Raw genomic sequence first — 72,089 nt, forward strand, 5'->3', positions numbered from 1 at the left:
CTCCATCCTCTCTGTCTCTTTCCTCAGTATTGTATTATTAAAGGTAGCAGCTCATGATCTGTGGGAGTGTGTGTCCTAGACTAAGGTGTAGGCCTATAAAGAGACTAATGTCTTTCTCATGCATTTTCCCATCATTACACCAGATTTGTAGGAAAGACCTGAAAGTATCAGGGTACACTAGTGACCTCTCATTTATCATGGAGCTGAGGCTTGGTCGTGCCAGCATTTAGCTTACTTCTAGTTCCACTCTTTTTTGCCTTTTCAAACATCTAGAGGGGAAACACAATAATTCGTAGTTTATAATGCTGCATTTCAGTTTATACCATAACATTAATATTATGTATAAGTCTTGAATACAGAAAGAATTGAGAGTTCTCCTCTCAATCATATTTTTGTCATGGTTATAACTGAGTCTGTCATATATCACCGTGTTACGGTGTTACGGAAGCCTAGTGGCAGGGCAGGTAAACTGTGAGAGGAGAGTATGTGTTTGTTGTTAGCCTATTGTTAGCAGTGCAAGGCAGACAGCTAGGCTTGCTCCTCGTGAATGGGACTGATAGATAGCCCCAGCCTCCAGCCCATTGATGATGAACCCAGCATGGTCAGCTTGGCCAGGGCCACTCTGGACTACACAGGAAGCTCTGTGGACAGGCCACGGAAGTCCACTTCCTGGTTGGACCTGCATCCCATTTGTGTTCCTTATTATTTTAAAGGATGTCAAGGAAGGAAGCGGGGCTCAGGCACAGATCGGCCTTATCTCCTCCATCGAATGTTCTCTGCTGGATTCAGAGCAAAGAAGCCAGGCGTTGTCAGAATGCGGCTGACTGTCTCTAGCTGGCTAACACTGTCTGGGAAACATTCTTGTAACAGTGGAGTTGTAGGGAAGGAGAGTTGCATAACAAACAAATGTTAGACCACTTCAGGGATCTTAAGGGCTATCCTTAATCATTATTCCCACCACACACACCTACCATTGATTTCTTAGGAATCCATATCACTTAGAGAGATCTGTTGGTCAGTCCTTGTAGTCAAGCAATATGTGTAAGCAACGTGTCTTATGTTATAAAGCAACCTCACAATGCTGAATACATGTACTTGTGTGATGTGGGCTGCTTCTGTGTGCTGACCTGATCTGTGCTGTGTGTTTGTTCTCTGCCAGGAGGAGGAGAGTGGCCGTCTGGTGCGGTGCTACCCCAAGGTGATGGAGGGCCAGGTGGATGCAGGAACACAGACAGACCCTGTGGTGGTACTGTCTCTAGCCCAGGCTGCTGTCCTGGGCCTCATCTCCCAGAATGAGATCTTTGGAGCCACCATCGCCCCCAACGGCTTCTACATGGGCGAGCCCAGGGAGTATGTCAGGACCCCTCCCCCTCCAGAGGGCATGGAGTATGAGTACGCTGACCAGCTGATTGGGGCCAACGGGGACTACCTGGCTGAGCCTGCAGGGGAGTCGGAGCCCCACAGCAATGAGAGGAGGCGCCCCGGGCCCAGAGGGAGGACAAGGAGGCCCAGGAATGAAGGAGGAGCACCAGGGGAGCCCCCTCACAAGGTCCTCAGCATACAGACTCGGGTCAAAGGGGAGCGGGGAGAGTCTGAAACCCCTCCGTCCTGCATCCACATGGTGAAAGACCCTAGCAGCCCAGGCAAGATGGAGGAGCCAGCCACTCACAGAGGGCCTCTGAAGGAGGAGCAGAGCTGTGGTAACTGTGCTGTGTGTGTGAGAGAGACGTCCAGTCAGACCAAGACAGACGCACGGCCAGAGCAGGGGCCAGAGGAGAGGAGGGGGAGAGGAGGAGAGCGGCAAGAAGAGGAGTTAGCTGAGGAGGACGGAGTATTGAACCTCAAGACTGGAGGAGACCGGGAAGACAGTCCCAATCCCATTAACCACTACTTTGAGTCCAGCGAGGTGGCCTATGAGTCTGCTGACGTGGCCGTGGGGGACTATGACGAGAGCAGCCAGGGCATGCTGTGGGCTGCAGACGCTGAGGGGATAGCCAGGCGCATGCAGATTGACCGGCTGGACATCAACGTCCAGATAGATGAGTCCTACTGCGTGGATGTGGGAGAGGGCCTGAAGAGATGGAAGTGCCGCATGTGTGAGAAGTCGTACACCTCCAAGTACAACCTGGTCACCCACATCCTGGGCCACAACGGCATCAAGCCCCATGAGTGCCTGCACTGCGGCAAGCTGTTCAAGCAGCCCAGCCACCTCCAGACCCACCTGCTCACCCACCAGGGCACCCGGCCACACAAGTGCACCGTGTGTAAGAAGGCCTTTACCCAGACCAGCCACCTGAAGAGGCACATGCTGCAGCACTCGGACATCAAGCCTTACAGCTGCCGCTTCTGTGGGCGAGGCTTCGCCTACCCAAGCGAGCTCCGGTCCCATGAGAACAAGCATGAGAACGGCCACTGCCACTTGTGTTCCCAGTGTGGTATGGAGTTCCCCACCCACGCCCATCTGAAGCGCCACCAGACCAGCCACCAGGGCCCCACCACTTACCAGTGCACCGAGTGCAACAAGTCCTTTGCCTACCGCAGCCAGCTGCAGAACCACCTCATGAAGCACCAGAACGTAAGGCCCTACGTCTGCCCAGAGTGTGGCATGGAGTTTGTCCAGATCCATCACCTCAAGCAGCATGCCCTCACTCATAAGGTACTAATACCGCAGGCCCTCACCGACCAGGTACTGAAACCCCACTGACTTGTGATGTTCCATATATTACGCTATGCTCTAACTCCCCCTGTTCTAACCCCAGCTCAGCGTTTCAGAATAGGCCAGGCTCTCACAGGGTCACATAGGGGTCACAGCAGCTCTAAAAGATAATCAAGAATTCTGCTTCTAATGAATCACAAACCCTTTGATTAATGTGATAAACACTAAGATAAGGGCCATAGCGTGTTGCTCAATATTCCCATAAATTTACAGACTTTAATTAAGAGGCAGAGACAGACAGGGTTAGGTGAACTCAGAGGTATATCAAAATATATAAAGGCTGTTATTCCTATTGCCCGAACCAGTTGCAGTGTAAACATAGCCTTCAAAGTGCTTGGTTCATTGTATTTGGCCTGACCTCTTCCTGTATGTGCTTTGTGCTGTGAGGTGTGTCATACCAACTCATACCTCCTTTTATGCCTGATCCTACAGTCCATGCTCTGATCTCTACCTATGATTCATCCTAGACCTAGAGCCTCGCTCTTAGTAATTATAGTGTCACATTAACAAAGTATTTACTCAAACACTGGCTTACAAATATTGTTATGAATAATTACATGTATTTTTAGTGTTCAAAATCTAGGTTTATCCAAACATTAATGTTAATATTTTAACATGCTTTTCAATACTAAACATGCACCTTTCCATATTGTGAGAGCATCACAGGCTCAGAGAGCCAACACTTGGTGGCGCTAATATGTATGCATCAAGTTGCGGCCATTACGCAAGGATTTCACGTCTACCGTACAGCAATTACACATCTTGCACTGACCTATGATTTCTTTGTGTTTGTGTGTGTATGCTTCTCTATAATAACAACCAATATTTATGTTAATTTCAATGTCTCTGTGAAACCATAGCTTGCTGTTTATCAACAAGAAAATTATCTAATTAACTAAATTGCCAACCCTCTATTTTCCCAGGGTATGAAAGAATTCAAATGTGAGGTGTGTGCCCGGGAGTTCACCCTCTCTGCTAACCTCAAGAGACACATGCTGATCCACGCCAGCATCAGGCCCTTCCAGTGTCACGTCTGCTTTAAGACCTTCATTCAGAAACAGACCCTCAAAACACACATGATCGTCCACCTGCCTGTCAAACCTTTCAAGTGCAAGGTAAGAGGAGTAGGTCTCAATAGACAGCATGGGTTGAGTTCCACAGTTCCTAGAGTGTTGAGAGTATTGTTCTTCTATTGTGTTGCAGGTGTGTGGCAAATCTTTCAACAGAATGTACAACCTCCTGGGCCACATGCATCTCCACGCTGGCAGCAAGCCCTTCAAGTGTCCTTACTGCTCCAGCAAGTTCAACCTGAAGGGCAATCTGAGCCGACACATGAAGGTCAAACACGGCATCCTAGACGCTTCACCAGACGGACAAGGTGACTAACATCAGTACCATACTACTATTGAGTCATACCATCCATCAGTTTGTACCTTATGTCAGTTACGCACCTGACGGCAGTTATGATTTGGTCATGAATTAAGTAATGCAATACCATGTAAAAAATATGTAAATACACTACCGTTCAAAAGTTTTAGAACACCTACTCATTCAAGGGTTTTTCTTTAGTTTTACTATTTTATACAGGTAGTCACCTGGAATGCATTTCAATTAACAGGTGTGCCTTCTTAAAAGTTAATTTGTGGAATTTATTTCCTTCTTAATGCGTTTGAGCCAATCAGTTGTGTTGTGACAAGGTAGGGGGGGTATACAGAAGATAACCCTATTTGGTAAAAGACCAAGTCCATATAAGGGCAAGAACAGCTCAAATAAGCAAAGAGAAACGACAGTCCATCATTACTTTAAGACATGAAGGTCAGTCTTTCAAGAACTTTGAACGTTTCTTCAAGTGCAGTCGCAAAACCGTCAAGCGCTATGATGAAACTGGCTCTCATGAGGACCGCCATAGGAATGGAAGACCCAGAGTTACCAGCTGCAGAGGATAAGTTCATTAGAGTTACCAGCCTCAGAAATTGCAGCCCAAATAAATGCTTCACAGAGTTCAAGTAACAGACACATCTCAACATCAACTGTTCAGAGGAGACTGTGTGAATCAGGCCTTCATAGTCGAATTGCTGCAAAGAAACCACTGCTAAAGGACACCAATAAGAAGAAGAGACTTGCTTGGGCCAAGAAACGCAAGCGATGGACATTAGCCCGGTGGAAATTTGTCCTTTGGTCTGGAGTCCAAATTTGAGATTTTTGGTTCCAACCGCTGTGTCTTTGTGAGACGCGGTGTGGGTGAAAGGATGACGCGGTGTGGGTGAAAGCATGTGTATTTCCCACCGTAAAGCATGGAGGAAGAGGTGTTATGGTGTGGGGGTGCTTTGCTGGTGACATTGTCTGTGATTTATTTAGAATTCAAGGCACACATAAACAGCATGGCTACCACAGCATTCTGCATCGATACGCCATCCCATCTGGTTTGGACTTAGTGGGACTATCATTTGTTTTTCAACAGGACAATGACCCAACACACCTCCAGGCTGTGTAAGGGCTATTTGACCAAGAAGGAGTGTGATGGAGTGCTGCATCAGATAACCTGGCCTCCACAATCCCCCGACCTCAACCAAATTGAGATGGTTTGGGATGAGTCAGACCGCAGAGTGAAGGAAAAGCACCCAACAAGTGCTCAGCATATGTGGGAACTCCTTCAAGACTGTTGGAAAAGCATTCCAGGTGAATCTGGTTGAGAGAATGCCAAGAGTGTGCAAAGCTGTCATCAAGGCAAAGGGTGGCTATTTGAAGAATCTCAAATATAAAATATATTTTGATTTAACACTTTTTTGGTTACTACATGATTCCATATGTGTTATTTCATAGTTTTGATGTCTTCACTATTATTCTACAATGTATAAAATAGTAAAAATTAAAGAAACACCCTTGAATGAGTAGGTGTTCTAGAACCTTTGACCGGTAGCGTTTATGTTTACATTATTTCTCAGATACACTTGAAATTTCAGTGGGCTTCATGTTGCGTTATTGTCATTCAGTCAGTCTGCCCTTAATGCACTTTGACTCAGCATGTACTGTAATCTACTGGCCAAGTGTTTTGGTGCTTCTCTGCCGCTCTTCTCCCTCTGTGTTTTGTAAATATAGAAGTGCTTGGATTAGACATTCCTGTCTCTATCGGTGGAGAGTGATAGGGAGGCAGGGGAAGGGGAGGACTGTGTTGTCCTCTGAGGCTGTGTGTGTGTGTGTGTGTGTGTGTGTGTGTGAGAGAGAGAGGACAGGATGGGCTCATGTGTGTGTCTTTACATTTCCTTCCTCAGAAGCCCCCCCTGACATAGAGAACCAGGAGGACTACGATGAAGAGAACTTTGAATTCAGCGAACGAGAGAACCTGGCCAGTAACAACACACCAGACATCACTAAACTGTCTGAATTGGAGTATTATAGCAGCTACGCCAAGGGTGCAGGGCGCTACAACACTGCATGAATCATAAAAAAATACCCCATACTGAGTAGAAGTGTAAACTAATAAAGGGAGTTAATGCCGCTAGCAGCTGAAGGCACTGCGATGAGCTTTTACTCTCTGTAGGGGCATGATTTAAAGTGGTGGAATCTGCCCATTCGTATGCACTGGAATCTCTGTTTGCTTGCTCTGACATTCATTGGGAGTGAGAGACAGGTCAGTTGGGATTGTACATTTCTCATCGGCACCTTCTGTTTTGTATTGAAGCGTGACTCACCTCTAGGTGCCACAACATTGTTATTGACAAATGTGTTCACGTGAAAAAGGTAATATGTGAAAATAAATCATCTAACCTCTGGGAGAGTCCTACTCAACATACAGTACCAGTCAAAAGTTTGGACACACCTACTCATTCAAGGGTTTTTCTTTATTTTAACTATTTTCTACATTAGAATAATAGTGAAGACATCAAAACTATGAAATAACACATATGGAATCATGTAGTAACCAGAAAAGTGTTAAACAAATCAAAATATATTTTATATTTGAGATTCTTCAAAGTAGCCACCCTTTCCCTTGATGACCACTTTGCACACTCTTGGCATTCCCTCAACCAGCTTCACCTGGAATGCCTTTCCAACAGTCTTGAGAAGGAGTTCCCACATATGCTGAGCACTTGTTGGATGCTTTTCCTTCACTCTGCGGTCTAACTCATCCCAAACAATCTCAATTGGGTTGAGGTCGGGGGATTGTGGAGGCCAGGTCATCTGATGCAGCACTCCATCACTCTCCTTCTTGGTCAAATAGCCCTTACACAGCCTGGAGGTGTATTGGGTCATTGTCCTGTTGAAAAACAAATGATTGTCCCACTAAGCCCAAACCAGATGGGATGACATATCGCTGTAGAATGCTGTGGTAGCCATGCTGGTTAAGTGTGCCTTGAATTCTAAATAAATTACTGTGTCACCAGCAAAGCACCATTTACATTTACATTTACATCATTTAGCAGCACCATAACACCTCCTCCTCCATGCTTCACGGTGGGAACTACACGAGGAGATCATCCGTTCACCCACACTGTGTCTCACAAAGACACAGCGGTTGGAACCAAAAATCTCCAATTTGGACTCCAGACCAAAGGACAAATTTCCACAGGTGTAATGTCCATTGCTCGTGTTTCTTGGCCCAAGCAGGTCTCTTCTTATTGGTGTCCTTTAGTAGTGGTTTCTTTGCAGCAATTCGACCATGAAGATCTGATTCACACAGTCCCCTCAGAACAGTTGATGTTGAGATGTGTCTGTGACTTGAGCATTTATTTGGCCTGCAATTTCTGAGGCTGGTAACTCTGGGTCTTCCATTCCTGTGGCGGTACTCATGAGAGCCAGTTTCGTCATAGAGCTTGATGGTTTTTGCGACTGCACTTGAAGAAACTTTCAAAGTTCTTGAAATGTTCCATATTGATTGACCTTCGTGTCTTAAAGTAATGATGGACTGTTGTTTCTCTTTGCTTATTTGAGCTGTTCTTGCCATAATATGGACTTGGTCTTTTACCAAATAGGGCTATCTTCTGTAAACCCCACCTACTTTGTCACAACACAACTGATTGTCTCAAATGCATGAAGGAAAGAAATTCCACAAATTAACTTTTAAGAAGGCACACCTGTTAATTGAAATGCATTCCAGGTGACTACCTCATGAAGCTGGTTGAGAGAATGCCAATAGTGTACAATTTTATTTATTTTTATTTAACCTTTATTTAACTAGTCAAGTCAGTTAAGAACAAATTCTTATTTACAATGACGACCTACCCCGGCCAAACCCGGACGACGCTGGGCCAATTGTGCGCCGCCCTATGGGACTCCCAATCACGGGCAGATTGTGATACAGCCTGGAATCGAACCAGGGTCTGTAGTGACGCCTCTAGCACAGGGATGCAGTGCCTTAGACCGCTGCGCCACTCGGGAGCAAAGCGTGGCTCCTTTGAAGAATCTCAAACATAAAATAATTTTTTGGGTTACTACATGATTCCGTATGTGTTATTTCATAGTTTGTCTTCACTATTATGCTACAATGTAAAAAATAAAAACCCTGGAATGAGTAGGTGTGTCCAAACTTTTGACTGGTACTGTACATCCCCAGGGGTGGCCTAACTCTGGAAACACATACATGATAGTGAACTGCACTTACTCAGACAATCCCCAGCAAGTCTGTGTGGATAAATCACAATATGGCTGAGTATTATTGCTTTTATTAACATGTATAGAAATGCATACAGGCCAGTCAAATAAATGTGTCCTCTGCTCATGTCACTTACCAAAGCTGATACCGTTCAAGCAGTTCTCATGTTTGGTGAACCAACCATTTATTTACTTCTCGGTTTAACATTTATACTGTGAGTAGTTTCAACTACAGTTCTAGGTTGCTAAACCTGTTTAGATTACATAGGATTGTTTCATATTCTGTCATATTTGCAATATGCAGAAATAAATCCCATTGTCAAAATATACTAATATTACACAATCACTTTATAGCCCCATGTGACCAGCTTGATTTTAAGTTTCGGTATTTGTCACTTGACCCCAGTCAAATAATTGTATTGACGCAGCCCACATCTTAGTTTATTTTGCTTTTGGCACTCCATTTTCGCCATTGCCCTTCAGATGTAGCCACCATTTACCAAAGAATATGACCAATTCTGGGCCATATTGCCAAACCCTGCAGCTGAAGGCAATAGCAGTCTAGTGGCACCCTTTCTCTGCTTTGTAGAGCTTGATTTCACATTGCCCAATAGCAGACTTCATGTAGTAAAATGTTGGGCTTTGTCCTCCACGCAGTTGATTTTTAGAAAAGATTACCACGGTGAAGACACTAGTGCAGTTTAATTTTCAGGACACTTCACAATTTATTCCCCATGCAAGCCTTTATGGGACATATTACGTTTCTCAACAGCAAATGCGGTTTTCATGGCAAGTCTCAACAGGAACTGTCCTAAAACTTGACAGAAATATTAAGTGCCCTTGTGGGTCTACAGGAGTGTGCTATCCATCATGCTGCACACTGGTCTAAAGTGATGAACGACAACCTCCCAACATGAGACAGGGCCACAGACCCAGCAGAAAATGTGGGAAATTCACTATAATCCGTTTCCCTGCTTAGCTTTACAGACATATCACCTGCAAACTAGGTATCCATACACAATGTTGATATATTGTATTTAATAAACAATGCACATTTATGGAGAAAAAAATCATCTGGCTTTAGTGATGAAACAAGGGGGGGGGGGGGGGGATCTGAAACTTGAATGGCTTTCTGTGTTACACGTTGTTGTGGAAATATCCTGTTGCTAGAACTGTAAAATGTGTACCAGACAACTGTAAAATAATAAATTTATTTACCTTTAAAATCAGTGTGCTCCTTTTATCATAATATTAAAATAAGGCAGAACACAAGTATAAGATCATACAAGGATAAGCAAATATTCTTGACACGGCCTTCACGTTTCTTCAAAGGCATAATACAGTATCGGAATACAGTACTTAATTACAAAAATAGAACCCTGGAAACATAGGCATAGGAGTGCTAGATGGAACAGATCTCACAACAGTAGAATCCCCTAATCTGACACACTACATTATGCTCTACATATTACTTCAGACAATATGCATGTGGTTATCTTGACCTAAGTTAAAAATGAGGTACAAAAACAGGACAATGTCACTTGCAGGCTAGCTGCACTCTTCAGTCCTTCACTTGCCCAGGGCTTTGTCCAGGTTGTTCTTGATGGTGTCCAGGAAGTCCTCAGTGTTGACGTAGTGCTCATTCAGCTTGCATCTGCAATGGAAGGACAGATCAGAACACAATTTACTCCGTCTTCAGTCAAGACCTTGTCCCTGAGACAGAGTCATGCACACTTCAATGACAGGGAAATCAAATGATTTTATTAGTACAAAAACGCACCAAAATATGACAATGATCCATGCATTAGTAAACATGTTAGCCAGATCAAGAATTTTGTCAATGCAATAGTAATGAGCTCACTTGGAAAGGCCGTGAATGCAGCCGGCGAGGTCCTTAGTCATAACACCACTCTCAACTGTCTCCACACACACCCTCTCCAGAGTCAGGGCGAACCTGCAGGTTAAAAAGAAAAGAGTCAGTAATAGTCACAACAGATGACCTGTGAATCTAAACACTGCCGTTTGCCTGGCAAACACTAATGGAATAGAACAGTGGGATTTATACAGCACAACTGCTTGTTGTATGATAAATAATTCCCTTCATGGTACAGTACATGAAGACTTAAGTTAAAGCCAAACTTGATCAGTACATTATCATATCTAGTGACAATATCTGTAAAAAATACATTTAAATTTAAAAAGAAAAAAGACTAGCGGAATTAATTCCTTACTTGATCAGGTCAGGGTTGCCATCAAGTTTACCCCGATGCTCAAGCCCTCTGGTCCAAGCAAAGATGCTGGCAATGGGGTTGGTGCTGGTTGGGTTTCCCTAAAGGTGGACAAAGGTTACAGTTTAACCATGGAAATACAGGTACAAAATAGGACTAGAACAATCCCATGTTGATGAATCATTTCTTTCAGCCTACGAGGTCATTCTGGCAGCATATTTTCCACCACAAGACGGCACTGTTCATACACAAATCAACCAGGCAGACATTCAAACGGACACTAATTTGACTCCTCCCATACTACTGTTGCATGCGCCATGATTTATGCTTCTCTAAATATGGACCTAGGGTTGTAATGGAGGCGGTTAGTACTAGAGTGACTAACCTTCTGGTGCTCGCGGTAGTGCCTGGTCACTGTACCGTGGGCTGCCTCTGCCTCAATGGTCTTGCCATCCGGACACACCAGCACTGACGTCATCAGACCCAGAGAGCCGAAACCTGTGGAGAACCCGTACAGTATGTCAGCAACCCAGACGGTATGTCAGTCACCCGTAGTCAAACCTGTTACAGGACTATTTTCATCCAAACTAATTTCTATTTCATTTGAAGTGAGGTGTAGATTTCCTAATCCCTCACCCTGAGCTAGGATGTCAGACTGTACGTCTCCATCGTAGTTCTTGCAGGCCCACACAAAGGCACCATCGGACTTCAACACCTGGGCAACCATGTCATCAATGAGCCTGTGCTCGTACCAGATCTTCAGCTTGTCAAACTCTGGCTTGTAATTCCTATGGACACAAACAATATGATAGTGAGTGCAGCAGGGGTGTGAACGTTTAAATGACATTGGGATAGTTAACATTTAGAACAATCTCTAACCGAAAACCTTTTTTACAAAATTAAAATCACAGTGCAGTTATCAAAAAAATACTACCACTAACAGGCCCCAATCCTCATGATTTATTTAATTTGTTTACACAAATACCTAATGCAACAATGCTGTAACGTTATACAGAGATATATGAATCTTTCAAATGATTTGCCATGGGATAAAAAGCGATCCGCACGTCATCGTTGTTAACAGTTGGAAAACTGGAAGAGAGTGAGACAGGTAAGTGACATGAGCTAAGTCCTGTATGGCAACACTAAGTTAAGAGGTGATGAAATGCAAACTTTGCAAGGTGGAGTTGAGCAGTACAGGTGCAATGCTGAAAGGGACGACCCAACCAGTTGCTGGCAGCAGTGCAATAAGAGACTGCGTGAGAAAATCACAGCGCTGATTACAGAAATGATTACAGTTGATATGCAGCCATCGTCAATGGTAGAGGATGTCGGCTTCAATACCCTAACGACATATCTAAAACAAGACTACACATGCCATGTCGAAAAACCGTGACGGCCCTGATGGAGAAATTGTACGATTGCGCTGCAAGTGCAAAGCGCGAGTTTTCAAACACCATATGTGGCATAAACAGATTGTTGGACATCTAAGAACACGCTGTCATACATCACTGCAATGAGCCATCACATTGATGAGAAGTGGGACATGAAGTACATACGGACAACATGGAGGAGAGGCACACAACCTAAAATGGCATTAATACCACAGTTGCTGAGTAAGTGGGGGACAGCAGTAAAAAAGTAATGTCTGGTAGGGTTTCCACTGCCACAAAGTCTAAATTGTCTATTGTAAAAATTGAGACCAAAAATATAATTTAAGGTTAGGCATAAGGTTAGCAGTGTAGTTAAGTTTAGGATTAAAATCACTTTAAGAAGAGAAATTGAAGAAATAGGCCAGCTTTATGACTTTGGTACCTAGCGATGACTGATATGTATGTAGCCAGGACTGCGGTAGAGTGAACTGCATTGCCCTCAGCGGTCATACGCAGAACCACATCTGAATTGTGAATGTCATTTTATGATTTAACAACGCTTAAAACTATTTTTTAAAAGTGCAGTTTAAACGTTAAGAGAAATTGTACATTTGTCACATCCCTAGAGTGCAGTGCATTACACAATATAAACTATATGTAAGGACCCACATGAACCAGGAAGAAACAACCAATATTTTACTCCGTAACAGGTTGAGGTTATAGAGATCATAAAAAGCAACAAATACTAACGCCTGGTAGATTTCCTCAAAGATGTCCTTGAATCTACCGTCATAGGCTTTGAGAATGGTGTTCTTGGTACTCAGGTAGAGGGGCCACTTCTTGCCAATGGCGTACTGAAAGCAGCTGTGTGCAAAGCCAGAAATAGACTGGTGGAATAGAAAGAACATAGGTCACCCCTAGTGTAGGTCATAAGCAGCAGTACAGAGGTTAACCACCTTCTGGCTATTAACCCCTGATTAGTCCCCACTTCTATTTCCACTAGACAAGTTGAAAGTTCGCCACATGACCTCTGATATTGTCAAATCAAACACTCCTGCTCATGATGGTAAACAAACATGGTAAGGCAGGTTTACAGGAGGTGAACTCACTCCATGCACTACCACTAGAATCTCAAAGAAAAATTATCTAGTTGACAAAATAAAGCTGTTTTAAGTGAATGCCGTGCTGAACTCACCTCATCTGTGTTGTACATGCCCATTCCACAGCCACCTCCAGGAAACTTGTAGACCTCCCACTCCTGGCCTTTGCTCCCATCAGTAGGGGAGAAGACCATCTTGAATGTGCCTGGCTGGCTGATAACAAAGTCTGTTGCTCTGTACTGTAAAACAACGGATCGGTTACAATCACATATACTGAAGTCACAAATAATTACATTTCTTTCATTTAGAAGGAACTTACCTGGTCACCAAAAGCATGTCTGCCAATGGTGATTGGTTGTGTCCAACCTGGAACAAGCCTGGGAATGTTCTTGCAGATGATTGGCTCACGGAAGACTGTGCCACCCAGGATGTTCCTGATGGTTCCGTTGGGGCTCTTCCACATCTTCTTCAGCTTGAACTCTGATGGAAAACCACAGTTTGCACAAAACAGCAATATGGCAACATTTAAACCATCAACCGTAGGTTCCCATTATCAGTTTAACAAAAAAACAAATGGGGCATTTGGAGAAGGAATGAAACTGTTACAGTAAAACTACAAAATACTTATATGCTATTCAAATACCTTCTACTCTTTGTTCATCGGGAGTGATTGTGGCACATTTAACAGCGACATTGTACTTCTGGGTGGCGATGGCAGAGTCGATGGTGACCTGGTCATCAGTCTGATCACGGTATGGCAGACCCAGGTCGTAGTACTTCAGCTCCACATCCACATTGGAGAGGATGAGCTGGAGGGGCAGGACACATTGACAGAGGAATCAGAACTCATTCTTTCCTTACATTGTCAACCGTTCTAAATTTAAATCTGATGTCCTGTCAAGGAAACTACACTGCTCAAAAAAATTAAGGGAACACTAAAATAACATCCTAGATCTGAATGAATGAAATAATCTTATTAAATACTTTTTTCTTTACATAGTTGAATATGCTGACAACAAAATCACACAAAAATTATCAATGGAAATCAAATGTATCAACCCATGGATGTCTGGATTTGGAGTCACCCTCAAAATTAAAGTGGAAAACCACACTCCAGGCTGATCCAACTTCGATGTAATGTCCTTAAAACAAGTCAAAATGAGGCTCAGTAGTGTGTGTGGCCTCCACGTGCCTGTATGACCTCCCTACAACGCCTGGGCATGCTCCTGATGAGGTGGCGGATGGTCTCCTGAGGGATCTCCTCCCAGACCTGGACTAAAGCATCCGCCAACTCCTGGACAGTCTGTGGTGCAACGTGGCGTTGGTGGATGGAGCGAGACATGATGTCCCAGATGTGCTAAATTGGATTCAGGTCTGGGGAACGGGCGGGCCAGTCCATAGCATCAATGCCTTCCTCTTGCAGGAACTGCTGACACACTCCAGCCACATGAGGTCTAGCATTGTCTTGCATTAGGAGGAACCCAGGGCCAACCGCACCAGCATATGGTCTCACAAGGGGTCTGAGGATCTCATCTCGGTACCTAATGGCAGTAAGGCTACCTCTGGCGAGCACAAAGAGGGCTGTGCGGCCCCCCAAAGAAATGCCACCCCACACCATGACTGACCCACCGCCAAACCGGTCATGCTGGAGGATGTTGCAGGCAGCAGAACGTTCTCCACGGCGTCTCCAGACTCTGTCACGTGCTCAGTGTGAACCTCCTTTCATCTGTGAAGAGCACAGGGCGCCAGTGGCGAATTTGCCAATCTTGGTGTTCTCTGGCAAATGCCAAACGTCCTGCACGGTGTTGGGCTGTAAGCACAACCCCCACCTGTGGACATCGGGCCCTCATAGAGTCTGTTTCTGACCATTTGAGCAGACACATGCACATTTGTGGCCTGCTGGAGGTCATTTTGCAGGGCTCTGGCAGTGCTCTGGCGGAGGTAGCAGTCCTGCTCCTGGGTTGTTGCCCTCCTACGGCCTCCTGATGTACTGGCCTGTCTCCTGGTAGCGCCTCCATGCTCTGGACACTACGCTGACAGACACAGCAAACCTTCTTGCCACCCTGGATGAGCTGCACTACCTGAGCCATTTGTGTGGGTTGTAGACTCCGTCTCATGCTTCCACTAGAGCAGGGTTCTTCAATTCCGGTCCTGGAGGGCCGAAACACCTCTGTTTTTCATCCTCTCCTTCTAATCAGGGGCTAATTCAGACCTGGGACACCAGGTGAGTGCAATTAACTACCAGGTAGAAATAAAAAACAGAAGTGTTTTGGCCCTCCAGGACCGGAATTGAAGAACCCTGCACTAGAGTGACAGCACCGCCAGCATTCAAAAGTGACCAAAACATCAGCCAGGAAGCATAGGAACTGAGAAGTGGTCACCACCTGCAAAACCAGTCCTTTATTGGGGGTGTCTTGCTAATTGCCTATAATTTCCACCTGTTGTCTATTCCATTTGCACAACAGCATGTGAAATTTATTGTCAATCAGTGTTGCGTCCTAAGTGGACAGTTTGATGTCACAGAAGTGTGATTGACTTGGAGTTACATTGTGTTTAAGTGTTCCCTTTATTTTTTTTAGCAGTGTATGTCCAGTTGCAGATTGTCACAAAGAAAGTTTACCTCCGGTATAAACAGAATGGAAGAGAGAGGATTTTCGCCGCCCAAAATCTGTCCATGTGGGAGTCGGTCTGTGAAAGTGTTGAATTACGTGAGGCGTATTTGATCAAATAGAAGTTTCGTAATGTTTAGGCTGTTATGTACCGATACAAGTGGATCCACGTGGCATTCCAGCAACTGAGAAAAACAACTTAGTTGTACCTGTTCACACGCATATCTGGCCAATCATTGCTAGTATGGTCCCACCTGACTTTGAGGACATTTATCTCCATTGTTGGAGCAGTCACTTGACTATCTTGTCAATTTGATAACCTTCGGTATAATGTATTCAGAGGACAAGAGGATTCCAGACATTGTCTCAACAGTGAACTATGACTGATGGTATGGATGCGCTTTAATCAATGTCCACATCACAGTCCAAGCACATAAGGGTCAAAATAACAGTAAGAGTCAAGTCAATATTAACAAGAACAATCTTTAAAAATACAATGACTGCCATTTAGATCGCGCTCTCCACATTGGTAGATGTAATAATCATATTCTCATTCATGTAATGTGATCCCATGGTTTTACGTGGAACAAAACGCGTTAAACATGTTTAGTCAGAAAACAGGTAATGTTTTTCTCCCATGAATCTTCATGTTCAGACTGATCTCCAGAGGCGAGCTACCAATGAGTGTGAGAAAGTTTACAAAATCCCATCCCCCACAGCATACAGACACTCAATCTATGGGTCAGTCAGTTGTGTAAAAGTAGACTAGTCAGAGAGCAGTCCTCCCCTGGGGCTGACAGACGCCACTGTGTTGTCCCTCTACCCTCCTCCATTGGTCCCAGTTCAGCACCTTCTCTTTGATGAACTCCCAGATGATCCTGGTCATCTCATCTCCGTCCATCTCCACCACAGGCTGGGACACCTGGATACGTTTGTCCCCATCTGTCCAAAATAGAATAGAGTGCATTAATGGAACCGGCAGCCTTTGTCACGGTCTTGACCTACACCTAGTAGTGAGGAGCACCAATGTTGGCCTAATTTAAGTACAAAAACTGCAGCGCAACCAAAGTCTGTCATTATAGCTCATTACCATACATACATATCTTAATCTGTTTGACTGCAACATGCCCACCCAAAAAACTATGACAATCAATACTACAATGTGTACTGGAATATATTCTTTGACAGTCTGAATATGCTAAAATATCACGGAAAGTGTTCCCTGAATAGGCTAATGCTAGAAAACAGTTGGAGAGTCGTGTGATCAAAGTCACCTCATCCTACAAGACACTGCACAGTAATTTGCTCTTCGCGGTTTCATATCTCCATGGACAGTTACAGTGAAGGAAAAAAGTATTTGATCCCCTGCTGATTTTGTACGTTTGCCCACTGACAAAGAAATGATTGATGATTTATAATTTTAAAATGGTAGGTTTATTTGAACAGTGAGACAGAATTACAAAATAATCCAGAAAAACACATGTCAAAAATGTTATAAATTGATAAGCATTTTAAATGAGGGAAATAAGTATTTGACCCCGTCAATCAGAAAGATTTCTGGCTCCCAGGTGTTTTTTATACAGGTAACGAGCTGAGATTAGGAGCACACTCTTAAAGGGAGTGCTCCTAATCTCAGTTTGTTACCTGTATAAAAAGACACCTGTCCACAGAAGCAATCCCTTTAATTCCAAACTCTCCACCATGACCAAGACCAAAGAGCTCTCCAAGGATGTCAGGGACAAGATTGTAGACCTACACAAGGCTGGAATAGACTACAAGACCATTGCCAAGCAGCTTGGTGAGAAGGTGACAACAGTTGGTGCGATTATTCACAAGTGGAAGAAACACAAAAGAACTGTCAATCTCCCTCGGCCTGGGGCTCCATGCAAGATCTCACCTCGTGGAGTTGCAATGATCATGAGAACGTTGAGGAATCAGCCCAGAACTACACGGGAGGATCTTGTCAATGATCTCAAGGCAGCTGGGACCATAGTCACCAAGAAAACAATTGGTAACACACTACGCCGTGAAGGACTGAAATCCTGCAGCGCCCGCAAGGTCCCCCTGCTCAAGAAAGCACATATACATGCCCGTCTGAAGTTTGCCAATGAACATCTGAATGATTCAGAGGAGAACTGGGTGAAAGTGTTGTGGTCAGATGAGACGAAAATGGAGCTCTTTGGCATCAACTCAACTCGCCGTGTTTGGAGGAGGAGGAATGCTGCCTATGACCCCAAGAACACCATCCCCACCGTCAAACATGGAGGTGGAAACATTATGCTTTGGGGGTGTTTTTCTGCTAAGGGGACAGGACAACTTCACTGCATCAAAGGGACAATGGACAGGGCCATGTACCGTCAAATCTTGGGTGAGAACCTCCTTCCCTCAGCCAGGGCATTGAAAATGGGTTGTGGATGGGTATTGCAGCATGACAATGACCCAAAACACACAGCCAAGGCAACAAAGGAGTGGCTCAAGAAGAAGCACATTAAGGTCCTGGAGTGGCCTAGCCAGTCTCCAGACCTTAATCCCATAGAAAATATGTGGAGGGAGCTGAAGGTTCGAGTTGCCAAACGTCAGCCTCGAAACCTTAATGACTTGGAGAAGATCTGCAAAGAGGAGTGGGACAAAATCCCTCCTGAGATGTGTGCAAACCTGGTGGCCAACTACAAGAAACGTCTGACCTCTGTGATTGCCAACAAGGGTTTTGCCACCAAGTCATGTTTTGCAGAGGGGTCAAATACTTATTTCCCTCATTAAAATGCAAAATCAATTTATAACATTTTTGAAATGCGTTTTTCTGGATTATTTTGTTGTTATTCTGTCTCTCACTGTTCAAACAAACCTACCATTAAAATTTGACTGATCATTTCTTTGTCAGTGGGCAAACGTACAAAATCAGCAGGGGATCAAATACTTTTTCCCCCCGCACTGTAGATATTCAGCTCTTAATGCCCATAACTAAAGAATATTGACAGCAATACATTTATATTTTCCTTCATCTGTAGCTGCAATGAATCTTGCCCTCTGATTCACCCAGACTAGTAGTCCAATTATTGATTAGAAAACAAGGCTCTGCTCCCACACGACTCTGCCTTTTAAAGGCCCTCGCCCATTCTCCCAGATACACCATGCAGTGGAGAGGGCGTGGCAAGGGGGAGGTGCAGGGAATCAAGTGACTTTCTGATGTTCCTGCCAAGTCTATGCTTCCACTGCTCCAAAAAGGACATCCAAGAAGAAGTGTAGCGAAACAAAATGGTGGTATTCAGCAGAATGATCAAATACGACCGCCACGTAGACCTATGCTGTACGACAACCTTTATATTAAGTATACACATATGACCTTTACTGCGACTATGCACCTGTCAAAGACAGCCTACTCCAGAACTTGTGGTCATTCACAAATCCTCTCAAGAGGTGTAAAACAAGGCCCAAACCTTGCCCGCACGCAAAGATGGTGACACACAGCTTCGCTTATTCATCTCTGCCGCAAGTCTTAATTTAGGCCTACATTCCTTGGCCATGAGCCAATAAAACAGTAGTCACATACAGTAAAAGGGAGATTATGGATTGCATGCAGTGAACTAGATAACCCAAAGGAAGAATCATTTAGGTCATAAAGCACTTAATCCATTGAGAGCCAATAGTTGACTTTGCTTGACAAGCCATCACAATTGGCAACAATTAGGCCATCCTTCACTTTAAATACTGTAGAGAACATTTAGCAGAAATCATGTGTTTTGAGAACAAGTTTGCCAGGTGTGAAAAGCTTACCGACACTTGGGTGAAGTCTGAATGAGAGATTCACCCCCCCATCCCCCATTACAGTTAAGCTGGGTATACGCTGCACGATTTTGACCCCGATTTAGCTATCCCAGACAAGTTTGAGACAAAATCCCCTTGTCGTTGCCAACTCTGGGTGCGCGGCCGCCACCGAAGCTTGTTTAATGTAAGCAGGTCAGAGACAATCTGACGGCTACTGATCCAGTCTTTGAGCCGTCCAGATATCGGCAAACATTTGATAAAAAATATAGGCAAAATATGCAATACTCTTGTAAATGGGAAATGTGCAAGGACAAGTTGAGAACGTGATCAGCAATAGACAATGTTAACTCTCCAGAGAAGATGCCATTGTTTACCCAGAATGTGTACTCGAGCAGGTGCGTTGACTACTATACTGAACAAAAATATAAAAAAGGCAATGTAAAGTTGAAAACATGCTTCATGAGCTGAATAAAACATTTTCCATAGGCAAAAAAGCTTGTCATTTTGCGCAAATATTTGTTGACATCCCTGTTAGTGACCATTTCTCCTTTGCCAAGATAATCCATCCACCTGACAGGTGTGGCATATAAAGAAGCTGATTACACAGGGGCACCTTATGCTGGGGACAATAAAAGGCTACTAAAATGTGGAGTTGTCACATCAAGTTGAGGGAGTGTGGAATTGTAATGCTGACTGCAAGAATGGCCACCAGAGCTGTTGCCAGAATGTAAATGTTCATTTCTCTACCATAAGCCACCTCCGTCATTTTACAGAATTGGCCTCAGATGACCCCGCTGGTCTAGAAGCCGGATGTGGAGGTCCTGGGTTAGCTTGGCTACATGTGGTCTGCTGCTGTGAGGCGGCTTATGGTAGAGAAATTAAATATTCAGTTCTCTGGCAACAGCTCTGGTGGACATTCCCGCAGTCAGCATGCCAATTCCATGCTCCCTCAAAACAGCTGTGGCATTGTGTTGTGAGACAAAACTGCATGTTTTAGTGTCCTTTTATTGTCCCCAGCACAAGGTGCACCTGTGTAATAATCACGCTGTTTAACCATCTTGATATGCCCCACCTGTCAGGTGGTTGGATTAGCTAGGTAAAGGAGAAATGTGAACGAACAGGGACGCAAAGAAATTAGTTCACAAAATTTGAGAAATAAGCTTTTTGTGCGTCTGGAAAATTTCGGGGATCTTTTATTTCAGCTCATGAACATGGGACCAACACTTTACATGTTGCGTTTATATTTTTGTTCAGTATAGCTAAGTTAACAAATCACATCAGTTTTTCGCGAGAGAGCATTGCAACGAGAATCCTCACGAACAAGTGAAGAATCTTGTCGCGTGACCCCAGTCTTGCCGCAATGCATCATTGGTAGGAAATGTGGGAAAAAAGCTGATGATTACAGAATACCCTAAATCTGTCTGCACAGGCAGGATGGATCAGATTCAATGAAGATAGTGTGGGTAGGGGCATGTGGTTGAAAGGTAAATATATAAAAACTGATAAGCGGTTTCTAAATTAGGCTAACTGGAATCTGTAGTGACAGCTGGACCAAAGCCAGTACATAGGCCTAAATGCCTTTTTACAAGGTATGAACCGACATGCATTTGTGGTTGGCATAGTAAGACAACATGTTCGTTTTTATATTTCAATATACCCAAATTCATTTGCTGAATAAGGCCTTACATACACTGAACAAAAATATAAAAAACACAACATGTAAAGTGTTGGTCCCATGTTTCATGAGCTGAAATAAAAGATCGCAGAAATGTTCCATACGCACAAAAAACGTATTTCTCCAGAATGAATCCCTGTTAGTGAGCATTTCTCCTTTGCCAAGATAATCCATACACCTGACAGGTGTGGCATATCAAGAAGCTGACTAAACAGCATGATCATTACACAGGTGCACCTTGTGCTGGGGACAATAAAAGGCCACTAAAATGTGCAGTTGTGTCACAACACAATGCCACAGATGTCTCAAGTTGAGGGAGCGTGCAATTGGCATGCTGGCTGCAGGAATGTCCACCAGGGCTGTTGCCAGAGAATGTCATGTTCATTTCTCTACCATAAGCCAACTCCAACTTAGTTTTAGAGAATTTGGCAGTACGCCCAACCGGCCTCAACCGGAGACCACGTGCATGGCATCATGTGGGCGAGCGGTTTGCTGACGTCAACGTTGTGAACAGAATTCCCCATGATGGCGGTGGGGTTATGATATGGGCAGGCATAAGCTACGTACAACGAACACAATTGCATTTTATCGATGGCAATTTTAATGCACAAAAATACCGTGACGAGATCCTGAGGCCCATTGTGAAGGCCATTTTTTAAAAGGTATCTGACCAACAGACGCATATCTGTATTCCCAGTCATGTGAAATACATAGATTAGGGCCTAATAATTTATTTCAATTGACTGAGTCAGATGAACTCTAACTCAGTAAAATCAATGAAATTGTTGAATTTATATTTTTGTTCAGTATAAATACAGTGGTGGGCCACCAACTCTGGATTTAAACATTTACCTCAAAGTAAGCTTTCACAAAACAGGTTTATACATAAGTAATCATTAAGGTATGCAAAATATCAGTAGGGGGCCAACAGGGGCACGAGCAAACAGTAGTCACTTGCAACTGGAGGTCTCATTTCAAAGATAGGCCTGTATCACACAAGACAAGCTTTCATACCCATATGACATGCACCTAAGTTGGGAGTAGTCAAGGACAATGCAAACCAAAATATCTACATGCACTTAACTCTTGAAGGTTAACAGATCTTGGCTATGCTTATTCTGCTAACTAAAATATCAGTCAAGCGTGTTTAAGGTTATTTTTTTAACATTCATAAGGTCTAGGCTACATTTCAGGTCATCCGTTTAAAACTGAGCACTTCGCCATCTACTTTCTAAAGCTACTCACGGCTACTCTTCAAAAAGAATGAGATGAGCAAATTAAAGTAGCAATTTGTTTATGCATACGCATTGAAGGAAGTGTGTATGGTACAAACAGACAACCAAAACATTTGTGGGATATTACATGATTTCTATGACTCCATTTTCTGTGTTCTTTTATCTTTATATCACTACTTTAAAAAGTATATGTTATACCAAATAAAATGACAGAAGCAGACCAATGAATTTTGCTCCACGCTTGAAGTGTAGGTCAGTGGAAAGGCAAGTGTGTCAGTTGACAGAACAAATAGCACCTGGTACCATACCCAGTCATGCCTGTATTTAAAAATGCTTCCACTCAGCAAAATTCAAAGCTCCAATTACAAGCAATAAATGCTCCTGGCAGACAAAGTACATCTTGTGACTGTAATAATAAACTTGCCAGTTTGCCAATAACGTTATGAACATGTCAATTGAATCAAAGCAATACAAATTAGACTAATGATATGTTTTTGGCTAAGGAAAATATGAGAGCTAAGACATGAGGTAAAATGTCACAGCAAAAACATCCCCCATAGTTTGAAAGTTTCCATCCATGAGCATTGTAAAACTTTTAAAAAAGACGTGTCGCCTGTATTTGCTTTAAATCAGCCTAACCTTTTTACTTCTGGCCTTACAACCACAACAAGGGTATGACTGGATGGATAGTGGGTTGTTTTAACAGGACCAAAGCCTTTAATATATCTAGAGCCCCTTCATTTGAGTCAATCCTCACAAAATCCCGTACTAGACAGACAGCAGCGGCAGCTAGGTCACTTCTTCCAACACATAAATATCAGGATCAGGATTCAGAGACAACGGTTTGTAAAGCCTACATGTGGGCAGATAGAGGGGACGGTAGAGGGGAAACAAGCTGCCCTTCAACTGACCTGCTACTTTATACAGTGCTTCAAAGTCAAAGAATAGAAGGGGCAGGCATTATAGGCCTAACTAGCTACTGACAAAGTACTATTTTAAATATATCCATATTTTGGATTTTCTAATTTGAAAGATAATCTGGAAGGTTATAGGGCATCTGTAAAGTTATTTGGGAGGTCAAAATTATTTTTTATCAGTACCCGTTTTAAGTTAGTGCCCTCAAACAGCTTTCTAGATAGACTCCACAGTTGCGACATGGTTAATTTATGCTGTTGGTGGGACATAACACTTCTGGCAGACATTTTTATGTTGCAGAGCCTGGTCCCACAGTAGGCTGACCTTCATACAAGTTTCTTAGCAACAAAAAAAAAGTGGCTAGTGCCAAACAACGGAGGTGTAAACATTTTGACAGCTGTTAGAAACAATTATATCAATGTTTATTCTGCATTTCATACTGACTGACACTATACATTTTTTTCACACCAAAAATACATTATAAATAACTTCACAAACCATGATTGCATTGGCAGATGACTTGTTCCGGTCATTGATTCTATTCAATTGCAAGTTTTACTTGCGTGGCAAATGGTAACGTTAATTGACAGATTTGATATTTTAATATTTGGAATACATTAATCTAATCTCGAGAACTTCATTTAGCCTAATTCGTTGTGATTCGCTCTACTTTAGGCCAAAAAATGTGAATTTTTATAGCCAACAAAGAGCGACAGACAAATCTCTCGACCCTCTCATCCCCTCACTACCGGTTTCTAGATCAGGAAGATGACTCGCCTTGTAAACAAACAAGTCCATTTTGTGCACTGACAGCTAACGTTAGCCATTCACCGAGCAAACGTTGTATTCAGTATGAAAAATGTGTGCACTCACTAACTGTAAGTCGCTCTGGATAAGAGCGTCTGCTACATGACTACAATCTAATATAAATCTGTGCATTCATGGAATAAGTTGTCTAATTGAATAATATTTCGTATTAGTAACAGTTACTTACCCATCAACCAAAATAAACCAACATCTCAAACTGGCCAAATTGTGCGCAAGAGACAGCTAGCTAAAGTAACGGCGAGAAAGCTAAACTGGATAGGCTAACGTTAGTTTACCCGGCTTTGCGGTGTGCAGTATAAAAGCACTTTCTGTATGATTCTGTAAACTATCATGTAACTATGTCAAAGGGCCTCTATTTTGCTAAAAACTCACAGTTCCTCTGTTGCAAACTCTGGCAGGTTGCAGCTGCCGCGAGCACAGCGGGGGTTTTGGAGAGAATGGCCGCGGATCTAGAGAGCGAGCGGAGGACCTTCAAGTATCCAGACATGATTTTCCCAAATTACTTGCAGCTGATATCCGAGAAACTCCGAGCAAAGATTGGCAAAAGAACCCCCGCTCACTGCAATATAGACAACGCCTCCCCACCCACGCTTGACGCTGCGTCAGAGTCAAAGGCGATAGAGGAGGGAGGGACTTCTAATTAACCGTCCCAATCAGCATTAAGTATTCTGCGTTGAGTATTCATTCTGCGCAGCCATCCGTTCTGCTGTCTATACTCCAGACAAGACGCAGTTAACTTTTCAGTTTTATTCATGTGTAGATGTAGACTGTAGACAATGGTCAGCTAGCTACCTTTCAGTTTTATTCATGTTTGATGTGTTAGCTGCCTTGATCATGATATACATAACTGCGGGAAGTAGGGGTGGTGATGGTGCTGCAGCACCCACTGAAAAATCCCCAAAAGTGTTTTCTTTTTTGGGGGAATAATATTTTTTCCACAAAAGTAGTCCACTGGGCCTTTACCAGTCATGTATTAGCCTTTGATATAAAAATAAAGTACACTAAAAGCATTCCAATCCCGATTAAAATGCAATAGCTGTGTACCGTAGAGACCGGCTTTAGGACCATGCGGAGCATTGCTCAGAGAGCAGCTACCAGCCTATGCGCCTTTTCTGTCACATTTAGAAAGTAGATGGCAGAGCCAGTGCCATTTGCTTTGCCGGTCAGCTGTTTAGGCAGTGTGCCGATTGCTTTGAATTTGAATATGTAAGCAATGTTCCCTCAAATGTTTTGGGGCACTGAGCAAATGTTAGGTCTTGTGAAAGGAAACTTGAACGTTGCGTTTACAGTGAACACTGAGGCTGTGCCCTTACGGTTTTTGACAGTAGCCAATAGGATCTTGTGGCTATTTGAGCATAATGTAGGCCTACCCACAAAACCAATAGAGCAAATCCCATAACATTTTCACATGGAAATAGCTTTTGATTTATATGATATAACCTACAGTAGCCTATATTACCGGGGGCAAACTACCGCCCTCCAAGACACCTACAGCACCCGATGTCACAGGAAGGCCAAAAAGATCATCAAGGACATCAACCACCCGAGCCACTGCCTGTTCACACCGCTATCATCCAGAAGGCGAGGTCAGTACAGGTGCATCAAAGCTGGGACCGAGAGAATGAAAAACAGCTTCTATCTCAAGGCCATCAGACTGTTAAATAGCACATTAGAGGCTGCTGCTGCCTATTGAAATCACTGGCCACTTTAAGAAATGGAACACTAGTCACTTTAATAATGTTTACATATCTTGCACTACTCATCTCATATGTATATACTGTATTATATTCTATAATATTCTACTGTATCTTAGTCCATGCCGCTCTGTCATTGCTTGTCCATATATGTATATATTCTTAAATTCCATTCCTTACTAGATTTGTGTGTATGGTATATATGTTGTGAAATTGTTAGATATTACTTGTTAGATATTACTGCACGGTAGGAGCTAGAAGCACAAGCATTTCGCTACCCCCGCAATAACATCTGCTAAACACGTGTATGTGACAAATACAATTTGATTTGATTTGATGTGGTGTGCAATGCATTCCTACATTGCATGAGACTTTTAAAAACGTTTTTACATTATGAAGGGCTTGACATTAGTTAATACATTTTTACTTGGTCTGTAACACCATGGGCCAAATAGGTGACTGTAAATTGCATTGTATTGTGTTGTATGATGCAAGAACCCACTTTACAAAATACAATTTATTATTATTACCATACAGAGAATTAGACCATGTAGGCTACCCCTCTGACTATTGTCTTATTTGCATATTCAAGCCTGTCTCAAAATACAACACTGCCCCTTTAATTAAGACATAAGCCTTTTACCTGACTCCTTTCAAAGGCAGCTTGAAATGTAGCCTACACCTTTTGTACTCTTGTAGAAAGCAGTAACTCCCCATTGCTGACCTATACTAGCAAAGAATATCAACAAATGTTCACAGGTGCGGCTCTGATCTGAAAAGCGCATTCATTCACTCTGGGGTGATTGAAAGACCCCTCCTGGGCTACCTCCCAATAGAAATCTACTCTTTTGCGCTCTGGCTCTGCACACAACAAAATCACAGACTCCATCTTGCAAAATTAGATTTGTTTTGGTTTGTTGCGTTGAAAAGGGGCTAATATACTGTAATGTTGATTCAATCACAGAAAAAACGTTGATCTATATAGTGAAAACTAATGGGGTGAACTCAGTGAAGTTCAATCTCTTGCGTCTCTGCGCGGCTTGGCGTGGCAGTGCTGGAGGAGGTGCGCAGTTTATGCCTCAATCACACCGACAGGGATATTGTGCAAAATGGTACACAACATCATCTGGATATGTGTGCAACACAAGTTCAACATTCACCTTCTGCTACCATTTCTGTCAAGCCGTCTATGCACAGGCTACAGTTTGATGCATAGGTACGATAAATCCAATGTATGCACCACACAGAACGCACTGCAACACCAAAGGCTGGGCCTAATATAGTGTATAAGAGGTCATACAATACGTTTTGTAGTGATTCTTATGTTGATGATGTAAAGAATATCTGCTTTTCTGTGGTGTGTAATGAGGAGCAACCAAACCTAATATTGGGTTGATAATGTCTAGGGGACATTTTTGTCCTCCCACCCCAGTCTGTGAAAAAAACAGCACGCCAACCCCCAAACTACGTCCCGTAGCTATTATGATATACACAGAATGAGATGCAGCCATGATTAATTTGAATAGAATAAGATGTTTTAGGTAGGCATAATTGACTGTCAGCAGCAGTTAGAGCAAATACATTCTATGCTGGTTGCCCAAATTCACAGTGTAGTTAATATATTCTATGGGTTGATAGGCCCAGATGGGTTGTATATGGACTGGGTTATGGAGCCGAAACAATCCTCTCACATTCCATCTCCTCTGTGAAGGGCTCTAATTTTAGCAGTGGAGGGTTACCATACTGGGAGAAAGAATGGGAAGTGCACAGTCATGTGAGAGTCAAAGCTTGGAAGTGAGCCAGTCCCTCAGTTCAGACCAGGCAGGCAGGTCACCTCCCAAGTCTTCATAAAGTCAGAGGCGGGAGGGCGTTAAAGGACAAAGACACTCGGAGTGGACATTTTAATCAACTTATGTGTTTGAGCACAGGTTTTACACACATGCCACAAATAAACTACTTAATTTCCTCCACTAAAAATGTTGATATATATGACATCAGTACTACTTTGAAACTCAGAAGTACACAAATGTATGCATTTGTTTTCTTCTGAATAGATGGGCTTGTGGTTGGTTATCCTCCAGATCCCTGGACAAGATTTACATTTTAGTCATTTAGCAGACGCTCTTATCCAGTGCATACATTCTTTTTATTTTATTTTTTCATACTGGCCCCCCCCTGGGAAACAAACCCACAACCCTGGCGTTGCAAGCGCCATGCTCTACCAACTGAGCTACACGTTTCCATTTAATTCATTTTCACTCCTACAGTGAAAGGTCAATCAGAGGAGAGGCAGTGCTATGACATAATATGATGACTTGCGTGAGCACCTACCCTTTTGACCCTTAGAATGGAAAAGTATATATATATATTCCAGGCAGTCTGGAATGCAGTTCAACCTATTACGAACAGATCAAGTATTACCCAACAAACTGTGAAAAGGCCCTAAGGTACAAATGTCAGGTACAAATCTTTAGGGCACCTTCCGTTCTGGATGGCACAAACAGTAATCTATCGTCTTGTGACAAATTCAGGGTTCAGAGATAACACAATGTCCAGTTTACCCACATCTCTTTATTACACCTTACCCTAGTGATGATCTAAATCTGGTATAACATACTGTATCATTATACAAACCAGTGAGAGGGAAAAAATCTGGACATTCTACACTTATAGGATCAGTTTCTCCATATGAAAGAGGTTATTATGGCGTAGAAGTAACCCAATAGGCATTAAATAATTAATCACATTGCCTAAATGTGGCCCAAGAAAGATGTTATCTCCTCAGTGTGGTTTTGTATACAGTCTATGGTTTGATCAATCACGTTTATGGGTTTGATTGACTTCCACAATCGGTTGTAGGCCTATGAAAAATAATTTGCCTCCTGTTCCTCAGTTGGTAGAGCATGGCGCTTGCAACGCCAGGGTTGTGGGTTCGATTCCCACGGGGCGCCAGTATGAAAAATGTATGCACTCACTAACTGTAAGTCGCTCTGGATAAGAGCGTCTGCTAAATGACTAAAATGTAAATGTGTTCTATCAGCCTCACCTGCTGGAATAAAATATTAATGATTTTGTATATTGTGAGTGGACGTGGAGCGACCTCTGCTGGATGAATATTGTAGATGAAACAATAGGCAACCCAGCCTATGATTGGTCCAAAAATGATATAAATTAATCTGTACCAATAGGATTCCCCCGTTCTGTAACACGTTGTTTCTTTGACCTTCCAGTACTTCCTGATTGCACATTACATCACATTGATAAACAGTTTTATTTCGACAAAGTTGATATGTATGAGATTATTATATATTTTAGTTGCATTAACTAGAGGTTCTTCTGGTTCTTTTCGTTGAATAGACGTGGGCAACATTGAATGAGAGGTTACTTCTACAGTCAGTAGCAGTTAAATAACTGATAACATGCAGAACTACGGTAAAGCAATAAATACTTTTGTTGGACAATATCCGACAGGGATCGCTCTTATCGCAATCACAGGTAAAAACATACTTTTTTTAAATTATCACAGGTCCTTCATGAAATGTAACAACAACGTAGGTAACGTAGCAAAGTCGTGTAACTCAATTGGTCCAAAAAAAGCTTTTGATTTAACCTAATTTTAACATTCTGTCAAAGAGCACATGTTCAACTTAATAAAAAACTATTTTACCCATCTCAAAGAGGTTTATATATAAAAAAAAATGACTATAGTAAGTGCATGTTAAGTGCCAAATAAAGTAGCAGGGTTGACCATAACAGGACTGACGATTTAATCTTTAAATCAGCCATAAATCCGCTTGTGACAGGGGGAATGGAAGCTTGTTGTGTTCAACAGGGAGGGGCAATTGAATGCAAGTTTCACAAAACATGTGTTATTGTTTAAACATTTATAGCCTGTCTATCTATAGGTAGCAGGGTTGACGTGTTATGCTCGAACCGCTCAGTTTTCCACCACAACACACCAGAAAATGGCCCAAAATAGTAAAAACTGTTTACCTGCTTTTACACTATGATTGACTATAAGATGTTTCTTTTGGGAAAAATATAAAATATAAATAGTATACTTAAAATTTAAAAGGGATGCAAAAGGCACTATTTTCATGGAACAATCCAGCTACGATCTCTCACTGTAACTGTAAACACTGAGGTATATGACTGTAAAGGCTTCTGTGGGTGGGAGGAAGGGGTCCCTGGTTGTGGCGGGGCGGATGGGGATGTGGGGCTGGCCAGGCACCTCAGGTAGGCTATTAGGGAAGGGAGGGGGATGGAAGCCGGGAGGGGTGGAACATGTGGTACATACATGACGTCCATAACTACCGAATCATCACTGTTTTTATTTGAACTTCATAAAGTGTTTTAGTTTTCAAATCCTTTCTGCAGTCTGATGGACATCCTGACAGAGTTCGTCTGTCCCTATTGTGATGTCATCATATCAGATACTGTCTTGCCCTATTCTGATGTCATCACATCAGATTCCATAAAAATAAGAATGTCAGATTCTGTCTGGCACTATTGTAATGTAATCAAATCAGATTCTGACTGGCCCATGTTTTGATGTCATCAGATCAGATTCTGTCTCACCCTATTCTGATGTCATCCCATCAGATTCTGTCTGGCCCTGTTGTGATGTCACCAAATTTGAGAACTGTCTGGCCTTGTTGTGATGTCATCACATCAGAGGTTTTAACATAGAGATCCTATTACATTATTCTCATTCCTAATTCTATGGGTTTTAAATTCTACCCCCAGAAATTATGTCTAGTGTTATTTTGTTGTGATGTCATCACATCATATTCCCTCTGGCCCTGTGATGTCAAGGATTCATCTGACTCTAGATACTAGATACATTTTGTTCACCTGGTGTGCTAAGAGGGCGGAGGTTGCATCTTTAGAATGGGACTTCTGAAACCTAACATCAAGTTCACCAATTGTGTCAGACTGAGCTTTTAAAGCTTAAATTCATGTGCAAAATAAATGGAAAATCTTGGATTGTAATGTTATATGCTAGCTATTTCTTTGAATAATTGTCTGACCAAGTTAGTCGGATTGACTTGTAAAGTTACTAAATTATGATTAATCATAACAGTTTATGACTTTTTAAACTATCTATAAGCTACTTTATAAACTACTTATAAACCATTTACAAATAAATTATAAAGTGTACCTCAATGTAAGGTGTTACCATAATATTGTGACAGGAGTGGGGCTCTTTGCTCTGCGTAAATGGCTGGCTGGAGGGGTGTGTACGAGCAAAGCCCGGCTGGACGGGAAGACTGTCCTTATCACCGGAGCCAACACTGGGATTGGGAAAGAGACTGCCGTTGACATGGCTAGCAGGGGTGAGCAACAAGTATTCGACTTCTTCTCTGTTCATTGTAGTTAGACAGTTGATATGATGAGCTCACAGTGTAATGTCTGTTCTGTGTTTGGCCACAGGGGCGAGGGTTATTCTGGCCTGCAGGGACATGACAAGAGCCAATCAAGCCGCAGAGGGCATCAGGAAGAGGAGTGGCAATGGGAATGTGATTGTCAAAAAGTTGGACTTGGCATCCCTACAGTCGGTGCGACAGCTAGCCAAAGAGATCCTGGAAAGTGAAGAGAGACTGGACATCCTTATTAATAATGCAGGTAGAGGGACACTTCCCAGCTAGCACATAACATTATGAGAACCATATGTTTCTTATAGCTTGGTGAGCGCGTGATTGTCCTATAGTTATTTTGCATACAACCTTCCCACAACCTTATGGGAATGGTGCAGGATAGTTGTTTAACAGAAAGTTTCCTAAACGTTTTCTTGTGGTTTTTATGGAACGTTTTCTGAACGTTCTCAGAACAATTTGAGAACATTACTTTAAAAAGAACCATGAGGAAACCTGTAGTAAACGTTATGCTGAAGTACTGAAATTCCCACAGAAGAACGTTGTTTCTTAATGTTCTGTGGACTATTTGACAACCTTCCCAATGTCAAACCAGTTGGAGAATGTTCCTAGAAAATTACCAAAATAGAAATGAAATGTAACCATATTATTTCAAAACATATACATTCCGTTGTCAGCATCAACACAACTCTCTCTATCCTCTTGTTAAGTGTATTCGGGTGATCTTAATGAGTGATTGTTTCCTTTGAAACAGGGTCTGTTTGAATAGACTAAAATGAACAGCTTTGTATGCTTAAAAAAACATGGCATACTAGCTCCATCCTGGTGGCGCAGTGGACTAATTCCATGGATAGAGAACAGAAGATTATAGGTTCGAATCTCACTGATGCCGTGTCACAATATAAAATAAATGTGTTTGCATGATTAATGCCTAAGGAAATTAATTTCCCTGTGTTCTATCTGTGCTTGGAGTTCAGAAAAGCTAACCCAAAATAAGCTATCAGTGTTATTAAACGTCTTGTTGAAACATTCAGTGAAAGTTTTAAGGTAGTTATTAAAAACCTCAAAATAACCTATAATGTCATTAATAAAACCTCCCAGGAAAACTTTCAAGGAACCAGAGTAAAACATTCTCAGAACCTCCCTGCAACCTAAAAGTAAATGTTCCCAGAACAGGCAAAGTTAATCAAAGGTTCAGTTTTACCGCTCAAGAAACGTATGGCTTCGTTCCCACAACCAATGTGAAACCAAAAACAACTTGAGGTGTCATAAAAAAGAAATGCGCCCCCCTCCCCAATGAAAAAAATATTTTCACATTACCCTCCCCTTGTACTGTAAAATAAATTGAACACCCTCCCCCCTCATTGAATTAACTCAAAATAATGTTTACGACCACAAATAACAATAACTGTAGCGACCCTGTGTTTATAAACGTGAATATCTACTGTGGTTTTGTGGCACATTCAATGCCACGCAGGGTTACGGGCCAGAAGGTTGAGGGTTCGCCGACCACCACAGAGGAGCTCACTCTCCCTGCCTGTTTCATTTCTTCACGATCAGAGCTGGTTTCAGACAATGATCAGCTAGGGGAAATCAGATTTTAAACATTTTGATGCCATATTTATAATTCTATAATTATTTTCCACCAATAGGTTTATGTACCAAATCACCACACAACAATAAACAAAACATACTGACATGGTTTGCGTTTTCAACGCCACAATAAATAGACTGTCAATCTGGACAGAAAACAAATCCCTCCCTAATTTCTAGGCTTACCCAGTATCAAATTGACTTGTTGCAGATAAAAGTCTGCGGAAATACGTAGTGCACATAAAAATACCTTTTGAGGTTAAATTCCCATGTATCGAATAAAAAATGCAAGTTAAATGGGTTTCCATCACATTTTCAACTGCAGGCATACTGATGGGTTTGTCACAAAAAAAAATTGCGTAGGTACAGGTATAGCGAATGTGCCCACTATGGTATTGGCACGTGCGCTCTAGCCAACAGCTTGCAGATACAGTGCAGGTATAGCTTACTACATGATGAGATTATTATGGACAAAATATTATTTTTATTTGTCAAATGGCAGCCAAGCATCTATTGATCATCATGTCACCAGAATAAGACCCTCGATATTTATTGAAAGGAGCATCAACCTCATCACTGTGCCCTTTTACACCGCCCTGTGAAGTTCATCATAATTTATTTAATCTGTAGCCTAATAAACTGCATGCTTTCCCATGATGTGGATAATTTTTTTATCAAACATGTAGGCTACTTTACTCACATAGATTTTTTGGATGGAAACCTGGTTAATGTCAAGGATGCTGGAATTATATTTTGGATGAACGTGCGCATGCCTACAGGATAATTTTTGAAGTAGCCTAATCAGATTAAAACATTGTGACTGGTTGTGTTTATGCCACATATAAAAAGTAATACATTAAACAAGTTAAATTATCAATATTTAGGCTATATTGAAGCATTAGCGTCTAGGTGCATGAGGAATAGCCACTCGGATTGGAGAGGAGGCAGAGCATGTGTTAAGCTTTCCTGAATAACTGGGCCTGCCGGGAGCATATGTGTTCACGTTATTATAGGACGACTTGGGAGAATGGTGATCTGCAACAGACAGCGCATTCAGTATCAGAAGTAAAAATACAGCCAGACTGGCCTGCTACTGTGTCTTTCTATAAACGGTTGAGAGTAGACCCACAACTGATCCAAATCAAATGAAACATTCAAATCACAGGACATTTTCACTGCAGCCTAGAATAGTCTAGAATGTTGTACTCACTTGAAAACAATAATGCCATTATTCGTAGCATTGAGGTTTTGTAGGCTAGTCTAGGTAGGATAATTGTATTGTCTCTAAACAAGATCAATAGAGGAGATTTTTTATCTGTTTGTCTCATGTCTTCACTGTTCTTTCATGCGCAATGATGCACCTGGCCTCTCCACTGCCTATCAGCTATTCCTATTTGTTCTGGTTGATTCATATAAAACATTGATGGAGCTTTTAATGTTTTTATGTGTGGTATGATTGCTAGTTAGCCTATTGCAGATCTGGACAAACAATCCACCTACCACTATTGTCACTATGAATGGTGGATCGAGGGCAGGATATACCGTTAGACTGGTAGACTACTGACCTGTGGTATAGTAAAAGTTAGCACAAAGTGTAGTGCATATGGGAAGTACCAAAACACCTTGATTATAGTGGCGCATGCGAGCAGTTTGGCTAGGATGGAATAAATTATATAGTAAAACCTGCAACTAGCGAATGTAAACCAGGGGAAAAAACGCACTGCCCTCCCCTGTGCCCAAGAAAAAAAAACACAACCCTCCCCAAAGCCCAAAAAAAAGTTTGACAACCCTCCCCTATTTTCGACCAGTAAATTACGATCCGTCCCTTGGCAAGCATGGTAACGTTGCACTATTCAGCTGTGCTCATTGTTAATAGGGTAATAGTTGACTGCCATTCCGCGCGTGGCTAATTTATAGTAAAGGAGGAGGAGTGACATGACGCTGTGCTGTTGATGAGAAGATTGTAAACATTATAAATAAATTACCACTGTGCCCATAGAAGAGGAAGCAATGTGAATTATATTGTGCTTACTAAATGAAGTTAAGTGAGCTATTCATTCAGACCAGCCTTACTGATTGAACCTACATTATCAACTACATTTCAGAGAGTAGACTAACTTTTCTTCTCTGTGTCTGTTGATAGGTATCATGAGCTGTCCAAAATGGCAAACTGAAGATGGCTTTGAGATGCAGTTTGGTACCAACCACTTGGGCCACTTTTTATTGACAAATTGCCTTTTGGATCTCCTTAAGAAATCAGTCCCAAGCCGTATTGTCAATGTCTCCAGTTTAGCTCATGAAAAAGGTATAACTTTGTCTTTGTCATTTACCATATAAGACAATGATTCAGTGTTTATAGGATATATGATTGATTGCCCAAACAAAATCCATGATTTAGCCTGTAATTGTAGATTTAATTCATAAAGTGTTTTCATTTACGGTGCCTTCAGAAATATTAATACCCCTTGACTTATTCCACATTTTGTTGTGTTACAGCCTGAATTCAAAATTGATTAAATAGATTTCTCTCACCCATTTACTCACAATACCCCACAATGACAAAGTGAAAACATGTTTTAAGTTTTGCACATTTATTGAAAATGAAATACAGAAATATCTCATTTACATAAGTATTCACACCCCTGATACTTTGTCGAAGCACCTTTGGCAGCGATTACAGCTGTGAGTCTTTCTGGGTACGTCTCTAAGAGCTTTTCACTCCTGGATTGTGAAACATTTGGCCATTATCATTTTCAAAAATTTTCAAGCTCTGTCAAATGTGTTGTTGATCATTGCTAGACAACCATTTTCAGGTCTTACCATAGATTTTCAAGCAGATTTAAGTCAAAACTGTAACTCGGACACTCAGGAATATTCACTGTCGTCTTGGTAAGCAACTCCAGTGTAGATTTGGCCTTGTGTTTTAGGTTATTGTCCTGCTGAAAGGTGAATTAATCTCCCAGTGTCTAGTGGAAAGCAGACTGAACCAGGTTTTCCTCTAGAATTTTGCCTATGCTTAGTTCCATTCCGTTTCATTTTTATCCTGAAAAACTCCCCAGTCCTTAATAATTACAAGCATACCCATAACATGATGCAGCTACCACTATGCTTGAAAATATGGAGAGTAGTACTGTAATGGATTTGCCCCAAACATAACACTTTGTGTTCAGGACAAACACAAAGTGTTATTTTTTTTTTTTTGTTATTTAGCAGATGCTCTTATCCAGAGCGACTTAGAGGAGCAATTAGGGTTAAGTGCCTTGCTCAAGGGCACATCGACAGATTTTTCACCTAGTCGGCTTGGGGATTAGAACCACCAACCTTTCGGTTACTGGCACAACGCTCTTAACCACTAAGCTACCTTACTTTATTGCCTTGTTGCAAACAGTATGCATGTTTTTTATTATTTTTTATTCTGTACAGGTTTCCTTCTTTTCACTCTGTCAATTAGGTTAGTATTGTGGAGTAACTACAATGTTGTTGATCCAACTTCAGTTTTCTCCTATCACAGCCATTAAACTTGCCTAGTTAAATATAGGTTAAATTAAATTAAATTGAAAAAAAAGCCATTAAACTCTGTAACTGTTTTAAAGTCACCATTGGCTCATGGCGAAATCCCTGAGTGGTTTCCTTCCTCTCCAGCAACTGAGTTATGAAGGATGCCTGCATCTTTGTAGTGACTGGGTGTATTGATACACCATCAAAAGTGTAATTAATAACTTGCTCAAACGGATATTCAATGTCTACTTTTATTTATTTATACGATCTACCAATAGGTGCCCATCTTTGCGAAGCATTGGAAAACCTCCCTAGTCTTTGTGGTAGAATCTGTTTTTGAAATGCACTGCTCAACTGAGGGACCTTACAGATAATTGTATGTGTGGGGTACAGAGATGAGGTAGTCATTCAAAAATCATGTTAAACACTATTATTGCACACAGTCCATGCAACTTATTATGTGACTTGTTAAGCAATTTTTTACTCCTGAACTTATTTAGGCTTGCCATAACAAAGGGGTTGAATACTTATTGACTCAAGACATTTCAGCTTTTCATTTTTAATTAATTTGTAATAGTTTTGAAAAACATAATTCCACAAATCTCAATTTAATCCATTTTCAATTCAGGCTGTAACACAACAACATTTGGAAAAAAGTCAAGTGGTATGAATACTTTCTGAAGGCACTGTACCTTTCCTTGCTTAGTGTTAGTCCACCTTTTGACATTAAATAATAAATAATAATAATAAACATTATATCCATATGTGACTTACTATGTGCCACTTTTAAGAATAATTTTTTCAACAGGTGAGATTTATTTTGATGACATAAACTTAGATAAAGATTACAGTCCATGGAAAAGCTACCGGCAAAGTAAGCTAGCTAATGTGCTCTTCACTAGGGAGCTGGCAACACGACTACAAGGTAATTCAACTCCGCTGCACAACATCATTTCATTTTACAGCATGCATTTGGCAGTATGTTAGTAACACTGTTTGGCATAACAAAGGCATGAAGTACAATGTGTGTTGCATCTCTCTTCAATAGAGTGGCAGCAGACTTACTGCATTGAATTAGGCTGATACAAGACATTACCTGTGTTTGTGTGTGTCTCTCTGTAACTGTAGGAACTGGAGTAACTACATATAGCCTCCATCCTGGGGTCATCCGGACTGAGCTTGGCCGGCACTTCTGGCCCGCCATGCCCCTGTGGAAAAGAGCCATCTACAAGCCTCTCATGTTTTGGCTCAAGTCCCCCAGAGAGGGAGCCCAGACCACCATCCACTGTGCTGTAGAAGAAAGCCTGGCAGATGTCAGTGGACTCTACTACAGGTCAGACGCCATCAGAGCTTGTATTTGTCCAACCTTAGCTTCTTTTCACTGTTGGTGTTACTTTGCATGCTTACAGTATATGGATCTTGGTAAGATTAATACTAGGATATATTCAATGTGTGTCATTAACTTTGTGTGTGTGTTTGGAATATTTTTTTCTGTCCTGGTTACAGTGACTGCGCCCCAAAAACTGTGGCCCTTCAGGGCCAGGATGATGCAGCTGCCAAGAAGCTGTGGGACCTGAGTGCCTCCATGGTTGGTCTGGCATGATGGACCTGGTTACCACCAGGACTGGCCTAGCCTTTAGAATGTTGACATATTACCATCTGATGATGATGAACTGTGAAATGCATCCAAACCTCATTGCATTCAGTAAGAAACTGTTGAATGACATTTGTTTAAGTTACATTTATTTAGAATATACAGCAAACTACATACAAAAATACTATGCATCAAAATATGTTAACGTGAGCCTTTTAAACAGAAGGAATGTCACATAATTAAGTTACATGGAAGCTGTATGAACTTTTACTACATAAGTGTAAATTCTATTGTAGAGGAACAAGGATCACTAAAGTCTGTATTTACGTACGTTTGTAGTATACACATTATGTTGTCTTGTCATGGAACTGATGTATGAAAATACATGTGCTATATCTACAAAACATTTAGAGAAACAACATACATTGTTCTCTTGGGTAATTTAAAATGTACGATAATAAAGTGCTGATTTACATAATCTCTTTAATTGTACCTAGCTAAGGCATATAAATCATATATGATTTGTGTATATTCTGAGCCTTTCATATTGGACATTAAACCAACGGCACTAAAACAAAACATATTGTGGTTGCATTATGAATGATAAATTACTTTTTGATCCACTCTCTTTTCCGATAATTTGTCTGGAAGGCACTGTGTACAAGTTTGCTACAAAACAATCAACCTCAATTTAATACTAAAGCTACAACATACCCCCCATCTGCATGTTGCACTAATAACAACATTCTACACAACTAGATGGCTTGTTGGCTACACATGTACCTCCTACTGTATGTGTTCTTAGGATTGCACATCTAAAGGATTTAATGGACCAAAGAAGATTATTATGAATATACTTGCATTCAAATAATTTTTATGATTTTCAAATGTCTAAAAATGTAATGCTTTTTTTATCTCTCAGCCAACCCTGTTCCTGGAGAGCTACCAGCCTGTAGATTTTTGCTCCAACTCTAATAATTAGCTGGTTGATAAGCTAAATCAGTTTTGCGAAACCCTGCAGGAGGGTAGCTCTCCAGGAACAGGGTTAGAGAGCCCTGCTTTAGATGTTGCTAGTGTCTAACCTGTAATGTTGAATAGGTGGTGCTGATATTCTAAGAGCATCCATAACATTTACAACTTTATACCGGTAAGCAAGTTATATCCATGTTACACTGGTTTTCTAAGAGGAAAGGTTGAAATTCCAATTAGCAAAATCAGGACATTTCCTTTAGAAAAGTTACCCTTTTATTACGTTGTGAACATTGCTACATCTACAAACAATGAGTCCCACTACAGCTCCTCAAAAGCAGATAGTTGCTTCATTTGCTCCACTTGCATAGAGTGCCTCCTTACAAGTTTCTTCTTTGACTTGAGCTGGCCTCTCTTTGGTGAGTTTGGTGCTACTGGAGCTATTGATCTGAAACCTGAGGCAAGAGGGGACGAGGGCTTGCTGCTGGCTCCAATGTCGGGGATTGGAGGGTTGGGGTTGACGTTCAGTGGGGGTAGATGGCCAGGCCGGGTATGGGAAATGTAGTCCAGCAGCAGAGTCCCCGAACCTCGCCTCTCCAAGAGGCCTGGTGCGCGGCGACGTGCTGTGCTAGGAGATGACGTGCTGGCATTGCTGTCTAGGGACTCCCTGGAGCTGGTCAGCATGGCTAATGGAGAAGTGTTGAGTTTCCTCCTCTCTAGAGGAACCTTAGGAGAGTCCAGTATGCCAGAGTCTGAGTACAGCTGGGAGTCTGAGTCATAGTGGTCAGTGCCCAGCCGTCTCCTATAGACAGTGTCTCTCAAGCTGGCTGGCACACTGTTGCTGCTACTGTCCTGGTCTGCAGGGACGGTGCTACGCCGGGCCAGGGGCTGATGCTGACACAGAGACCTCTCATATGCCGATTTGGAAGTTAGAGGGACAGACAATGAGGATGACATTTGTGGGAACAACACATCCTTGCCATCCACACTGTTTTGTCGAGACAGGGTCGATCTCTTGGACAGAGCGAGTCCATTGACGCCTGTGACGACCTCATCAGAGGTGGCGCTCTTACTCTCCTCATGGGCCGCAGCTGCAGCCAGGACGGAGGGAGCGATCAGCCCCCAGGGCTCTGACTGCAGACGCTTCAGCTGGGGTAAACGAGCACGCTTGGGGTTGGCTGGTCGCCGTGTGGGAGAGGTCGGCCCGTTGGGAAGCTTTGCTGCTGTGCTGGACGATATTTTCAACTTTGTCTGGAAACTGAAGATAGTGTTGTGCTGATCGGCTGAGTTAGGTGAGGGGGAGGTGTTCAGCTCAATGTCAGAGGGAGTGGTGCAGAATGCCGGGGAGCACCTATCCTCTAGCTCTGGGGAAGGGGGGACATTAAGGTACTGCTTGGTGGTTTTGGTGCCAGAGGGTGACTTGTCTGTGGTGATAATGATGACCTCTTTGCCCTTGGCTTTACATGCGTCTAGGAGAACCTTTAGGGTCTCTTTATCATCTGCATTGACTGCATAGACCAAAGCAGAGGCCCCGCTCCTGTCTTCCAGACTTGGGTCTGCCCCATTGGTCAACAGGTGGGACACCACCTCATGCCCCGCCCTCTGGCTGCAGGCGTGCATCAGGGCTGTCCGGCCTGCTTTGTCCTGGATGTTGGGGTCAGCCTTGTTATCCAGCAGGTACTTGACCAGCTTTGCCTTGCTGACACTCTGCGGGTCGCTGTGTTTGGACATGCAGACCACCATGAGCGGTGTCTCTCCTCGCTCGTTGCTCTCATTGATGTAGGCACCCCCCTCTAGCAGGAGCCTGGTGAGCCGCAGGCGTCTGAGCCACACCGCCTTCAGAAGCGAGTTCCCATCTGTCCGCAGCTCCAGTATGTCTGCCATCATCGCCAAGACAACCACAGATAGCACCCTCCCTCAGTGGTGAAAGGCAGTCACAACCTGCAGCCCTTCAAACAAAGTATTGGTTTATTGCATTATATTTTGTTCAATCTATAGGTCTGCTTACTGATTCATCTAGTATTATCACACAAGGAGTCATCACAATGGATACTTGCCAAGCCTCTCAAGACTACCACCAGGAGGCAGTCTGTGTTCAGTAAAAATCACTTTTGAAGACATGGACAAGTATGGCAATTGTGGATGAAGCTTTATACCTATTTAAGTAGCGTTATTGTCAAAACAGGAAACTAATTGTAGCAATGAAAAAAATATAATTTCGTGAATAGGGCCCTAACCTTTCTATATACCCTGATGAAGACAGCTTGGCTGTCAAAACGTTGGTTATACAATTATTGCATCTGAGCTCCTAGAGTGCGCAGCTCTCCTTTTCTTTTTCAAGGGGCCTAATCTTGTCACATGTATCTTCTGTAAGCTTCCATCTCCCTGTGTAAAACATAAATTAGATGGAAGAATGTGCGTTATAGGCTATATGTAGGCTAAACGTTATGTATTTAAATCAAGCAATTTATCTTGAATGTTTTGCTTGCTAGATGGATATATATATATTTTTTTTTTTTTATGCTCTGTAGTTGACCAATTAATCCCAGATCCAAGACTATAAATTAATTAGTTATAGTTTTAGATCATAAAATACCAATAAAATAGATCATGACATATGGAGATAATCATATGATTGTAGAAGAAAACATTCTCACCATGAGCGTTAACATCCTAATCATACCATAGCATACATTTACATTTACATTTACGTCATTTAGCAGACGCTCTTATCCAGAGCGACTTACAAATAGGTGCATTCACCTTATAGCCAGTGGGATAACCACTTTACAATGTTTTTTTTTTTTTTTTTAGAAGAGTATAGAAGAGTATGCCTACAGAAAAAACATCTACTTTGAAATGGAATGTTCAGATATTTTTTTTTTATTACAAGACTCGATGACAACTAAGATGCGTCTTCTTCGGGTAGGCTACCTAATGTGCATGATCTGATAAATATATATTACCATCATCCTCGCGCGATCGCCTAGAATAGGCTATAGCGCGTCGCTGTCCATGGTCCTCATTTTGGATTACTTGTTTGAGACGCGTGTCTGGTATAAAACGTTTCACTACAAAATTCATAATCTGTTGCACAATGTAGGCTACTTTTTTTATGCACTTGTAATATCTACTATGATCCCTGTGTCATTAAAATAACAAAGTAGCACAAAAAGGACCACAATTTAAGGTGTTGGTTATATGCTCCTCACGTTTCATATTCTCATTAGCTAAACTATTTTCAATTATCAGATCATAGTAGGCTTCTCAACAAAAAAAGTGTGTGGTCTATATAATGTTAGTTTGAAACCTTGGATATTGGAAATTACATGAATGGTATATTAATGTTGACTATTTATGTTTCTTGCTAAAAACAATCTGCATTCATCCCCATGTTCCTATGCAAAATATCAAGAAGGTTTAACTGTCATTGAAGCATGTAGCTTACCTGATCCAGGCTTGTCATGTTCAAAGGTGCCCCAAATGTTTTGTCATTAGCTATCCTGAAACATAATGAAAATAAAAGTTTTCAAATGGTTCTTCGTTATAGTCCCTGAATTTATTCGGAGCTTCTCAAATACTGTCCTAGTTTAGGTTCAGAGCTCTGGCACCATAGCGCATCATGCTGGTCGCTTTTGTTATGGAAACGCAATAGATCAGTCCAATAGGCGGCATTCCTTTCACTGCGCAAGAATCACAACCTCAAGATACTGGGGGTATAAATAACTTTCTTTTGCCTGGTGAATGAAACGTGCATTTTTCTTGACGTCAGAGTTGACAAAAATAAAGATTGCATCTGGTGAGAACCTGTCACATTTTTCATGTCTGCAGCACACACAAACCAGTTCTACCTTCCAATAAAATGGAAAGTTTAACAGTTTTATAACATGTTTAGAATTACTTGTTTTTCTTTATGGCTTAGCCTATATCCCACTACCACAAGATAAGGAGAATCAAGATTCAGTTTATATAAAGGTCATCAAAGTATAATGGAATATTTGTGTACACTGGAAGTTATAGCCTGCAGTTTCAAATGATCATTCACATTAACATCAAAGCAGCACTCCCCAAGAGAGGATGCCTTTCACTTCAGCAGTGATGAATTCATGAACTTCTTAGATGAAAAGATCATGATCATTAGAAAGCAAATTACGGACTCCACTTTGAATCTGCATATTTCTCCAAAGCTCAGCTGTCCTGAGTCTGCACAAAACTGCCAGGACGAATGGAGACACTCAAGTTTTTTTATCTTATATCTCTTGACACATTCATGAAAATAGTAATGGCCTCTAAACCTTCAAGCTGCATACTGGACCCTATTCCAACTAAACTACTGAAAGAGCTACTTCCTGTGCTTGGCCCTCCTATATTGAACATAATAAATGGCTCCCTATCCACTGGATGTGTACCAAACTCACTAAAAGTGACAGTAATAAAGCCTCTCTTGAAAAAGCCAAACCTTGACCCAGAAAATGTAAAAAACTATTGGCCTATATCGAATCTCCCATTCCTCTCAAACATTTTAGAAAAAGCTGTTGTGCAGCAACTCACTGCCTTCCTGAAGACAAACAAATATATACGAAGCACTGAGACCGCACTCGTGAAGGTGGTAAACTACCTTTTAATGGCGTCCCGGATAAAGCACTAAATAAACTTCAGTTAGTGCTAAACACGGCTGCTAGAATCTTGACTAGAACCAAAACATTTGATCATATTACTCCAGTGCTAGCCTCTCTACAGTGACTTCCTGTTAAGGCTAGGGCTGATGTCAAGGTTTTACTGCTAACCTACAAAGCATTACATGGGCTTGCTCCTACCTATCTCTCCGATTTGGTCCTGCCGTACATACCTACACGTACGCTATGATTGAGTGTAGTCTGGCTCAGGGGTGCGAAGGTGAACGGAAAGGCACTGGAGCGACAAACCGCCCTTGCTGGAGCAACAAACCGCCGGTTCCTGTCTCTCCATTGTGATTCTCTGCCTCTGACCCTATTACGGGAGCTGAGTCACTGGCTTACTGGTGCTTTCCATGCCGTCCCTAGGAGTGGTGCATCACTTGAGTGGGTTGAGTCACTGATGTGATCTTCCTGTCCGGTTTGTCGCTCCCTCGGGCTCGTGCAGTGGAGGAGATCTTTGTGGGCTATACTCAGCCTTGTCTCAGGGTAGTAGGTTGGTGGTCTGTTGATATCCCTCTGGTGGTGTGGGGGCTGTGCTTTGGCAAAGTGGGTGGGGTTATATCCTGCCTGGTTGGCCCTGTCTGGGGGTATCGTCGGACGGGGCCACAGTGTCTCCTGACCCCCCCTGTCTCAGCCTCCAGTATCTATGCTGTAATAGTCTATGTGCCGGGGGGCATGGGTCAGTCTGTTATATCTGGTGTTATTCTCCTGTCTTATCCAGTGTCCTGTGTGAATTTAAGTATGCTCCCTCTAATTCTTTCTCTCCCTCCCATCCCAGAGGACCTGAGCCCTAGGACCATGCCTCAGGACTACCTGGCCTGATGACTCCTGGCTGTTCCCAGTCCACCTGGTCGTGCTGCTGCTCCAGTTTCCACTCTGCTACCTGCGGCTATGGAACACCTTGTCCCAGACCTGCTGTTTTCAACTCTCTCTCTCTACCGCACCTGCTATTTCAACCTCTAAATGCCCGTTTATGAAAAGCCAAGTGACGTTTACTGCTGATGTACTGACCTGTTGCCACCTACAGCCAGACTTGCCACCCCTCAGAGCCTGGTTCCTCTCTAGGTTTCTTCCTAGGTTTCTGCATTTCTAGGGAGTTTGTCCTAGCCACCGTGCTTCTACATCTGCATTGCTTGTTGTTTGGGGTTTTAGGCTGGGTTTCTGGATAGCACTTTGTGACATCTGCTGATGTAAAAAGGGCTTTATAAATAAAATCTGATTGATTGATTGATTTAGATGTTGCTACAGAGAGGTGGCTGTCACCTGTCTCTGTCCTATTATTCTTTATATTCTCAAGTGCCCAAGAAAGGTTTTTGTACACTTACAACTACAGTGCATTTTAAACACTGTTTCAAGAACATGTCTTAGCTATACCTCTCCTAGATGGACAGAAGTAGAAATTGTGTGCTGATGTTGGGTTGAGTACACACACAAAAATTAGGGTTCCGCAAGGGTTCTTTGGGAAGGGTGTTGGTTCTATGTGGAACCATACTGACCCAAAGGACCCTTTGATCACTTCAATGGTTCTTTGCAGTTCAGTAAAGGGTTCTTTCCTCTTTTAGTGATAATTCAAATGTAGGGGCAGTGGCTCATTCAAATATTTTAGGGCCTGGTTTGTTCACAGCTCGTTTTGTGCAACCATGAGTGAGTGTCATTCCAGTTGATCTAATCTGTTGTGTTATGCTATTACATGTTATATATGACTATGGCCAGTGATGGTGTCTTGTGAAAGACTGACGAATGGCCTTGTGTCAATTGAGAACTGTAGACTAAGTCCGTAGTTCTCAATTCTCTCCTCAGGGACCTCCAACCGTTCCAGAGCTAGCACACCTGATTCAACTTGTTAATAAACACAATAATAAAACCTATGGAATTTTATCAATATAATATGGCTATTAAACTAGAATTAAAACCCTGTACGGTTCTACAAAGAACCTTTGAGATAAAGAAAGGTTCTTTATAGATCCATTCTCCATAAAGGTTCTATAAAGAACCATAAAGGGTACCATATAGCCCCAAAAAGGTTGTAACCATAGTGGAACCCTTTTTTGGTGCAATATAGACTACATTGCCAAAAGTATGTGGACACCTGCTCGTCAAACATCTCATTCCAAAATCATGGGCATTAATATGGAGTGGGTCTCCCTTTTGCTGCTATAACAGTCTCCACTTTTCTAGGAAGACTTTCCACTAGATGTTGGAACTTTGCTGAGGGGACTTGTTTCCATTCAGCCACAAGAGCATTCGTGAGGTCAGGCACTGATGTTGGGTGATTAGGCCCACAGTCGGCGTTCCAATTCATCCCAAAGGTGTTCGATGGGGTTGAGGTCAGGGCTCTGTGCAGGCCAGTCAAGTTCTTCCACACCGATCTCGACAAAACATTTCTGTATGGACCTTGCTTTGTACACGGGGTCATTGTCAAGCTGAAACAGGAAAGGGCCTTCCCCAAACTGTTGCCACAAAGTTGTAAGTACAGAATCGTCTAGAATGTCATTGTATGCTGTAGCGTTGACATTTCCCTTCACTGGAACTAAGGAGCCTAGCCCGAACCATGAAAAACAGCCCCAGACCATTATTCCTCCTCCACAAAACCTTACAGTTGGCACTATGCATTGGGGCAGGTAGCATTCTCCTGGCATCCGCCAAACCCAGATTTGCCAGATGGTGAAGCGTGATTCAACACTCCAGAGAATGCATTTCCACTGCTCCAGAGTCCAATGGCAGCGAGCTTTACACCATTCCAGCCGACGCTTGGCATTGCGCATGGTGATCTTAGGCTTGTGTGCGGCTGCTCGGCCATGGAAACCCATTTCATGAAGCTCCCGACAAACAGTTATTGTGCTGACGTTGCTCCCATTTGTTTTTAGTGTGTAGCCTAATCATCTCAGGGTGCCCGTATGTCCAAGACATCAAAATTGTAAATTGGTTGTAATATTTAGCCCTCCTGAACTCGAGAACAAATGCACTCATGTTTATTTGTTGATTACACATTGCGGATAGTTAAAAAAAAAATGTTTGTCTTGGATTTATTCTATTGCAAAATCTTGAAAACAGGACATGTTTACAGCACAATTAAAGAGGCCACAACTCGTTCCAGCCATCACAGCCTTACTGCCTAATAGGGACTATTTCTATTTATAGGTTGCTATGAGACAGCAGAGAAGCAGTTCCTGATGAGAGCGATGGAGTTCTCAGCTTTGCAACGAACAGGTAATCAGAAAAATTATATTGCACCAAGAAACAGGAGGGCTCTTATGTCATTTAACCAAATGTATTTGTTGATGTTTTCCATTTGCACAAAGAATCCCAAAGCCCATTTGATCATTAGCCCTTATGTCCCAAGCATCTCTCCTCAAAGAAGATGGACTAAGCACTTTATTACCCACCCAAACACTACTCTGATGTCGCAGGACTTCCAACAGTTAAGGATGCCAGTGATTTTCTTTTCCCCCCTAGTGATTGCTTGGCAGACTCCTGGGAAATGTTGTTATTTACCAGGAAGGCACAGGGGAGAGGTGGTTTATGGAACAGCAGGGAGTCGCCTACTTCCATGTTTGTGTTCATCCCAGGAACTAACAGAAAGTCATAATTATTGCCTGGCTTTTCTGTGTAGGAACATTCCACATGGTTTTTGGTACATTGTCACACCCTGGCTCTGGGACTCTATATGTTGAGCCAGGGTGTGTTCATTCTATGTGGTGTATTTCTATGTTGGGGGTTCTAGTTCTTCTGTTTCTTTGTTGGCCTGAGTGACTCCCAATCAGAGGCAACGAGTGTCAGCTGTGGCTGGTTGTCTTTGATTGGGAGCCATATTTAAACTGTCTGTTTTCCCTTGGTGTTTGTGGGTTTTTGTTCCAGTTGGTCATTGTTACCTAGGACGTTACGAGTCGTTTTGTTGTTTTGTATCGTGTGTGCACTTTAACTATTAAAGTATGTTCGCTCAACACGCTGCGCCTTGGTCCTCCTCTATGTATGACGATCGTGACAGAAAAACCCACCATACAAGGACCAAGCAGCGTGTCCAGGAGCAGGCAGCCTGGACATGGAAGGAGATACAGGCCGGGATGGATCGGCGTCCGTGGGAAGAGACGGTGGAGGCGCGCCGGAGAGAGGAGCAGCGGCGCCAAACGGGTCAACGTCGGACAGGCGAGAGGCAACCCCAGAAAATTTTTAGGGGGGGGCACACGGCATGGACGACGGGGCTGACGGAGGCAGACAAGGGGCGTATTCAGAGGGCCACCAGGTTACGGGGGTCACTGGTAAAGGAAGGGAAGGAAGGTTTAGAGGCACGGCGAGAGGTACTGGGGTGTGTTACCAGTCCGGTCCGGCCCGTTCCAGATCCCGGTATAGAGCCAGTGGTGTGTGTCCCCAGTACGGTCCGGCCTGTCCCTGCTCCACGCACTAAGCCTACGGTGTGCGTCGCCAGCCCAGTCCGGCCTGTCCCTGCTCCACGCACGAAGCCTACGGTGTGCGTCGCCAGCCCAGTCCGGCCTGTCCCTGGTCCACGCACCAAGCCTACGGTGTGCGTCGCCAGCCCGGTCCGGCCTGTCCCTGCTCCTCGCACCAAGCCTACGGTGTGCGTCGCCAGCCCAGTCCGGCCTGTCCCTGGTCCACGCACCAAGCCTACGGTGTGCGTCGCCAGCCCGGTCCGGCCTGTCCCTGCTCCTCGCACCAAGCCTACGGTGTGCGTCGCCAGCCCGGTCCGGCCTGTCCCTGCTCCTCGCACCAAGCATACGGTGTGCGTCGCCAGCCCGGTCCGGCCTGTCCCTGCTCCACGCACCAAGCCTACGGTGTGCGTCGCCAGCCCGGTCCGGCCTGTCCCTGCTCCTCGCACCAAGCCTACGGTGTGCGTCGCCAGCCCGGTCCGGCCTGTCCCTGCTCCACGCACCAAGCCTACGGTGTGCGTCGCCAGCCCGGTCCGGCCTGTCCCTGCTCCTCGCACCAAGCCTACGGTGTGCGTCGTCAGCCCGGCCCGGCCTGTTCCTGCCACCCGCACCAAGTCTACGGTGCGCGTCGCCAGCCCGGCCCGGCCTGTTCCTGCCACTCGCACCAAGCCAGGGGTGCGAGTCGTCAGCCTGGTCCGGCCCGTTCCTACTCCACGCACCAAGCCAAGGGTGCGAGTCGTCAGCCTGGTTCAGCCCGTTCCTACTCCACGCACCAAGCCAGGGGTGCGAGTCGTCAGCCCGGTCCGGCCCGTTCCGGCTCCACGCACCAAGCCAGGGGTGCGCGTCGTCAGTCCAGCACAACCCGTGCCTGGGTCACCGGTGCCTGGTAAGTGGAGGTTCTAGTGGAGGCGCGGTCGCAGTCCGCGCCTTTAGGGGGGGGGTACTGTCACACCCTGGCTCTGGGACTCTATATGTTGAGCCAGGGTGTGTTCATTCTATGTGGTGTATTTCTATGTTGGGGGTTCTAGTTCTTCTGTTTCTTTGTTGGCCTGAGTGACTCCCAATCAGAGGCAACGAGTGTCAGCTGTGGCTGGTTGTCTCTGATTGGGAGCCATATTTAAACTGTCTGTTTTCCCTTGGTGTTTGTGGGTTTTTGTTCCAGTTGGTCATTGTTACCTAGGACGTTACGAGTCGTTTTGTTGTTTTGTATCGTGTGTGCACTTTAACTATTAAAGTATGTTCGCTCAACACGCTGCGCCTTGGTCCTCCTCTATGTATGACGATCGTGACATACATACACCACTTAAACAGAGAGAGGTAATCCAAGGGAAGGGCATTGTCTAGATGTAGGTCTCTGAGAAGTAAACATTTGGTAAAATATAATGGATTGCAACCCTGTGTTGTCAAGCAACAAGAAATGAGCTTTGTTGGTGGGTGTAAGCAGGAAGGCTGTAAGGAATGCATTGTCTTATTCCATATTTCTATTTATAATGCTAATAAGGTGTTATCTCAGTTTACATGAGCAAGTGTCGTGGGATATGATATTGTGCAACATATTTCAATTATAAATTGTTGGTATATTTACAATTATGGATTACAATTACACTGAATACTGCTGTTTGATTAAGAATAGCCTATAGTATATGGGATGCCATGATGATGGGAATAATGTACACTGCTCAAAAAAATAAAGGGAACACTTAAACAACACATCCTAGATCTGAATGAATGAAATAATCTTATTAAATACTTTTTTCTTTACATAGTTGAATGTGCTGACAACAAAATCACACAAAAATTATCAATGGAAATCAAATGTATCAACCCATGGAGGTCTGGATTTGGAGTCACCCTCAAAATTAAAGTGGAAAACCACACTACAGGCTGATCCAACTTTGATGTAATGTCCTTAAAACAAGTCAAAATGAGGCTCAGTAGTGTGTGTGGCCTCCACGTGCCTGTATGACCTCCCTACAACGCCTGGGCATGCTCCTGATGAGGTGGCGGATGGTCTCCTGAAGGATCTCCTCCCAGACCTGGACTAAAGCATCCGCCAACTCCTGGACAGTCTGTGGTGCAACGTGGATGGAGCGAGACATGATGTCCCAGATGTGCTCAATTGGATTCAGGTCTGGGGAACGGGCGGGCCAGTCCATAGCATCAATGCCTTCCTCTTGCAGGAACTGCTGACACACTCCAGCCACATGAGGTCTAGCATTGTCTTGCATTAGGAGGAACCCAGGGCCAACCGCACCAGCATATGGTCTCACAAGGGGTCTGAGGATCTCATCTCGGTACCTAATGGCAGTCAGGCTACCTATGGCGAGCACATGGAGGGCTGTGCGGCCCCCCAAAGAAATGCCACCCCACACCATGACTGACCCACCGCCAAACCGGTCATGCTGGAGGATGTTGCAGGCAGCAGAACGTTCTCCACGGCGTCTCCAGACTCTGTCACGTCTGTCACATGTGCTCAGTGTGAACCTGCTTTCATCTGTGAAGAGCACAGGGCGCCAGTGGCGAATTTGCCAATCTTGGTGTTCTCTGGCAAATGCCAAACGTCCTGCACGTTGTTGGGCTGTAAGCACAACCCCCACCTGTGGACGTCGGGCCCTCATACCACCCTCATGGAGTCTGTTTCTGACCGTTTGAGCAGACACATGCACATTTGTGGCCTGCTGGAGGTCATTTTGCAGGGCTCTGGCAGTGCTCCTCCTGCTCCTCCTTGCACAAAGGCGGAGGTAGCGGTCCTGCTGCTGGGTTGTTGCCCTCCTACGGCCTCCTCCACGTCTCCTGATGTACTGGCCTGTCTCCTGGTAGCGCCTCCATGCTCTGGACACTACGCTGACAGACACAGCAAACCTTCTAGCCACAGCTCGCATTGATGTGCCATCCTGGATGAGCTGCACTACCTGAGCCACTTGTGTGGGTTGTAGACTCCGTCTCATGCTACCACTAGAGTGAAAGCACCGCCAGCATTCAAAAGTGACCAAAACATCAGCCAGGAAGCATAGGAACTGAGAAGTGGTCTGTGGTCACCACCTGCAGAACCACTTCTTTATTGGGGGTGTCTTGCTAATTGCCTATAATTTCCACCTGTTGTCTATTCCATTTGCACAACAGCATGTGAAATTTATTGTCAATCAGTGTTGTTTCCTAAGTGGACAGTTTGATTTCACAGAAGTGTGATTGACTTGGAGTTACATTGTGTTGTTTAAGTGTTCCCTTTATTTTTTTGAGCAGTATACATGCTGAAATCACAGGAGGCTGCTGAGGGGAACGGCTCATAATAATGCCCGGAACGGAGCAAATGGAACAGCATCAAACACCTGGAAACCATGTGTTTGATGTATTTGATACCATTTCACTGATTCCGCTCCAGTCATTACCATAAGCCTGTTCTCCCCAATTAAGGTGCCACCAACCTCCTGTGGCTGAAATAAACAGTCTTTCTCATTGTGAGGTGAGGGGCTAGTCCAGGGGTAGGCAACACTTGTCCGGGAGTGCTGCAGGCACGTCATGTTTTTTATTTAACTGACCGGGAAGACCAGGTGTGTTGAATTTAGGCAATCACTGACCTGATCAATTAGCTCAGTTGGTCAGGTGTGGTGCCTAGTTGGAACAAAATCATGCAGTACCTGCGGCACTCCAGGAATGGGGTTTCCTTCCCCTGGGCTAGTCTATCCACACTGGTGCCACTCCAGGGACAGAGATTATGGAGTGGGGATCAGAACACAGAGCAAAGCCATATTCCCCAAGCTTACCAGTCTATGCACGTTCATTAACATGGGAACTGCAGGGACATAAGCAGTCTCCATATGATCTTTGCCCCAACGCTGCTATGGTCAGCAGCATATTAAAGGGGAAATAAATAATGAAAGCAGAGAGAATAAGCGCTGTCACCCATGGGAGCAGTTTCCATTTTCAGATATCTTACATCGCACCTGCTGCACTGCCTCCTTCTAAATATAACCTTTTTTTCTCTCGTCTCTGACACTGTGCGATGCTTCACTGTGGGCTAAAATAACAGGGGGTCTATTTATGGATCATATCTATGAAAAGTTCAAGCTGGATATAAATGGAACAACATTTTTCAAAATGAAGACATTTGATTTTGTTTTAATTAGACAAGACACAACATGCAGTATTAAATCCCAAGAGATCTGGAGAGTCCCTCAAGATGCGGTCTTATGGAGTGGAATCTCATCTAATGCTAGGAAACAGTGAGGCATATCCCAAAGTCATAATGTACAGGTCTCTGTACTAGTTTAGCTTAGTCCTTTTCATGATAAACTGAGATCAAAATCAGTGAAACTGAGTGAGACAGTTGACATTTTGAATTCTGCTCAGATGCCATCTTATGACATAGATACAGATCTTTCTATTTAAGTAAATGTGCTGATCTGCCTCTGTTGCAAGTCCTAAACAGAGGGGGGCTTGACACAGGAGATTGATGGCACCTTAATTGGGGAGAATGGACTCATGGTAATGGCTGGAGCGGAATCAGTGGAATTGTATCAAATACATCAAACACGTGTTTTCCAGGTGTTGGATGCCATTCCATTTGCTCTGTTCTGGCCATTATTATGAGCCATTCTCCCCTCAGCAGCCTCCTGTGGGCTTGAAAGGTTTACAGAACATATTTTGGAGAAGTAGCTGTTTATATGCAACACATTATAGTAAATGGCAACCTACCAGGGAGTTTACAAACACTACAAGAAAAAATGTATTGCTCACATTTTTACTAATACTGTAGACCTTTCTTTTAAAACTGTATCCGTACCCATTGGATGCACAATATAGTGGCTATATCCAGGAAAGCCAAAGTTAAAATAGTGTATAAGAGATCATACAAAAGATTTTGCTGTGACTCTTATGTGGATAATGTTACAAATATTTGTTGGTCTGATGTGATTTAATAAGGAGCATCCAGACACTGCACTTGATGAATTTATGAAATTGCTTCTTCCAATTATTGATAAACATGCACCTGTTAAGAAACTGACTTTTATAACTGTTAGGGCTCCATGGATTTGATGAGGAATTGAAAAACAGTATGGTTGAAAGAGATGGCGCAAAAGGAGTGGCTAATACAGTGCCTTGCAAAAGTATTCATCCCCCTTGGCATTTTTCCTATTTTGTTGCATTACAACCTGTAATTTAAATGGATTTTTATTTGGATTTCATGTAATGGACATAGACAAAATAGTTCAAATGAAAAAAAATACTTATTTCAAAAAATATATAACGGAAAAGTGGTGCGTGCATATGTATTCACCCCCTTTGCTATGAAGCCCCTAAATAAGATCTGGTGCAACCAAGTACCTTCAGAAGTCATATAATTAGTTAAATAAAGTCCACCTGTGTGCAATCTAAGTGTCACATGATCTCAGTATATATACACGTGTTCTGAAAGACTCCAGAGTCTGCAACAGCACTAAGCAAGGGGCACCACCAAGCAAGCGGCACCATGAAGACCAAGGAGCTCTCCAGACAGGTCAGGGACAAAGTTGTGGAGAAGTACAGGGGGGTGAATAGTTATGCATGCTCAAGTTTTCAGTTTTTTTTTCTTTTTTCTTGTTTGTTTCACAAAAAAAATTATTTTGCATCTTCAAAGTGGTAGGCATGTTGTGTAAATCAAATGATACAAACCCCCAAAAGATCCATTTTAATTTCAGGTTGTAAGGCAACAAAATAGGAAAAATGCCAAGGGGGATGAATACTTTCGCAAGCCAAGTCTATCTGACTGGCTGATTTACTGCAAATTAAGAAATTATGGGACTAAACTCAACAAAAAGAAGAAGAAACTGTATTATGAAGCCAAGATCAATGATATATAGAAAGATAAACTTTGGAGTACTTTAAATAGAATTATGGGCAGAAAGACATTCAACTCCATCTTTCATCTAATCAGATGGGTTATTCATCACAAAACCATTTGATGTTGCCTATTATTTTAATAATTACTTCATTGACAAAGTGGGCAAACTTAGGCAGGAAATGCCAACAATGAACAGTGAGCAATCGTACTCATGCATAAAAAAACAAATAATGAAAGAAAAGCATTGTAAGTTAGAATTTTTTTATGAGTTTGGGAGAGGTGGAACAATTATTGTTGTAGATCAATAATGACAAACCTCCTGGCATTGATAACTTAGATGGAACGTTACTGAGGATGGTAGCTGACTCTATAGCCATCTGTCATATCTTTAATCTGAGCCTAGAGGAAAGTCTTTGTCCTCAGGCCTTGAGGGAAGCCAAAGTCATTCCATTACCCAAGAGTGGTAAAGCTGCCTTTACTGGTTCTAACAGCAGATCTATCAGCTTGCTGCCAGCTCTTAGCAAACGGTTGGAAAAAAATTGTGTTTGACCAAATACAATGCTATTTCTCTTTAAACAAATGAACAACAGACTTGCAGCATGCTTACAGAGAAGGCCACTCAACATGTACTACACTGACACAAATGACTGATGATTGGTTGAAAGAAATTGATAATAAGAAGATTGTGGGAGCTGTGCTGTTATTCAGTGCAGCCTTTGATATTATTGACCATAACCTGTTGTTGAGAAAGCTTAGTGTTATGACTTTTCAACCTCTGCCATATCATGGATTCAGAGCTATATATCTAATAGAACTCAGAAGCTTCTCTAATGTCAAACATGTAAAGTGTGATGTCCTGCTGGAAGCTCTCTGGGCCCTCTACTCTTATATTTTTACCAATTACCTGCCACTTGCATTAAACAAAGCATGTGTATCCATGTATGCTGATGATTCAACCATATACGCAGCAGCCACCACAACTAATGAAGACACTGAAACCCTTAACAAAGAGTGACAACCAGTAATAAACTGGTCCTGAACATCACTAAAACTAAGAGCATTGTATTCGGTACAAATCATTTCCTAAGTTCTAGACCTCAGCTGAATCTGGTAATGAATGGTGTGGCTGTTGAACAAGTTGAGGAGACTCAATTACTTGGTATTACCTTAGATTGTAAACGGTCATGGTCAAACATATACAGTGCCTTAGGAAAGTATTCAGACCCCTTGACTTTTTCCACATTTTGTTACGTTACAGCCTTATACTAAAATTGATTAAATTGTTTATTTTCCCTCATCAATCTATACACAATACCCCATAATGACAAAGCAAAAACAGGTTTGTAGAATATTTTGCTAAAAATATAATTTAAAAAAATGAAATCACATTTACAGAAGTATTCAGACCCTTTACTCAGTACTTTGTTGAAGCACCTTTTGCAGCGATTACAACCTCGAGTCTTCTTGGGTATGATGCTACAAGCTTGGCACAACTGTATTTGGGGAGTTTCTCCCATTTTTCTCTGCAGATCCTCTCAAGCTCTGTCAGGTTGGATGGGGAGCGTTGCTGCACAGCTATTTTCAGGTCTCTCCAGAGATGTTCGATCGGGTTCAAGTCCGGGGGCCACTCAAGGACATTCAGAGACTTGTCCCGAAGCCACTCCTGCGTTGTCTTGGCTGTGTGCTTAGGGTCGTTGTCCTGTTGGAAGGTGAACCGTCGCCCCAGTCTGAGGTTCTGAGCGCTCTGGAGCAGGTTTTCATCAAGGATCTCTCTGTACTTTGCTTCGTTCATCTTTGCCTCTATCCTGACTAGTCTCATAGTCCCTGCCGCTGAAAAACATCCCCACCACATCATGCTGCCACCACCATGCTTCACCATAGGGATGCTGCCAGGTTTCCTTCAGACGTGACGCTTGGCATTCAGGCCAAAGAGTTTAATCTTGGTTTCATCAGACCAGAGAATCTTGTTTCTCATGGTCTGAGAGTCTTTAGGTGCCTTTTGGCAAACTCCAAGCGCGCTGTCATGTGTCTTTTACTGAAGAGTGGCTTCCAGCTGGCCACTCTACCATAAAGGCCTGATTGGTGGAGTGCTGCAGAGATGGTTGTCCTTCTGGAAGGTTCTCCCATCTCCACAGAGGAACTCTAGAGCTGTCAGAGTGACCATTGGGTTCTTGGTCACCTCCCTGACCAAGGCCCTTCTCCCCCGATTGCTCAGTTTGGCCAGGCGGCCAGCTTTAGGAAGAGTCTTGGTGGTTTCAAACTTCTTCCATTTAAGAATGATGGAGGCCACTGTGTTCTTGGGGACCTTCAATGCTGCAAAACATGTTTGGTACTCTTCCCCAGATCTGTGCCTCGACACAATCCTGTCTCGGAGCTCTTCGGACAATTCCTTCGACATCATGGCTTGGTTTTTGCTCTGACATGCACTGTCAACTGTGGGACCTTATTTAGACAGGTGTGTGCATTTCCAAATCATGTCTAATCAATTGAATTTACCACAGGTGGACTCCAATCAAGTTGTACAAACATCTCAAGGATGATCAATGGAAACAGGATACACCTGAGCTCAATTTCGAGTCCCATAGCAAAGGGTCTGAATACTTATGTAAATAAGGGAAAATGTTTTTTTTGTTGTTGCAAAAACCTGTTTTCACTTTGTCATTATGGGGTATTGTGTGTAGATTGCTGAGGATCTTTTTTTATGTAATCTATTTTAGATTAAGGCTGTAACGTAACAAAATGTGGAAAAAGTCAAGGGGTCTGAATACTTTCCGAAGGCACTGTAGATTCAATGGTTGTAAAGATGGGGAGAGGTCTGTACGTAATAAAGAGATGCTCTGCTTTTTTGACACCACGCTCCACAAAGCAAGTCCTGCAGGCTGTAGTTTTATCTTATATTGATTATTGTCCAGTCATATGGTCAAGTTGTCACGATCATCGAAAGGAGTGGACCAAGGCGCAGCGTGATACGAGTACATACTTTTATTATAGTACTTTCAAATACACAAAACAACAAAACGATACGTGAAGTCCTCGGTTATACAATACAAACCAACACGGAACAAGATCCCACAAAAGACAAGTGCACAATAGGCTGCCTAAGTATGGTTCCCAATCAGAGACAACAAGCAACAGCTGATTCACGTTGCCTCTGATTGAGAACCACCCCGGCCAACATAGAAACACCTAAACTAGATCGTGAACATAGAACACAAAACATAGACACTACACACCCACAAGTGCTGCAAAGAAAGACATAGTTAAGCTGCAGCTGGCCCAGAACCGAGCGGCACGTCTTGCTCTTCATTGAAATCAGATGGCTAATATTAATACTATGCATGCCAGTCTGTCTTGGTTGAGAGTCTTATTTTTAAGAAACATTATTGTGTTGTAAATTCCAAATTGTTTGCATAGTCAACTTACACATAGCACTGACACAAACACTTACCCCACCAGACATGCCACCAGAGGTCTTTTCACAGTCCCAAATTCCAAAACAAATTCAAGGAAACGAACAGTATTATACAGAGCAATGATTGCATGGAACTCCCTTCCATCTTATAAAGCGCAAGTGAACAGCAAACCTGGTTTAAAAAAATGTATAAAGCACATGGCACAACGCCTCTCCCCAATGTGACCTACTTGTTGTATGTATGTACTGACATGTATGTGTAACTGATAGATGTGCACATACACACACACACACACACACACACACACACACACACACTACAGTCTTTTTTTTTGTCTGTAATGTATTTTTTGTTATGTGTCGGACCCCAGTAAGACTAGCTGTACCATTGGTGTCGGCTAATGGAGATCCTAATAATTCAAATCAAAATGATCAATAGAGCCTGCTATTTTCATTCTCTTGATGCATTCTCTCTAATACTGGTCTTTCTTTAGACCTCTGCAGTATTTATGAATGTATTTTCCCATAATAGGTAGAGATACAGTGGCTTACGAAAGTATTCACGCCCCTTGGCATTTTTCCTATTTTGTTGCCTTACAACCTGGAATTAAAATGGATTTTTGGGCGGGTTGTATCATTTGATTTACACAACATGCCTACCACTTTGAAGATGCAAAATATTTTTTATTGTGAAACAAACAAGAAATAAAACAAAAAAAACAGAAAACTTGAGCGTGCATAACTATTCATCCTCCCAAAGTCAATACTTTGTAGAGCCACCTTTTGCAGAAATTATAGCTGCAAGTCTCTTGGGGTATGTCTCTATAAGTTGGCACATCTAGCCAGTGGGATTTTTGCCCATTCTTCAAGGCAAAACTGCTCCAGCTCCTTCAAGTTGGATGGGTTCCGCTGGTGTACAGCAATCTTTAAGTCATATCACAGATTCTCAATTGGATTGAGGTCTGGGCTTTGACTACATTTTTTTTTACATTTTAGTCATTTAGCAGACACTCTTATCCAGAGCAACTTACAGTTAGTGAGTGCATACATTTTCATACTGGCCCCCCATGGGAATCGAACCCACAACCCTGGCGTTGCAAGCGCCATGCTCTACTAACTGAGCTATACGGGACTAGGCCACTCCAAGACATTTAAATGTTTCCCCTTAAACCACTCGAGTGTTGCTTTAGCAGTATGCTTAGGGTCATTGTCCTGCTAGAAGGTGAACCTCCGTCCCAGTCTCAAATCTCTGGAAGACTGAAACAGGTTTCCCTCAAGAATATCCCTGTATTTAGCGCCATCCATCATTCCTTCAATTCTGACCAGTTTCCTAGTCCCTGCCGATGAAAAACATCCCCACAGCATGATGTTGACACCACCATGCTTCACTTTGGGGATGGTGTTCTCAGGGTGATGAGAGGTGTTGGGTTTGCGCCAGACATAGCGTTTTCCTTGATGGCCATAAAGCTCAATTTTAGTCTCATCTGACCAGAGTACCTTCTTCCATATGTTTGGGGAGTCTCCCACATGCCTTTTGGTGACCACCAAATGTGTTTGCTTTAAGCAATGGCTTTTTTCTGGCCACTCTTTCGTAAAGCCCAGCTCTGTGGAGTGTACGTCTTAAAGTGGTCCTATGGACAGATACTCTTAAAGTGGTCCTATGGACGGTCCTATGGACAGATACTAATGGTGCTCCGTGGGATGTTCAAAGTTTCTGATATTTTTTTATAACCCAACCCTGATCTGTACTTCTCCACAACTTTGTCCCTGACCTGTTTGGAGAACTCCTTGGTCTTCATGGTGCTGCTTGCTTGGTGGTGCCCCTTGCTTAGTGGTATTGCAGACTCTGGGGCCTTTCAGAACAGGTGTATATATACTGAGATCATGTGACAGATCATGTGACACTTAGATTGCACACAGATGGATGTTGGTTGTAGCTCTGAGCTAGTTGTCTCTTTAAAATGTGAGTCTGACATTCTTATGGCATTTGGTGTCTCAGCGATTGTATCAACTGAATGTGTGGGCTGTGACAGCAATGAACTGGCACAAACTCTGCTGCTTGGTCCTGGCTCTAGATATCCTCTCTATGCTTTCAGTTTTGGGAAACATTTCCTGTATGTTTTACAAATCGTTATCCTCTACTTCTGTTATTGGGATATAAACCGAGGATAATATTGGGATTTCTGCTTCCATTCATTAGATGATGTATCTTGAAGTATGAGCCATTTACAGTCGTCTTCCCTATTGTCTTTTGACATTGAGATGTGCTGTGCTCTGATGTGCTGTCACACCGGAAGCCTTGAAATGCTTCCACTCTTCCTTCACTGTGCCGGTGTCCTCTCCTGGCTAACAGTAATTTTGTAAAAAGAGCATTATTCAAGAGCATTATACAAGCAACAATTTAGCTGGGTTATTATTGTGTGTGGCGGCCGTATCCTAGGAGATTGGTGAATATCTAATAAGGAGTTTGTTACTCATTTTGCAGAGTGGGTGCTTTGATGTCCTCTGTGTTGTATTTTCAGTTTCTCCTCAATATCCCTCCTAACGAAGCAGCAAGCCTGAAGGTTTAACATTGGTTGCTTATTAACAGTAAACTCCACCTATTGGGAGGTGCTGTTGAGCCTTTAATTGAATATTGGGATGGATAACCTCTCACTGGCCTGCATTAATCAAACCGTCATATGCTAAAACTAGGACTAATGCCATAGGTCACAGCGATACCAGGCAGCAATGTCCAACAATACTGTCCAACAAAACCATCCTCTATAAGGCAGAGGGTTTTTAGGTATTCTACCCTCAGATTGTTATGCTGTGTGTTTAAGGTTAGACCATTATTTATGTTTCTCTTGGCATCAGATTCCCAGATTCTCTGCTGTAGCACCACCGACTGCAGTTTTAGTACACCCTGTCATGCCCCTGTTCACACAACCAAATCACTGCATTTCAACCTGTCTGCACCCTGTTGAGTAGAATAGCCCTTGGACTCTGAGGATTTTCCTCTCTTGCTTTTGAACCTCTAGTTCCTTTATTCACATCAAAACAAGATCTAGTTGTGCTGCATGAAGAGAACCAGAGATAATGTTAAGTTCTAAATACTGTATATGGATACCCCTGAATAACTTAATTAACACACCATTACAGACAGTTCAATTATTGAACATGATGAATAAGGTAAGATCTATGTATTCATGGTGAAAACATACAGTTGATTCTGTGTGTCCAAGGACTTGATTTAATTGATTGATCTATTTTCGGTAACATGATATCACAACGAAGGCTCACATTGGCCGAATTCCAAAAAGTATAATATTTACATAAGGCATTCTAGCGAGTGGTTAGGCTAAGGTCAGGGCTAGGGTTGACTTACAGTGCCTTGCAAAAGTATTCATCCCCCTTGGCGTTTTTCCTATTTTGTTGCATCACAACCTGTAATTTAAATAGATTTTTATTTGGATTTCATGTAATGGACATACACAAAATAGTCCAAACTGGTGAAGTGAAATGAAAAAAATAACTTGTTTCAAAGAATTCTAAAAAATAAATAACGGAAAAGTGGTGCGTGCATATGTATTAGTTAAATAAAGTCCACCTGTGTGCAATCTAAGTGTCACATGATCTCAGTATATATACACCTGTTCTGAAAAGCCCCAGAGTCTGCAACACCACTAAGCAAGGGGCACCACCAAGCAAGCGGCACCATGAAGACCAAGGAGCTCTCCAAACAGGTCAGGGACAAAGTTGTGGAGAATTACAGATCAGGGATGGGTTATAAAAAAATATCAGAAACTTTGAACATCCCAAGGAGCACCATTAAATCCATTATTAAGAAATGGAAAGAATATGGCACCACAACAAACCTGCCAAGAGAGGGCCGCCCACCAAAACTCACGGACCAGGCAAGGAGGGCATTAATCAGAGAGGCAACAAAGAGACCAAAGATAACCCTGAAGGAGCTCCACAGCGGAGATTGGAGTATCTGTCCATAGGACCACTTTAAGCCTTACACTCCACAGAGCTGGGCTTTACAGAAGAGTGGCCAGAAAAAAGCCATTGCTTAAAGAAAAAAATAAGCAAACACGTTTGGTGTTCGCTAAAAGGCATGTGGGAGACTCCCCAAAAATATGGAAGAAAGTACTCTGGTCAGATTAGACTAAAATTGAGCATTATGGCCATCAAGGAAAACGCTATGTCTGGCACAAACCCAACACCTCTCATCACCCCGAGAACACCATCCCCACAGTGAAGCATGGTGGTGGCAGCATCATGCTGTGGAGATGTTTTTCATTGGCAGGGACTGGTAAACTGGTCAGAATTGAAGGAATGATGGATGGCGCTAAATACAGGGAAATTCTTGAGGGAAACCTGTTTCAGACTTCCAGAGATTTGAGACTGGGATGGAGGTTCACCTTCCAGCAGGACAATGACCCTAAGCATACTGCTAAAGGAACACTCGAGTGGTTTAAGGGGAAACATTTAAATGTCTTGGAATGGCCTAGTCAAAGCCCAGACCTCAATCCGATTGAGAATCTGTGGTATGACTTAAAGATTGCTGTACACCAGCGGAACCCATCCAACTTGAAGGAGCTGGAGCAGCAGTGTTGCCTTGAATCCCAGTGGCTAGATGTGCCAAGCTTATAGAGACATACCCCAAGAGACTTGCAGCTGTATTTGCTGCAAAAGGTGTGGGGGGGGGGGGGGGTGAATAGTTATGCACGCTCAAGTTTTCTGTTTCTTTTGTCTTATTTCTTGTTTGTTTTACAATACAATTATTTCGCATCTTCAAAGTGGTAGGCATGTTGTGTAAATCAACAACCATTTTAATTCCAGGTTGTAAGGCAACAAAATAGGAAAAATGCCAAGGGGTGTGAATACTTTCGCAAGCCACTGTAAGTAAGGCCAATGTTAGAAAACAAAAGGAAACAAAAGGGTAAGGGTTAGAATGTATGTTTTTGGGATGGAGAGACAAATGGTTGGTTAAAGGGGGCTCTATCACAACCTTTAGGAAATACCTGAATTATATATTGCATCTTTCTTGGTATATACTTATTTAGCTATTTTGTTTTATATTGTATTGTATTGGGGGGAACCCTTTCAAAGGCATTGATAATGACATAGCATTGAAAGCTAATACAAAGCACAAATTACTATGGGTGAAATATAGATGGGAGCGGATGTCTTATGGTGGTGTTGATTTAGAAGCTCTCTGGTGGGTGGAGATAATTTCTTCCAAAATTACACAATTGATTCTGTTCCAAGTTTTCTTTTCTCCTCAGTACCCTTTTTATGCATATTTTTGGAAACAATATATATTGAGTTTCTCATGGTATTGCTTATAATCTCAAGGTGAATCATACAGATTTGAAACATTACTGACATTAAGCAAATCATTCATAGCACTATTTAGTTTTATGTTCGTTGGCTTGATCAGAGCAGTTGATCAGAGCAGTTGATCAGAGCAGTTGAGGAGCTGTGTCTGTCTGAAGTGTTAGAACGTGTGTGTGAGTGTGTGTGTGTGTGTCAGTGTGTTTTTCTGACAGCTAGTTAGAGAGCTTATCTCTGCCTGCGGTTCACACCCCTGGGACCGTGACGTCTTCAACACCATGAGACACTCTGACCAAAATACACCTCCTCTGCAGATGTGGGAAATTATAGTATTTTTTCTGATTCAGTTGTTGTTGGTGATGTCAGATCGATCCGTCACGTCTGTTCCCGTGAATGTCAGGGCTCGTCTGCAGAATAGGACAAGACAGGACCAGGCACAGGAGGGTCTGCAGAGTGAACCCTCTGGAGGTATCGGCACTGACAATAGTACCCAAAGACCAACCCGGCAGTACCTGAATGTCATAGTAGGTTAGGACTGAGGAAACCTGTAGTGTAGTACATTACATCACAAACTAAACCCCATTTGATATCAACCCGGTTGCCATGTTCTACTGCTCATGCATGTTTTACATTTCTTAGGAAGGTGTTTAATCAGCCTTAAGCCTGTTCAGACAGTTGGGGACCATTGAATGGGTCTTTTGTGGTGTGAGATGATTGTTTGTTGGGTTCCAGAGATAAGAGGATGTGGAAGTGGAGAGGAGGAAAGCAGCGTGCTGCAGCTGTGTCTAATCAGCTGTGTTAGGGGGTGGGAAGCGCTGGCAGGTACCAGAGGGGAATGAAAAGTCAGTAATTATTTCTCTGTACTGTAAGAAAGGGGCCGTGGGGCCACACAATGAAAGCCACCAAACTGCATATGCCTACAACTCCTCTAAGAGGATCCCCATCTCACACGCAGCTTGTAGTTTGCCCTCCTCATTTAATAGAAGGGATCGTCGTGCCAAAGGAGGGGACTATGACAATTGAAAAATGTCTGAATTAATGATATGAAATGACCAATCAATCAGCCCCCTCACTCCTCCCACTGAGAAAGCATGAATCTCTGTTGACCTTTGGGAATATTACCTCCGTCCTTGACGAGATGTTTTCACATGATTTTACACAGCCAAACCTGGGGTGATGCACAGTACTGGGAAATAGGAATTCTGGAAAATTGTCTTTGTGGTTTTGGTTGTTAATGAATACATAGCATGGTGCCTCTTTTAATCTGAGGGATTGGAGCAAATTGATTGGCTGAGCTGTTTGTGTCCTGCTGTCCCCCCAGCAGGCAGAGACTGGCCTGTGAGAGATTGCTCTCTCTGCTTGAACGTGAAAACTCCCTGTTTTTGATCCATCTAAGTGTAATTGTGGTAAATAAAAAAATGGGGGATTTATCCACCACCAATGTCATTTGATTGCTGACTTGTTTGACAAGAGACCAGCATACTAATTGAATAAGTAGTTAAAGTAGTATGAACTACAGAACAGAAAATGGAAGGAATAATCAGACTTCCAGGCTTGCTACAAATTCCCCTTGTGATTATGGGGTCCAGGAGTTAAATCCCTGTGAGCGTTCCCTTGAACCAGGAGCACGTCTACCTGGCTGAGCAGATAGAGATAATAACAGGTTATCCTCCCAGCATTCTATACCCCAGAGGAAGAACTCTACCAGTAAGGAGACACTCTATGTGGATGGCACTGTTAAAATTATAGTTGTCACTTTATTTGGTGTAATATTTTTTGTAGAGAACCATAAATGCACAAAAGTCTTCAGTAGTATAACTCTTCTAGCATTTATATTGCAATTTGAAAGGGAAATGTACTTAAATGTTCTTCTCAGCTGATGGCACATTCAAATCCTATTTTCATGTCATATGCTCTTTTATATTTATCACTAGAACAGTCTATGGGCTCTCTTTCATCTGTACAAATGACCACACACACTTGATGCAAAGACAATCCCCTATTGGATCACAGGAACATCATCACACATACTGTGTTCACTCATTTATAATTGAATGCTTTCCAAAGAGGTGGGGACATGCAGGGTTAACACAGCCCAGAAATATTTTGTGTGGCACGATTGTCGTGTATGTATCACAAAGAGATGAGTCACCATCATTGCCATAATGTCCCTTGTGATGCCCCTTCTAAATATGGGCTTTGAAAAACATCTCTATGGCTAAATAAGCTTTGCCATCTCACTTATACATATTTGTGGAATTTCGATTCATTGACTCTTGGTTGAACTCAAGGGATTGTGTCATGCATGATGATGTGTGATGTGTGTTGGTGCAGATGTAGGAGGGTGATTCCTTGGCTGAAGGAGATGGAACCACCAACAGCCATCTATAAAAAACAGCAAAGATTTATTATGCCATTTCATTAGACCTGAGATCAACACATTCCTGTAAATATAAGACAAATATAAAATACGTATTCCGGGCATTATACTGTAAAACGGTTGTTGTCATTTCATAATAAAGGGCTCTCTTTTGAGCCAGGAAATGATTCCTGGATTAGTTTATTTATGCTAGCTTGGTTGTTAGTGTCTTTGATGTGCTCAGCGTTACAATCCCTGATGAAGTGTGCTCTATTGAATAGGATTTATGCTCTGGAGAGTGATGCTGATTTCATTAGCACTAATTAAAGGTTTTACCATGCAAGAGCCGGTCCAAGTGCTCGTTGATTCAATGATGGCAAAACATGATCTGTGGTGGTTGTACTACTAGAAATTAGTACAGGAGGTTTGTGACATCCTTCTATAATAGTACTGTTATGAAGGAGGTATTGAAAAGGGCTAAGAAGGCCTACATGCACATTTATCCTTTACCAATGATTTTAGTTTAGTTAGCCACCTGTTACCTTGACTCCCCTCAATGTCATTTTATGTCTGCAGCTTTTATTGAGCCTCAGAGACTGATGCTACACACACATACACACTCACAAGCCCCTTCTCCATGCCCCCATCAGCTCTCGACACTGAATGAATGTCGTAAATATTGATATTAATTCATGGTTATTTGGCTGAACTTGGTGCTTCGACACTGATGGGTGCATGGTTGAAACTTTTGACAGCTACTGTACTAATACAATGATCATCAAATCCATCTGAAACAGTTTCACGTTACTGCAGTTTGTCTGTTTATCCCCCACCCCAGACCAAGAACACCCCAGACATGTCTGTGCTAGACAAAGACCAAGGGGGGAGAGGGTTTGTTTTGTGAACAAACCTTTTATCACCTGGGTAGGATCACTGTCAAATCAATAGGTTGTACATGTATGGTAAAGTCCTCACATGAATGCATTGTCTCATTACTTGTCAATCATCATGGATTATATTCATGATGATGGCCATGGTGTCATGGCTGATTTGTACTCCGCAGTAAGGATAACGCTTCTGTGCCGGGCGGGTGGGCAGATGCATGTGGGCCTGTTTCAGTGTTTCAGTGCCCCCCTCGTGGCAGCCCCGATGGAGGGGATGTGTCCTGGTTGTGTCCTAAATAAATAAACTCTCCATGCTGAGCTCCGGTTCTCCTGCTGCTCCTCCTGATGTTGGGGATTTAACTGCTCTTTTAAAGCCCAGTTGCCTCGTGGGAAAGTGCCCTGTTTAAGCTACAGAGTAGAAGCAGCAGGTTACTGTTTCTAATAACTTCTGTCAACGGCTGATGCCTCACTCATTGGAATATTCAGATTCACAGTTCTAATGTTCAACTTTTCTTCCAGTTGCTTACCATATTTGGCATTGTCTCTATTGACCAGTGATGCTTTGTCCTTGCCATTGTAAAGAAAGATTACTGTGATTCCCCAAACCAGGACAACACACTAGAGAACAGCTCCAATGGTGGACTGTTGATTTTTCAAGTGTCATAGAATGAGGTCATATTTAAAAAAGGAATTTGGAATTGCTGAACCTGCAGAAAATGTGCAGATGGCTGGCTGGTTTAGCCTTTATATTAGTTCTCACTATGTCACCTCTATTCACTGTTTTTCATCTCAATTGAATGGCGCCTTGTTGTCGGTTTAGTATATCGTACACTATGGCTGGCTCAATGATGTATTGAGATTGCCTTATTTGTAATTTAAGCATAATGAAGAAAAATGATCATTGAATATTGATTTATTGATTATGGTTTTTCGGTGTTATTGTTAAGTTTGTGTATTAGTGGAGGTTTGTGGTCTGGTCAGGCTCAATTGTTTTTATGGGTCCAACCTGCACATCCAGTGTGTAGGAAAGTTCATTGAGGCACAGGGACAGGATTTATAAATAGACCAAAGGAAGGAAGGTGCCATCACTGACCCTTGAGATGTAGCTTTAGAGGGACAGAGGTGAAAAGGCAGACGTTTATCCTGAAGAAACTAATCAAGCTCTGTCTGTCAGCCTGGGAGGTGAGTTAGCCAAGAGCAGCATCATTAGAGAGAGCCAGCACTCTGATCATCTGTGTGGCCAACCAGGAAACAACCATTACACAACCACACCTGTGATGTCACTACAATCACTGGACAAACACTAGGCTCAGGCAAGAGCTGCAGACAAAATGGAAAAGCAAACCAGGACTTTGGTTCATTGTCATGGCGATGTATCTCTCTGTGTATGATTAACAGCTGAACTTAATCACCCTTCTCACCAGTTAAACCATCTTTGGCTGGAGAATTGTGTGTTGTTCTGAAGCTCTGAGTCTTTGTTGTTTACAGACAAAATCCTACAGATAACAATATCCATCAACATTTCACATGAGACAGTTGATAGACGTAGGCAGACGCACAAACCTCACATATAGACTTTATTATAATCAGCAGTACTACTTACTGTATGTTCATTGATGACACCTTGCCTCAGTTCTTTCTTGCTGCAATGTTCACTATTTTGTCTATATGTTCATGTTACGGTCTCCATTTTCTCTGCACAAAGACCTACAGTGCCTTGCAAAAGTATTAATCTCCGTTTGTTGCATTACAACCTGTAATTTAATTAGATTTTTATTTGAATTTCATGTAATGGACATACACAAAATAGTCAAAATTGGTGAAGTGAAATGTTGTGGAGAAGTACAGATCAGGGTTGGGTTATAAAAAAATATCTGACACTTTGAACATCCCACGGAGCACCATTAAATCCATTATAAAAAAATTGAGAGAATATGGCACCACAACAAACCTGCCAAGAGAGGGCCACCCACCAAAACTCACGGAACAGGCAAGGAGGGCATTAATCAGAGAGGCAACAAAGAGACCAAAGATAACCCTGAAGGAGCTGCGAAACTCCACAGCGGAGATTGGAGTATGTCTCCATAGGAACACTTTAAGCCATACACTCCACAGAGCTGGGCTTTACGAAAGAGTGGCCAGAAAAAAGCCATTGCTTAAAGAAAAAAATAAGCTAACACGTTTGGTGTTCGCCAAAAGGCATGTGGGAGACTCCCCAAACATTTGGAAGAAGGTACTCTAGTCAGATGAGACTCAAATTGAGCTTTTTGGCCATCAAGGAAAACGCTATGTCTGGCGCAAACCCAACACCTCTCATCACCCCGAGAACACCATCCCCACAGTGAAGCACGGTGGTGGCAGCAACATGATTTTCATCGGCAGGGACTGGGAAACTGGTCAGAATTGAAGGAATGATGGATGGCGCTAAATACAGGGAAATTCTTGAGGGAAACCTGTTTCAGTCTTCCAGAGATTTGAGACTGGGACGGAGGTTCACCTTCCAGCAGGACAATGACCCTAAACATACTGATAAAGCAACACTCAAGTGGTTTAAGGGGAAACATTTAAATGTCTTGGAATGGCCTAGTCAAAGCCCAGACCTCAATCCGATTGAGAATCTGTGGTATGACTTAAAGATTGCTGTACACCAGCGGAACCCATCACACTTGAAGGAGCTGGAGCAGTTTTGCCTTGAAGTATGGGCAAAAATCCCAGTGGCTAGATGTGCCAAGCTTATAGAGACATATCCCAAAAGACTTGCATCTGTAATTGCTGAAAAGGGTGGCTCTACAAAGTATAGTTATGCACGCTCAAGTTTAGTTTTTTTGTCTTATTTCTTGTTTGTTTCACAATAAAAAATATGTTGCATCTTCAAAGTGGTAGGCATGTTGTGTAAATCAAATGATACAAACCCCCAAAAAATCAATTTTAATTCCAAAATGCCATGGGGGGTGAATACTTTCGCAAGCCACTGTACGATATGTCAAGTCTCAGTTCATTTTCCAGTCAAAATAACATTTAGAAGTAGTCCTCTGAGCTGAAGAGTGTGTGTCTGCAACCCCAGGCATAACCAGAAGTGAATGATGACACATCCTGCCTTGTTCAGGGCACCTCTAATGTCTTACAGAGGAGCTGTTTACTGAGATCATGATGCTAATTTGAATTACATGGACGTCATCTAAATGCTTTCTTGATGAAACCCATCAGACTTGTTTCATTGAAGAAGATGCGTCAGTTCCTTAATACAAGATGAAAGGAATTGCAATCAGCAGCACTGTCTATATTTATAGCTGGTTAATGCGAAGGGGGAAGAGAGAGGGAGACGATCCATCCCGCCATCCATCCATCCATCCTCATGTTTACACTCCTCCCACAGAGCTACTCAACACCTCTGATCTGCAATTAACAAAATGACCTCAGACTTCATACATTTTCATCACACAACTTAGTAGTCAGGGAGAGTTTGTTTGCAACCTCATGTATCCTCTTCAACCCACACTGCAGTGCGTAACATGGAACAGCAACACAAGACATGGCATAAAATATTCCTATCCCCTGTTCAAAATGTCCCATAATGGTAGGATCCAGCAGCCTCAAGACACAAGATAAGGATTATATTGACAGATTGCTCTGACTTCTCTGACATTCTGATACAATCTATATTGGAACATGCGGTACTGTAAAAAGCTTGACATTTTTAAGCTGGCAGATGATTACCATTTCAATGAGGATAACAGCATGCTTACAATACAGTAATTGTACTGCAGGGTTTATTGAATTTGACACATAGCCATTTCTTCTGTCTTGAATTACAGTGATGGTCAACAAAAATAATCAAATAACCTGTTATTATCCTATTTCCCTGTAAACTGTCTGCATAATATCAACCCAGATCAGTATCATTAGCATGACAAGCCATTGGACTCAGAGATGCCATGCACGTTCTGTTGTTATGATAATGTCAGATTCTTGTGTGCTTGAAGCTCAGTTACTACTTCAAATGGTCATGGAGTGTTGACATTTATCAGGCACACTGCTGTTAGAATCTACCGTAGGTTGGACTTTATCTGTACACCATTTCATTTCAGATCTGTTGTCCCTGCTCTACTTTGCTACCTCTGCCTTTTATATCAATTCTACCTTTTAAAATATTCACCTCCCTACCCTGATTCTTACATAGTTGGAAAGGTCCATTGATTTGTGCTTTGGGGTAAAAGGTCAGTAAGACAGCTGTTAAAGCTGAGACTTGTCTATAAAATGCAGGGAGGATGCACTTTGGTTACTGGGCCCGTTTGTACACAATGGGGTCCGAAATGATTGACATTCTTGATAAAGATGAGCAATAATGACTGTTTAAAATAAATATTTCCAATACTGTGCTAAATTGTATGCAAACATTTTGGGGGAAATTATATTATTGTATACTGTTACAATTGCTCAGAGAAAGTAAGAATAGAATATGTAAATAAGAATAGAATATGTTTCTAAACACTTCTACTGTAATGAATACTCAGGGAGAAAAAGGTGTAGTTTCACGCGCAGAGCACGGCAGGTGTTTATTTCGCCTTCACAGAAGGCAGGAATCGTGGTCACAGGCAGGCAATGGTCATACACAGGTAGGCAACCAGGCAGGTGAATCAAAACTAGGACTGAAGACTATAACTGGTTCTCACAAACGAGCTAGGAAAAGGCTTAGTAGAGTGAAAACGAACAATACCTCACAAGGCACAAACAGAATGAACTGAACTAAATAAGGAGCTGATGAGACCAGGTGAGTAACTAACACAGGTGAAATCAATTAACAAAAATGAAATACAGGGCTACGTTCAAGAACACAAGGTTGACAAAGAAAATAAATACAGAAACTTACAGTACACCCCCCCCCCCCCCCCCCCAAGGGAGGCTCCTGATGAACCAACGGCACCGGAGGTCCGGCAGGCTGGTTCGACAAGGTCGTGGACTGACCCGAAGGTCTGCGTCGAGGCTGATGTCCAGTGGGTCTGTTCGGGGGTCGACCCCTAGGTCGGGGAGCGGGACGATCATGGTGGAATACCTGAATCATCTCTGGATTGAGGATGTCCTGGTCGGGGACACAGGACCGTTCTTCAGGCCCATAACCTTCCCAGTCCACTAGATAGTGGATGTGACCTCTCAGGTGTTTGGAATCAAGGATGGCCTGAATGGCGTAGGCACGTTCCCCTCTGACGTCCAACGGTGGGGGCGCACTGCGGGTTGAGACTGGAGGATGAAGAGGACTGTAGGTGACCTGTTTTAACAGAGACACATGGAAGGATGAGGAGATTTTATACTGATGGGGTAACTGGAGGCGGTACGTGACAGGGTTGATGCGATGGGTTATCTTGAAGGGACCAATGAAGCGAGGACAGAACTTTTTGCAGGGGAGGCGGAGCCACACACGCTGTCCAGGGTGAAAGAGTGGCGTAGGTTGGCGGCGTCTGTCGGCAAAGCATTTCTGGGTATTAGAGGCTTCCTGCAGATGCCGGTGAGCGGTCTCCCATACCCGCTCACTATGCCGAAACCAGTCATCGACAGCTGGGACAGTATCAGGCACCGCCTCCCAGGGAAACACAGGGGGTTGGTAACCAAGTACACACTGAAACGGAGTAAGGCGGAGGGATGAATGCATGAGGGAGTTCTGAGCGTATTCAGCCCAGGCCATAAACCAACTCCAGTCGTGTGGAGAGGCAGAACATTGTTGGCGGAGGTACTTCCCTATTTCTTGGTTCAGGTGTTCCATCTGCCTGTTGGTCTGGGGACGGTACCCGGAGGAGAGGCTGAGGGCGACCCCCAGTCGGTCACAGAAGGCTCACCACACCCGGAAGACAAACTGGGGCCCGCGGTCAGAAACGATGTCCTCCGGAATCCCATACAGACGGAACACCTGCTGGAACATACACTCAGCCAATTCCATGGAGTTAGGTAAATGGGGAAGAGGAACCAGACAACACATTTTTGAAAAACTGTCTACTATGACAAGGATGGTGGTGTTACCAGAGGATTCAGTTAGGTCTGTGATGACGTCAACAGCTATGTGGGACCAGGGTCTGTGAGGGATTGGCAAAGGTTGAAGCTTACCGGAAGGGAGATGACGAGGGCTTTTGGTTTGGGCGCAGACTGGACAGGAGAGTACGTAATCCCTTACGTCGGATGCCAGTGAGGACCACCAGAACTTACTGGCTAGAAGTTCGTGGTTCTTGTAATGCCCGGATGTCCTGACCCCAAGGACGTGTGACACCATTGCATCAGTTTGGGTCTAACAGCTGCTGGTACGTAACTCTTCCCAGCTGGTGTCTCAGGAGGAGCCAGGTCTGAGGCTAGGGATTCTTGTATGGCAGAGTGAACCTCCCACAGTACTGGTCCCATAATGCAAGAGGAAGGAATAATGGGTGTAGGGTCTGAGTTACTGGTCGGAAGGTCAAACTGGCGGGAGAGAGCATCAGCTTTTACGTT

General features: G+C 43.0%; 4 protein-coding genes across 5 annotated transcripts; 2 read left to right on the top strand and 2 right to left on the bottom strand.

The window, feature by feature from the left end:
* Positions 1–547: 547 nt before the first annotated feature.
* LOC311135322 (uncharacterized protein) lies at positions 548–6,558 on the top strand (the record flags this gene model as incomplete). Its single annotated transcript, XM_084169268.1, has 5 exons — positions 548–601; positions 1,160–2,686; positions 3,640–3,831; positions 3,920–4,094; positions 5,989–6,558. The coding sequence occupies 5 exons, from the start codon at positions 548–550 to the stop codon at positions 6,153–6,155; spliced, it is 2,115 nt and encodes a 704-aa protein (XP_084025394.1). The 3' UTR covers positions 6,156–6,558.
* A 2,433-nt stretch (positions 6,559–8,991) lies between these two features.
* LOC311135148 (isocitrate dehydrogenase [NADP], mitochondrial) lies at positions 8,992–24,619 on the bottom strand. 2 transcript variants are annotated; one of them, XM_084169043.1, is made up of 11 exons: positions 24,409–24,619; positions 16,469–16,560; positions 13,653–13,818; positions 13,329–13,489; positions 13,105–13,248; positions 12,660–12,796; positions 11,173–11,324; positions 10,922–11,034; positions 10,540–10,637; positions 10,170–10,262; positions 8,992–9,962 (listed from the first exon to the last, which is right to left on the bottom strand). In XM_084169043.1, the coding sequence occupies exons 1-11, from the start codon at positions 24,521–24,523 to the stop codon at positions 9,878–9,880; spliced, it is 1,356 nt and encodes a 451-aa protein (XP_084025169.1). In that variant the 5' UTR covers positions 24,524–24,619; the 3' UTR covers positions 8,992–9,877. The 2 variants fall into 2 exon arrangements, with proteins under 2 accessions (XP_084025169.1, XP_084025170.1); XM_084169044.1 differs by having other exon boundaries at positions 24,203–24,616.
* Positions 24,620–28,958: 4,339 nt separating this feature from the next.
* On the top strand, positions 28,959–38,414 carry LOC311135496 (retinol dehydrogenase 12). The gene is made up of 7 exons (XM_084169493.1): positions 28,959–29,225; positions 30,926–31,066; positions 31,164–31,355; positions 34,842–35,003; positions 37,005–37,121; positions 37,325–37,529; positions 37,703–38,414. Exons 1-7 carry the CDS (start codon positions 29,150–29,152, stop codon positions 37,797–37,799), a joined length of 990 nt encoding a protein of 329 aa, XP_084025619.1. The 5' UTR covers positions 28,959–29,149; the 3' UTR covers positions 37,800–38,414.
* Positions 38,415–39,080: 666 nt separating this feature from the next.
* On the bottom strand, positions 39,081–40,646 carry ankrd34c (ankyrin repeat domain 34C; the record flags this gene model as incomplete). The annotated part of the gene is made up of 1 exon (XM_084168094.1): positions 39,081–40,646. One exon carries the CDS (start codon positions 40,644–40,646, stop codon positions 39,081–39,083), a length of 1,566 nt encoding a protein of 521 aa, XP_084024220.1.
* Positions 40,647–72,089: the final 31,443 nt, after the last annotated feature.

Source organism: Coregonus lavaretus (assembly GCF_964263955.1).
Source record: "Coregonus lavaretus genome assembly, chromosome: 9".
NCBI lineage: Eukaryota > Metazoa > Chordata > Actinopteri > Salmoniformes > Salmonidae > Coregonus > Coregonus lavaretus.

What these genes read in the sequence shown, in the direction of transcription:
- LOC311135148 (XM_084169043.1), bottom strand. Translation starts at nt 24,523, where the DNA reads ATGTCTGGATACTTGAAGGTCCTCCGCTCGCTCTCTAGATCCGCGGCC. An exon ending in GACATGCTTTTGGTGACCAG is followed by an intron (nt 13,249 to 13,328) that starts GTAAGTTCCTTC and finishes GTTGTTTTACAG; the next exon opens with TACAGAGCAACAGACTTTGT. An exon ending in TGCATTCACGGCCTTTCCAA is followed by an intron (nt 9,963 to 10,169) that starts GTGAGCTCATTA and finishes CTTCCATTGCAG; the next exon opens with ATGCAAGCTGAATGAGCACT.
- LOC311135496 (XM_084169493.1), top strand. Translation starts at nt 29,150, where the DNA reads ATGCAGAACTACGGTAAAGCAATAAATACTTTTGTTGGACAATATCCG. An exon ending in CGCTCTTATCGCAATCACAG is followed by an intron (nt 29,226 to 30,925) that starts GTAAAAACATAC and finishes ATATTGTGACAG; the next exon opens with GAGTGGGGCTCTTTGCTCTG. An exon ending in GCTGGCAACACGACTACAAG is followed by an intron (nt 37,122 to 37,324) that starts GTAATTCAACTC and finishes CTGTAACTGTAG; the next exon opens with GAACTGGAGTAACTACATAT.